Genomic DNA, 71,632 nt, shown 5'->3' with positions numbered 1-71,632 from the left:
AAACTCCAGTGCCTTGGTATCCACAAATGTTTTTCTTTTAGTTATGCTAAACTGGTGCTGCCTAATAGGGCAGCCACTCACACATACTTCAATTTAAATTAATTAAAATGATGTAAAATTTAAAATTCATGTTTTCAGCTCTACAAGCCATATTTCGATAGCCACATGTAGCTAGTGGCTACCATATTGAACAGCAAAGATATACAGAACTTGCCCAGTAGTATAGAAAGCTCAATTGGACAGTGCTACAACAGTTGCGGGTAAGCAAGGAAGGTAAGGATAGTCCCAATCAGATAGATGGCATCTATTTTGTGTGAAGCCTTGTGTGGTGGCTCACACCTGTAGTCCCAGCTGCTTGGGAAGCTGAGCTGGGAGGATCACTTGAGGTCAGGAGTTTGAGACCAGCCTGGGCAACATAATGAAATGAAAATAAAAAAAATTTTTCTGTATAAAATAGGAGGCAGAGTAGTCCCAGCTACTTGGGAGGCTAAGGAGGGAGGATCACCTGAGCCCAGGAGGTCAAGGCTGCAGTGAGCCATGATTGCACCACTGCACCCCAGTCTGGGCAACAGAGCAAGACCCTGAAAAAAAAAAAGAAAGAAAGAAAGAAAGAGAGAAAGGAAAGAAAGAGAGAAAAAGAAATAGGAAGCAGAGTTGCCCGAGAGTGAGAGGGAAGGCAGGTGGGTGGGATGGTGGGATGAGTATAGAGAAGATTCAAAGGAAGGAAGGAAGGAGGGGGGGGGGAGGAAAGAAAGAGAGAGAGAGAGAGAGAGAAGAAAAAAGAGAGAGAGAGAAAGAAAAAAAGAAAGAAAGAAAAAGAAAGAGAAAGAAAAGAAAAGAAAAGAAAAAGGGAGGGAGGGAGGAAGGGAGGAAGGAAGGAAAGAAGGAAGGAAGGAAGGAGAGGCAGAGGTGCCTGAGAGTGAGAGGGAAGGCAGGCAGGTGGGAGGTGGGATGAGCGTAGAGAAGATTCAAAATAGTTGCTATGGTGAATGGGGAGGAGAGAGCCAACAGGGAAAACAGGAATTCCGGGGTAGTGGTAAGAATTAGAGACCATGAATTTGTTATTGCCAACAGTCTAGGTGACTGAGATTATGGTAGGGGCCTGGGGCCTTCCCACCAACAGGAACCGCCTCCCACCTCCACACTCAGCAACTACCAGGACTTGCCAACTGGTTTACATAGTTTTGAGATGTGTCATCATTGGTATCTACTATGTTTGTTATGGTGTCGACATGTGTTACTGGGACAGTAACTAGTCAGACCCAAGATACAGGAGCAAAAGGCTGATTCTATTGTTCTGCCCATAGGTCACCCTTCCCTGGGGCTTGCACCCCTGCCAGGCCACAGCACAGGGCAGGAAGCTTCTCTTTGTCCCCTAACTCAACTCAGCCACTGGGAATGATTTGGTTCATTCAACTTAATCTGGGTATAACTACCCTACCTTCTTATGAATGCTGGATTTCTTTTAACCTCAAGATCTCCCCTCTGTTCCCCTCTACCCAAGCCAAATACCCATGCTATCCTCGGGAACTTTAAAAAATATCTATTTCCTAGTCAAGACAGCTGGCCGCTTCACATAACAACGCAGGTCTTCTGCAACCCTAAACAAAGGCTGGAGATGGATGGGGAAACGCTCTCCTAATGGTGGATGGGTAGAGAGACGTCTGAGGTTTCTGGAGGACTGAGGACCTATTGTTTTCTCCACCAGTCCAAGCAGAACAGGTATAAAAACAGAATGGAAGGAAATTTACATTGATCCAGGACTGGGCTTTTGCTGCAAGTTGCAAATTATGTTATTTAGGGTGCTTTTGTCTGAAAGTAGCAGAATGCCTGACTCAAGCTGGCTTAAATATGAACTAAATTATTATTTCATGTATTAGGATATCCTGGGGGAAGATACTTCAGATGGGGTTGATTTAGTGATTTGACAACATCATCAAAGATCTGGGTTCTTCCTGTCTCTCTGCACTGCCACCCTTGTTGTTGGGTTCATCCTCAGAAGGAAAGATCATCAATTCTTTTGTCTCTTGCATGGGAAAATCTTTCCCAGAGTCGTCTTTACCCCACCTCACTCTACCCTCTAGAACTGGAGGTGAGTCACATGACTGTTCCTCTCCTGATAAGAGACAGGGAATGACCATGACCAACTTGGACCAACCATCTGGGTTGGAATGGATGTTGGGGAGTCGTTCACAACATCCATGACTGGGTATAGCAAAGATCATGGAATCTAGGCAGGATGGGAAAGGAATTGGAGGAAGGAGGGTCCTGAGAGGGAGAAAGTGGAAGGGCCAAGGGATTCTGGAGTTCAAAGAACTGCTAAGCTGGAATGATCAAAAGAACAGAAGGTACAAGTCTGTGATCACAGAAATGTGAGACTGTAGAGGAAGATTCATTCCAGGAGAAACTGAGGGCCAGTATATGGTCCAGGGAGATGGTGGCTAAAGTCGAGTGGAGGTGAAGGTCATTGGAATAAGAAGGGACAGGAGCTGAGGGGCCAGGAGTTCGGCCAGGTCCTGGGTCATTAAAGTCACCAATATGGCGGTAGGAACTGGGGCGAGAAGGATAAGCCAGTTGCCAAAGCCCTCTGAGAATAACAGTTGATTGATTCGTTGATGAATATGCATGAATAAAGGTTGACTGATTGATTGATGAGTAGGCATCATCAATGAGAAGGCACAGAAGCTGGTACAGCCAGATGTCAGGAGCCTCAGTGCTTACTCAAGATGGAGGACTATGGATCTGGAAATAGAGGTGTGGAGCATAGAGGACACCATGGGGGTGGGAGATGGACCACCATCCCCTGGGAAGGGCTTCAAGGACTGTCAGGGAAGAGCCAGGTCTTACTCAGGGCAGGAAGTAGAGGGAACTTTGTATGCAGAGGTCAGGACCTTAAAAATAAAGAGCACTCTCCACTCTTCCCTTTCTTCATCTCACAGGCTGGAGTGAGAATCTGTAGGTGAGCCACCGTTTACCCAGAGTTTGGGTCATATCCCTACCGGGTAATTGGTAATAGAAGCGTGCTTGAAACAATCCTTCCCACGTGTCCGTTAATCCTTCGTCCGTATCAGGGGTGTAGCAGACGCTCCTAGTTGCCCATTCAAAATCCATTTTAGGTAGGGCACAGTGGCTAATGCCTGTAATCCCAGCACTTTGGGAGGCTGAGGCAGGAGGATCCCTTGGGCCCAGGAGTTCAAGACCAGCCTGGGCAACATAGCGAGACCCCTTTTCTCTACAAAAAAATAGAAAAAATAACCACGTGTGATGGGCATGCGCCTATAGTCCCAGCTACTCTGGAAGCTGAGTGGCGGTTGTGGGGGACCATTTGAGCCCAGGAGGTCAAGGTGAGCCATGATCACACCACTGCACTCCAGCCTTCAGTGCTGAGTGAGACCCTGTCTCAATAAATAAATAAATAAATAAATAAATAAATAAATAATCCATTCTATTTTCCTTATTAACAGAATCCCCAATTTTGTTCAGGTTTGAAACCCTTGAGAAAGACAACTTCATCCCCAATTCAGGAGTATCACGTTAGTCTCATTCTGCTTGTGGGTGACCTGTGTAGGAATGGATATGAAAATGAGTATATGGCTACGAGACGTGAGAGGAAACTTGTTGGGGGGCTTCTAAAGAAAGATGTAGGGGCTGGGCACAGTGGCTCACACCTGTAATCTCAGCACTTTGGGAGGCTGAGACGGGAGGATTGCTTCAGATCAGGAGTTCAAGACCAGCCTGGGCAACATAGTGAAGCCCGTCTACAAAAATGTTAAAAATTAGCCAGGCGTGGGTGGCGCACACTTACAGTCCCAGCTACTTGGGAGGCTGAGGTGGGAGGGTCACTTGAGCACAGGAGTCAAGTTTGCACATCGCTGCACTCCAGCCTGGGTGACAGAGTGAGATCCCATCAAGGAAGGAAAGAGGGAGGGCAGGAGGGAGGGACAGAGGAAACGAAGGAAAGTAGGAAAGAAGCCAGGCAGGATGGAGGGAAGGAAAGGAGGGAGGAGTCATTCCTAAGAAAGAGACACAAGAAGAGATGGCCTGTCTGAAATGACACGCTCTGGGTGGTAGAGCAGAATGATGGAAAAAACTTGGTTTGAACCGCTGAGTTAACTAACCCAGGAGCCACCCTACCTTGGGACTTCTCTCTCTCTCTCTGAAATATTGTTTAAGTCATTTTAACTGGGCTTTCATTTACTCATAGCCAAAGAATTCTGTGATGATCAGAAGACCGGCCACAGCATTCCTGCAGCACAGAGCCAGGCAAACATCCAGGCAAACATCTGCCTGCTGGAGGCAGCCTGCCTGGGTGCTGGGATCAGTCTCAAATCTAGCACACAATGGGCCACCCACGCTGGCATCTTTCCTGTGGTGTCCTTGCCCTGGCGTCTTCTGGTCATTGATAGGTCCTGGAATAAGGTACTGGAATGTGGCTCGGGTGTCTACTACCTTATAGAACCAAAGCCTCAATTCCCTTCCATTTTCTCATTCCCCTTGAGAGTTCTGGCAGCTTCTCCTTTAGTCCAACTAACACAGAAGAGGTACTCTCATTCAAATAATGGATGGGTTGACTGCCTCTAACTAGTCCGCCCTTCTTTCCTTCCTTCCTTCCTTCCTATCTCTCACTCTCTTTCTTTTTTGAGACAAGATCTTGCTTTGTCACCCAGGTTAGAGTGCAGTGGCACCATCATAGCTCACTGCAGCCTCGACCTCCAGGGCTCAAGTGATCCTCCCACCTCAGCCTCCCAGTAGCTGGAACTACAGGCGTGCACCACCACACTGGGCTAATTTTTGTATTTTTTTGGAGAGATGGGGTTTTGTCATGTTGCTGGGCTCAAGAAATCTGCTGCCTCGACCTCCCAAAGTGCTGGGATTATAGGCGTGAGCCACTGCGCCTGGCCCAGAATTTCATTTCTTTTAAAGGCTGAATAATAAGTCTGTTGTACAGATATTCCACATTTTGTTTATCTATTAATCCGTTGATGAACATTTAGTTTCTTTCCACTTTTCTGGCTACTGTGGATAATGCTGGTATAAACATGATTCTGTAAATTCCTGTTCATGTTCCTGCTTTCAGTTCTTTGGGGGGATATAGCCAGTAGGAGAATTGCTGGGTCATGTGGTAATTCTGTATTTAAGTTTTTGAGGAAACAAGTTTTGTTTTTTCTTTTTTCTTCTTTTAACACAAAGAGCATTTCTTCTGTGTTTTTATGTAATCTACCAGGATAGCCACGTGTGCCTGATAGCATCTCCTTTTAAACCCAAAAGCTGAATACATCACCCTTGGAAAGGGGAATACCTTCCTTGTATCAGTGAGTCACCACCTCTCTCGCTAAAGCAGAAATAAAAATTATTAATTTAATTCCAGCTGGGCACAGTGGCTCATGCCTGTAATCCCAGCATTTTGGGAGGCCAAGGCAGGTGGATCATCTGAGGTCAGGGGTTCGAGACCAGCTTGGCCAACATGGTGAAATCCCGTCTCTACTAAAAATACAAAAATCAGCTGGGCATGGTGGTAGGCACCTGTAGTCCCAGCTACTCGGAGGCTGAGGCAGGGGGATCACTTGAACCTGGGAGGTGGAGGTTGCAGTGAGCCGAGATCACACCACTACACTCCAGCCTAGGCAATAAGTGAGACTCCGTCTTAAAAAAATAAAAATAAAAATAAAAATGTAATTCCAACAGTGCATTTTGCTACAGAGGATAGAGACGGGAAGCAGAATAAATTTATGCTGAATAGTTGGACATTTAGGACATGAGACAAAAACAGAAGCAGAGAGACTGAGAGAAGGAAGAGAGGAACTGAGTTATGGTGCTGTGGTATGAAGACCACCAGCCCCAAGACTCCCTCGAGTGATCCTCAGTAGAGAGTTCCTCCCTAGTCCTGGACTCCAGGAGGCCTGACTCATTTATAACATGTCTTCCTGTTTTTTATGAGATCTCATCTTCCATATTTCTCTCTGAGCATCCGCATAAGAAGCCCTAAGTGTGTAACTGTTCAAACGAACGCAACTAAAACACAGTCTCATTCCCTTGGTCCCCACCAAACTGACAGCACCTTCATGTCAATGACGTTGACTCACTTGGGCCCATTTTGTTGAGCCAGTGACGTGGCACTCATCAGAGTAGTCATCTCAATCCAGCTAAACAGCTCCAAGCCAAATGGAGAAGCCAGTGGAATGGGTAGGAACTGGGATTGTCACCATGCTGGGGAATGGAGATGGTGACATGGGATAAAGCAGGTACAGCAAGCAGGACGTGAGGGCCAGAGCTGAGGGGTCTGCAGGTCAGGAGGATGAGCTCAGGATTGCTGGCGGCCCCAGGAAGGTACAGGGAGGGCACCTTGGCTCTGCCCACTTGCAGGAAGAGAAGAGGGGATGGCGATAGAGTCCATGATTGAAGATCTCTGTACTTCTCCCTGCCCTTGGCATAGCTCTTACCAAAACTCCCTCTTTTCACTGGACTTTTTATCCAGTCAAACCAAATTTCCCTTGTCTCTCTCTCTCTCTTTCTCTTGCTTTTTTTCGTACCCACCCCCATTTCTCTTATGCCTAGAACAGTCTCCCACTTAGCATCTGCCTGCCCAGTTCTTTCCTTCCTTTACAACTCCACCTACCACTTAATTTCTCTAAGTGGCTAATTAACTGAAAGTTGAATAATTATACCTCTTTCCCCAAAACACATCTCTGAAATCCCACATGCCCCTGGGGTTGTGATCCATGAAGAAAGGTCTCTGACTACCTAATTTTCATTAAGGGAATTCAATGAGATGACTAATTACAAGCACCATGCCTAGTATCTAATACTGTTCAGTGAACTACAGCTATTAATTAATAATGATATGTTACTACTAATAATAAAATAATACTATGATATAAGCTCTTAGAAGACAAGGACAGTGGCTACTCTATGCCGAGGTTCAATAATCCAATATTCAATTTGTTTTTTTGAGACAGAATCTCGCTCTGTTGCTCAGGCTGGAGTGCAATGGCACGATTTTGTCTCACTGAAACCTCCACCTCCTGGGTTCAAGCAATTCTCTGCCTCAGCCTCCTGAGTAGCTGGGATTACAGGTGCCTGCCACCATGCCCAACTAGTTTTTGTATTTTTAGTAGAGACAGGGTTTCACCTTCTTGTTCAGGCTGGTCTTGAACTCCTGACCTCATGATCCACCCACCTCAGCCTCCCAAAGTGCTAGGTTTATAGGTGTGAACCACCATGTCTGGCCTCAAATATTTAATTGTAGCAGAGATTGATAGATTTTTCTGCCATGCCCAGCTTCCCCCTCTAGCTCAATTTGAAATCACAGACCTTCATATCCATAGCTGTGGCTTATTGGACCAGGGTGAACATCTGCCCAGGAGAGCCAGACTATTGGCTGGTCGGTGGCCAATTGGGACTGCTCTATTGAGAATATGAGCCATGTGTAGTGGCTCATGCCTGTAATCCCAGCAATTTGGGAGGCCAAGGCAGGAGGATCACTTGAGGCCAGGAGTTCAAGACCAGCCTGGGCAACATAGCGAGACCCTGTCTCTACAAAAAAAAATTTTTTTTTTAATTAGGCATGGTGGTGTGTGCTTGTAGCCTAGCTACTTGGGAGCCTGAGGTGGGAGGATCGCTTTAGCCAAGAGTTTATTTGTAGAGATGAGGTTTCACTATGCTGCCCAGGCTGGTCTCAAACTCCTGGGCTCAAGCAGTCCTCCCACCTCGGCCTCCCAGAGTGGTAAGATTACAAGTGTGAGCCACCAGACCCAGAAAGAGAGGGCATGTTCCTCCCTTGAAGGATGTGATCTGTCACTGCCACTTGCAGGTCTTTGGCCAGAGCGTAGTTACATGGTCACACCTACCTGCAGTAGAAGGTAGGAAATGCCGTCCTCATTCTGCTGACCATGTTCCCCACCGAAAATCAGGGATCCAGACGTTGAAGACAACCAAGAATTCCTGCCACCAGTACCCATGAAACAGTCCTCTGAGCTGGGGCTGAATGAGTCCTACACATGGAAGGAAATCTTTGGGTTTCCAGGGGATCTGGGCAGCTCTGAGGCATATAACATAGCCCAGCCAGGAAAAAGCTCCCAAAAGAGAATTTATTTGTCCAGGAATGTACAGGCAAAAAATGACCATTCTGTGTTTTTCCATGGGGTAGAGGCCTGACCAACCTCATGTGGTTTGTTTCGTCCAGCTTGGCACTGACAGAGGCTGGTGGGGGCTGGGGGAGGATCCGAAAGTCCAGGGTCTCAGGTATGAACTATTGCTCTGATCAACTGCTAGGCTGTGTCCTGTGGGAATGTGCTGGGTTCCTACATGACCCAGAGGTCACTGATTTCACAAGATGTGCAAACAATCCAATATTCAAATATTTAACTATAGCAGGGATTGATAGATTTTTCTGCCATGCCCAATATTCCCCTCTAGCTCAATCTGAAATCAACAGACCTTCATATCCATAGCTGTGGCTTATTGGACCATTCCCTGATCCACCAGCTGAACAAGAGTCATGCTCTCCTCTGAGGCTCCACCATACCTGGAATAGACACCTCTTGGTAGGACCATGCTTCCTGTGTTGTCAGTTGATGATGGCTCAGGTTGAACTGTCCCCTTCCACAAGTCCCAGGGGCGGGTCCAGCATCCAGTCCTAGACAATCAAAGCACAATTTTTCCCTGGCTCCTGTGCTTTGTTCAAGAGCATGCACATGATTCAGGTTGGTCTGAGACAAGTCTTGGAATTTTGGCTAAAATAATTGAAAAAGTGGTGCTCTTTGAGTTGGAGTTGCTAAGCTGGCAGGATATAAGCCTAAAGCTCTTGGTGGCCATCATGCCAGCAGGGAATTAAGTTGACTCAGAGAAAACCAGAGGGTAATGATGGAGGGATTTCTGATGACATCATTTGAACAACCTGATCAAGCCATACCTGAAACCTCACTAGATTTAGGAGCCAATAACCTCCCTTTATTGCTTAAGCCAATTGGAGCAGGCACACGTATCACTTTTGACCATGAGTCCTGGCTAATCTAGCATCTCTGTGTCCCTTCATAACGTGGCTTCTCACTTTGTATCTGATGTTGCAATTATTCCTGAGCACAATTAATGCGTCCTCCTTGGCTATGAGAATTTTTTTTTTCTTTTTAGATGGAGTCTTTCTCTGTTGTCCAGGCTGGAATGCAGCGGTGTGATCTCAGCTCACTGCAACCTCCACCTGCTGGATGCAAGTGATTCTCCTGCCTCAGCCTCCCGAGTAGCTGGGACTACAGGTGCGTGCCACCACACCCGGCTAATTTTTATATTTTTAGTAGAGACAGGGTTTCACCATGTTGGCCAGGCAGGTCTCGAACTCCTGACCTCAAGTGATTTGCCCTCCTCAGCCTCCCAAGGTACTGGGATTACAGGCATGAGCCACTGCACCCAGCCAGCTATGAGATCTTGAAACCAGAATTCCTCCTAGGTGCCAGGCACAACTCAGGTGTTTGGGGAATGCTTGGTGAATGAGTGGCTGGATCGATGGATGGATGGACTGATGGATGGAAATAATTAAGATAATACACGTCCCTCCAGAACATCAGGCCTCCAATTGCAGCCTATGCTTCTCCAGGCCTTTCTCAGAATCCTTGCCCCATTCTTGTGTTCATTCACTGCGGTAATAAATGCTTATTGGTCACTACAATGTGTGAGGCTCTGTGCCAGGGAGTGTGGCGCAGTGGATTCCTCAGCCTAGGCACTGTGGACACTTTTGTTTTTTGTTTTGGTTGTTATTGTTTTTGAGACAGGGTTTCCCTCTATGGCCCAGGCTGGAGAGCAGCGGCACAATCACAGCTCACTGCAGCCTCGACCTCCTGGGCTGAAGCAATCCTCCCGCCTCAGCCTCTCAGGTAGCTGCGACTACAGGTGCATGCCACCATGCCTGGCTAATTTTTTTGTATTTTTTTGTAGAGATAGGGTCTTCCTATATTGCTTAATCTGGTCTCTTAATCTTAATCTTAATCTGGTGACACCCGGGCTCTGGAGTCTTATGGACCTGGATTTGAACCCCAGCTCTGCCCCTTCATCTTGGTGTGACCCTGGACAACTTGCTTAGCATCTCTGGACCTTGATTTTCTCATCTGTAAAATGAACATTGGTGGCATTTTGCCCATATAGTTGTTGCGAGAATAACCAAGATAAAATGACCCCTTACTATGTGCTGTTTACAAATGTTAGCAGTAATTATGCTTTTGCTTTCCAATTTAACTAGCCAGGTAGGTAGGTAAGTAGGGGGAGAGAGAGAGGGAGAGAAGGAGGAAACAGCAAAAATAAAAGCATTTTTTTCTCTGATAATTTGAGGAAAATACACTTGTCTAGACCAGTGGTTCTCAACTAGGGATGACTGTGTGCCCCAGGGACGTTTGGCAATGTCTGGAGACATCTTAGTTGTCATGACTGAGGGAGTGCTACTGGCTTCTGCAGCCAGGGATGCTGCTAATATATAGGACAACCCCCGTGACAAAGAAATATCTGGTTCCAATGTGCACAGTAGCCAGGCATGGTGGCTTACACCTGTGATCCCAGCACTTTAGGAGGCTGAGACAGGAGGATAGCTTGAGCTCAGGAGTTCAAGATAAGCTTAAGCAATACAGGGAGATCCTATCTCTACAAAAAATACAAAAAAATTAGCCAGGCATGGTGACATGTGCCTGTAGTCACAGCTACCTGAGAGGCTGAGGCGGGAGGATTGCTTCAGCCCAGGAGGTCGAGGCTGCAGTGAGCTGTGATTGTGCCGCTGCACTCCAGCCTGTGCCATAGAGTGAAACCCTGTCTCAAAAACAGCAACAACAAAAACAAAAAACGAAAGTGTCCACAGTGCCTAGGCTAAGGAATCCTGGTCTATAATACATTGACATCTCTGATATTAAGGGCCACAGTGCAAGGTACAGTGTCTGGCACATAGTAGGTGCTCAATGAATGTTTGACAACCACGTGAATGAATGAATGAATGAATCATCGAATGAATGAATGATTTTATAGTTCATTTGTCATTTGGCTGAGTGCCTGGGACAGGCCTGCATCCGAGCAACTGTTCATTAAATAGGTATGGACAGGTTCCTGTAAATGTCCCCCTCTGAAGCAGCTGGGGAGTGAGGTCCTGGCGAGGGAACACCCGGCCTCACAGCTGTGGTTCCAGGTCATGATAAATTGCTGTGGGAAGCCACAGAGCAGACAGCTCATCACACATTGTGATGGATTCATTGTCTTCTCTCGTGGCCCCCTTTATCTCAAACTCTCAGCAGAGAAGGGTTGAAAGGGGCTGAGCTGAGCGAGGGACTGTGGATGCTGCTCTTCAGGAAAAGGAGGGAAAATGAGCCCAGACAGGATCATCGTTAACTGGCTCCAAGGTCAAGAGCCCGTTAGAACGTTAGAATTAGAGATGGGGGCAGGGATGGCAGCGGGACTCTCTTCATCACCACACCCTATCTAATTCATTTATTCAACAAATATTTATTGAGTACCAGAGACTCTTTGGGCATATGTGAGTTAACAAAACAGATGAAATCCTTACCCTGTTGGAATCTATATTTTAAAGAAGCAGGATGAACAATGGACACATAGGTCGGACATACCATATGTGAGGGGCCCTGTGCATTAGGAGAAAAATCAGGTAGGGAGGGAAGATAAGGCATGTTTGGGGTTGAGTTTTTCCATTGAGGTGAAATTCACATAACATGAAATTAATCATTTAAAAGTGAACAATTGGCCGGCGCGGTGGCGCAGGCCTGTGATCCCAGCACTTTGGGAGGCTGAGGCGGGAGGATTGCTTGATCCCAGGAGTTAGAGACCAACCTAGGCAACACGACAAGACTCCGTCTCTGTTTTTTTTTTTAAGTGAACAATTGAGCGGCATTTAGTTCATTCACAGTGTTATGTAACCACTATTTCTGTCTAGTTCCAGAACATTCTCATCACCCCAAAAGGAAACCCCATACCTATTCGGCCATTCCCCCTCCTCCAGCCCCTGGTAACCATTGCTTTTCTTTCTCTGTATGGGTTTGTCTGTTTTTGGATATTTCACATAAATGGCATCATACACTGTGTGGCCTTTTGTGACTAGCTCCTTTCACAAGAATTTCACCTTGTTTTCAAGGTTCTTTCATGTGGTAGCATGTGCTTTTCATTCTTTTTATGGCTGAGTAAAATTGAATTTCATGGATAGACCACATTTTGTTAATCCATTCATCTGTTTAGGGACATCTGGGTTGTCTCCATCTTTGGCTATTGTGAATAGTGCTGCTGTGAACATTTAGGTTACAAGTATCTGTTTGAGGCCAGGCATGGTGGCTCACTCCAGCAGTCCTAGCACTTTGGGAGGCCGAGGCGGGTGGATCACTCGAGATCAGGAGTTCGAGACCAGCCTGGCCAACATGGTGAAACCCCATCTCTACTAAAAATAAAAAATAAAAATAAAAGTGGTATCTGCATGAGTCCCCATTTGCAATTCTTTGGGGTAAAAACCTAAAAGTGGAACTGCTGGGTATATGGTAATTCTATGTTTAACTTTTTTAGGAATGGCCAGTTTTCCACAGCAGCAGCACCATTTTACACTCCTATCAGTAATATACAAAGGTTCCAATTTCTTCATCTCCTCACCAATACTTGTTATTTTCCATTTTTAAAATAACAGTCATCCTAGTGATAGGAAGTCGTGTGTCCTGTGGTTTTGATCTGTGTTTCCCTAATGCATATCATTACGTGGTGAGCATCTTTTCATGTGCCCATTGGCCATGTATATATATCTTCTTAGATAGTCCTTTGCTCACTTTTGACGTCGGTCATTTGTCTTTTTGTTACTGAGTTAAAAGCATGGAGCTAACTTATTTTTGTTTATTTTTATTTATTTATTTATTTTTTGAGACAGAGTCTCACTCTGTCGCCCAGGCTGGAGTGCAGTGGCGCAATCTCGGCTCACTGCAACCTCTGCCTCCCAGGTTCAAGTGATTCTCCTGCCTCAGCCTCCCAAAGTGCTAGGATTACAGGTGTGAGCCATGACGCCCAGCCTGAACTTTTAAATAGGGTGATCAGAAAAGACCTCCCTAAGATGATGACTTTTTTTTTTTTTTTTTTTTTTTAAGATGGAGTCTCACACTGTTGCCCAGGCTAGAGTGCAGTGGCGCGATCTCGGCTCACTGCAACCTCCGCCTTCTGGGTTCATGGCATTCTCCTGCCTCAGCCTCCTGAGTAGCACAGACTACAGGAGCCTGCCACCACGCCCAGCTAATTTTTTGTATTTTTAGTAGAAACGGGGTTTCACCATGTTAGCCAGGATGGTCTACTATCTCCCGACCTCGTGATCCACCCACCTTGGCCTACCCAAAGTGCTGAGATTACAGGGTGAGCCACCGCGCCCGGCCAGATGATGACTTTTAAGTGAAGACCTTAAGAAGGTGATGGGGGATGCCAAGGTGATATCTGAGAAGAGCATTCCAGGCAGAGAGGATGGCACATGCAAAGGCCCTGAGGTAAGTCACTTTCATTTGTCTGTAACTCGGTTTTCCTGTCTGCAAATGGGGAGGAATAAAACCATGAAGCATCACATCAAATGCTGGCAAATTATCAACACCTGGGTTCGCCCACAACTCTTGCTCTTAAGCAAGATACTTAATGTCTCAGAGCTTCCATTTGCTCACCTGTAAAATGGTGATAATAATTGTACCGACCTCACAGTGTTATCAAATTAAAAGAAATATGATTTGCCAGGGCTTGGCACACAGTAGTGTTCAGAAATGCAGGGTTTGAACCCAGACCAGGAGGACTTCCAGTCCTGAGGGGCGTTCACAGCTCACTGCAGCCTTGACCTCCCAGGCTCAGGTGATCCTCCCACCTCAGCCTCTCAAGTAGCTGGGACTACAGGCACGTGCCACCATGCCCAGCTAATTTTTGTATGTTTTGTAGAGATGGGTTTCACCATGTTGCCTAGGCTGGTCTCAAACTCTTAGGCTCAAGTGATGTGCCTGCCTTGGCCTCCCAAAGTACTAGGATTACAGGTGTGAGCCACTGTGCCTGGCTCCCCTCCCTCCCTCCCTCCCTCCCTTCCTTCCTTCCCTTTTTTTTGAGTTAGAGTCTCACTCTGTCCCCCAGGCTGGAGTGCAGTGGCACAATTATGGCTTACTACAGCCTTGAACTCCTGGGTTCAAGCCATCCTCCTACATCAGTCTCCCAAGTTGGGATTACGGGCATGAGCCAGTGCACCTGGCTCAGTTCCCCTCCTTTCTATGGGAGAGTCTGAAGGGTTTCATAGTGTGGGGGGCCTGTGGTCCATCCTGACTGCTACCCTGTACACACACGTGTGTCTGCCCAACAAATACCATTCAGGGAAATAACAAAACGCAAGATCTATCTTTTTCAACACAAGTTACCATGGTGTTTTGCTTTGTCTTGTTTTTTGGTGGCAAATAGATTGTGGGCCTTGGGGTCTCAAGTAAGTGCTCAGATCCCAGCTTCCGTGCTTTACTGGCTGTTGGACCTCCGGCGAGTGTTGTAACCTCTCTGAGTTTTAGTTTCCTGGCCTAACTTACAAAGCAGTTGTAAAGATCCAAGATAATTTTTGTAAAACACCCAGCACCCAAGAGGACTTTGGGCCTTATGGAGCCACACAGATGGTTATCCTGGTATGAAGAAAAGGACAAGAAACCCGAGCACTTTGGGTGGCAAGGGAAGAACAGGAGAGATAAATTCCAATCAGCCTATTTAAAACGCCGTGCAGAGCCTAGTGAGTGAAACCACAATCCACTAGTTTCCAGCCCTTATTTTTCTCCCTCTAGAAAGAACTAGGAATCAGGAATCTCAAATTCAAGCCATCACTTTGTCCAAAGCTAACTCTGTGCCCTTGAGCAAATCCCTTCCACTCTCTGCCTCAGTTTCCCAGGAATCCCTTTGTAAAGACCTTTTCCTCTCTGTAACCATGGTGGTGCTGCTACTGACCAGCAGAGGGCAGTGTTGCACCAATATTCTCTATGGATCTGCGTTGCTTTTGCCTGACCTTGGATGGGAACATTGAAATCATTAATTAGTGGTCAGTGTCATCCTCTTTTTCAAAAAGCCTTATTTTATCCTCAGTGCATAGTCAGAACAAGGTCTTGCCACAGTGTACAGATGAGGAAGCAGAGCCTCAGAAGCATAAGAAACTTAATTACTGGTAATTTTGGTCACACCACATCCTAAATTTAGACTCTCAGAATGGTATGAACCCATTGCTGTATGTCTGAGCAGCAAAGCATTGATAATCCATTACCTACTTTATGCATCATGAAACACTTTCTGATCCTCAATATCAGACAATTCTCATCTTATTCTCCTCCAGTTTATAAATGAGCAAACTGTGGCTTCTAGAGGCTATATCATTTGACTTACAGCATTTTTTTTTTTAAAGAGGCCCAGGCTGGCCTCGAACTCCTGGCTTCAGGTGATCCTCCCACCTCAGCCTCCCAAGTAGCTGGGATTACGGGTGTGAGCCATTGCACCCGGCACCAGCATATTCACAATCAGTTCCGTCTTAGAGGCTGTTTGGTGGACTCCCAGAAATATTAGCTTAAAAATGGCAGAGCCCGGCGTTTTGCAGTTTTTATGTGATGAAATGTACTGAGTTCTGATACAAATATTGTACCTTGTTTTGCAAAAGGAATTAATTAGACCCCTTTCCCTGTCTCAGCAGCTGCACCAGTTATTAGCAATCCCCTAGGGAAGTGGAATAGCTTTAGATCAACAGTGGTTCTCAAAAGGGACTATCAAATGACACACCTGTCCCCAGCTCCAGATTCCGATATCCACACCCCAAACATCCAATCACTGTTTTTCATAGTCTTTTGATGTTTTTTGTTTTTGTTGTTTTTGGTTTTTGGTATTTTTTTTAGACAAAGTCTCGCTCTGTCGCCTGGGCTGGAGTACAGTGGTGCCATCTCAGCTCACTGCAACCTCCACCTCCCAGATTCAAGCTATCCTCCTGCCTCAACCTCCCACTATGCCTAGATAACTTTTGTAATTTTAATAGAGATGGGGTTTCACCATGTAGGCCAGTCTGGTCTCAAACTCTTTTTTTTTTGATGGAGTCTCGCTTTGTTTACCGAGCCAGAGTGCAGTGGTGTGATCTCCGCTCACTGCAACCTCCACCTCCCAGGTTCAAGCGATTATCTGGCCTCAGCCTCCTGAGTAGCTGGGATAACAGGTGCACACCACCTTGCCTGGCTAATTTTTGTATTTTTAATATAGATGGGGTTTTACCATGTTGTTTAGGCTGGTCTCGAACTCTTGACCTCAAGTGATCCACCCACCTCGGCCTCCCAAAGTGCTGGGATTACAGGCGTGAGCCACCAGGCCCAGCCTAATTTTTTTGTATTTTTAGTAGAGACAGTGTTTTGCCATGTTGGCCAGGCTGGTCTCGGACTCTTATCCTCAAGTGATCCAGTTGCCTTGGCCTCCCAAAGTGTGGGGATTACAGGCGTGAGCCACCGCACCCGGCCTTCTGCTTGATCAATTCTGCTATTAAGATTCTGATGCATTCTTCAGTATGTCAATTTCATTTTCAACTCTAGAATTTCCCGTTGATTCTTTTTAATTATTTCTATCTCCTTGTTACATTCATCTGATAGGAAATCTGAATTCCTTCTCTGTGTCATCTTGAATTGCTTTGAGTTTCCTCAATACAGCTCTTTCAAATTGTCTGCCTGAAAGGTTGCCTGTTTCTGTTTCTCCGGGATTGGTCCCTGGTGCCTTATTCAGTTTGGTGAGGTCATGTTTTCCTGCGTGGTGTTGATGCTTATAGATATTCATCAGTGTCTCAGCAGTGAAGAGTTAGGCATTTATTGTAGTCTTCACAGTCTGGGCTTATTTGTGCCTGTGATTCTTGGGAAGGCTTTCCAGGTATTCGAAGGGACTTGAACCCCGAACCCAATAACACTGTAGTTCCTGTGGACTCGTAAAGGTACTGCCTTAGTGATCTTGGATAAGATCCAGAAGAATTCTCTGCATTACCAGGCAGAGATTCTTGTTCTTTTCCCTTACTTTCTTCCAAACAAATGGAGTCTCTCTCTCTCTGTCCAAGCTAGGCCTCTTAGAACTGGGGGTGGAAGGACACAAGAACCCCTGTGGCCATCACCACCGGGACTGCACTTGTTCAGACCTGAAGCAGCCCAGCACTGGGTCTCACCTAAGGTCTGCTAGAACTGCTACCTGGCCATCACCTGAATTCATTCAAGGGCCTGGGGCTCTACAATCAGCAGATGGCAAAACCAGCCAGGGTGTTGTCCTTCCCTTCAGGGCAGTGAATTCCCCTAGGCTCTGGGTGGGTCCAGAGATGCTGTCTGGGAGCCAAGGATTGAAGTCATAAACCTTAGAATTCTATTCTAAGATAGAATAGAATTCTATAGATGTACCATTCCACTGCAGGTAAGCTGGCACTCAAACCACAAGACAAAGTCCTTCCCACTCTTCACTCCCCTTTCCTCAGTCAGAGGAACCTCTCCTTGTGGCCACCACTTCCGCCAGCCTACAAGGAGTTCTGCCAGGCCACTGCTGATGTTCATGAAAAGCCTGAGGGTTCTTCAGGCAGCCTGTGATGAATGCTATCAGGCCTGTGACTCATCCTTCAGGCAGTGGGCTCCCCTTGGCCCAGGGCAGGTCCGCAAATGCTGACCAACAGCTTAGGCCTGTACTCAGGGACCTCAAGAGCCTGCTTGGTGCTCCACCCCACTGTGGCTGAGCTGGTACCTAAGGGGCAAGACAAGGTCCCCTTTACTCTTCCTCCTGCTTTCCTGAAACAGAAGGCATCTTTCACTGTCTTCTGTGCTGGAAGCCACCACAGCTGGGAATGTGCTGGATCACACCTGAGGCCAGCATGTCTCAGAGCCCAGTGCCCACAGGTGGACAGGAAGTAGGATTTAGTGGTGAGTATTAAGAAGGGGCAGCACAGCGGAAACCCTCACGAGTGCAGGGCCCACTACTTGTCCAGAGGGCCACGATGAGGATGTACTTGACCCCACACCCATCTCAGATGACCCACTTCTCAGCCACCATGTCTTCAAATTCATCTTCATTGAACTTGGTGAAGCCCCACTTCTGTGAGATGTGGCTCTTCTGGCAGCCGGGAAACTTGAACTTGGCCCTGAGCAGGGCCTTGGTCACATGCTCCTTGTTCTCCGGGTTCAAGGCGGATGGACATGATAATTGGCCAATGTGAACCCCGGCCATGGTGACCCGGGGCTTTCCAAAAGCACCTCACATACCTGTTTGGAGCCTACATTGGGGTAGTGCAAGGTCAGAGACATGAACATCCATCTGAAGGGCCTGTCTCCAAGGTCCCTTAGAGCAGCCCATACAAGAAACAGGCTGCATACACCACCAAGGAAGCTGCTGTTTGCAGCCATTGCACACGGCCCCCATGAGGCGAGGAACTCAGCCAGCTGAGTTGGCTGTAGATGCCCGCAGCCTATTACCTGGCTACGGCTGTTGGTTATACAGGGCCCAGGGGCTCCTTAGTCAGCAGATGATGAATGCTGCCAGGTGTCTGCTGTGATGGGAGAGCACTTAGTTCAATGTAAAGTCCCCAAGTTGTTAGCTCTCCCTCTCCCAAGTGCACAGATCTGTCTGTGCCACATGGCCACTGCCAGGGGTGGGAGTGGGGGGTGGCCCAAGAACTCCCTTAGCTGCCCCAGCTAATGTCTCAGGAGGCTGTGTGCCCGTGACTTCACAGTCCACTGGTTGTGAGCCCAGCTCGGCACTCGGGTTTGCCTGTGAATTGTAGTCCTGATGGCCTAAACTGCCCCTCAAGTCTGCTAAGGGCCCCAGAGCACTCCAGCTCACAGTGGCAAGGCTTGCCAGAACTCAAGCTCCAACTGCTAAGATGGGCAATTCCAGTGAGTGCCAGTCCAAGCGCTCCCTGTGTGAGCCAGTGTCAGCGAAGTACACCTCAGTTCTGCTTTCTGCTGTGACAGTGCAGCACCGAGTTCAATGCAAAGTCTCCCAATCGCTGTGCTTTCCCTCTCCAAAGCACACCGATTCTCCGTGCCACGGGGCTACTGCTGGGGGGTGGGGGATGGGTGGCGTCAGCAACTTAAGACTGTCTTTCCTGCCCTCTTCAGCATCTCTTTCAGCGATATAAGGTTAAAACCGGCTACTGTGATTGTTCACCTGATTTTTGGTTCTTGCGATGGTGCTTTTTGTGTGTAGTTAGCTGTTAAAATTTGGTGTTCCTGTGAGGGGTCAAATGATGTAGGTTTCTTTCTTTCTTTCATTCTTTTTTGAGACAGAGTCTTGCTCTGTCGCCCAGGCTGGAGTGCAGTGGTGCGATCTCGGCTCACTGCAAGCTCCTCCTCCTGGGTTCACACCATTCTCCTGCCTCAGCCTCCCAAGTAGCTGGGACTACAGGCGCCCGCCACCATACCCAGCTAATTTTTGTATTTTTAGTAGAGGCAGGGTTTCACTATGTTAGCCAGGATGGTCTTGATCTGACCTCGTGATCCGCCTGCCTCAGCCTCCCAAAGTACTGGGATTACAGGCATGAGCCACCGTGCCCGGCCAAATGGTGTTGGTTTCTATTCAGCCATCCTGCTCTACCCTCTGTGATTTTTTTTTTTTAATTGAAAAGCACAGGCAAAGTTTGGTGGTGGTGGTGGTAGAGAGAATAGTGATTATTAGCAGAAAAAGAAAAGAGCTCCAGGATGTTGTCCATATTTAATGTACGGGCCTCCTGGCTGGATCATATTGATGGTTCAAGTAGAGGGACAGGGTTGCCACTATCCCCCCACTACTCCATGTCGTCAGACCTCTGGCTCCTCACAGGGCCCAGGTACATGGGACTCTGTTTTTTCTTTTCTTTCTTTCTTTTTCTTTTATTTTTTTTTGAGACAGAGTCTCACTCTGTCACCCAGGCTGGAGTGCAATGGTGCCATCTTGGTTCACTGCAATCTGCGCCTCTGGGTTCAAGTGATTCTCCCGCCTCAGCCTCCCAGGTAGCTGGGATTATAGGCACCTGCCATCATGCCCGGCTAATTTTTGTATTTTTGTAGAGGTGGGGTTTCACCATGTTGGCCAGGCTGTTCTTGAACTCCTGACCTCAGGTGATCCACCTGCCTCAGTCTATCAAAATGCTGGGATTATAGACGTGAGCAACCGTGCTCAGCCAGGACTCTGTCTTTTCGTTGTGCAGTCCTACAGACCTTCTCTTTCATCTGTACCTGTTTCACTAGACTCCTGAGGACTGCCTAGCTAAATGCCCGGATTAATTTGCTCCTGTAAGACATTTATAGACACTCTCTGTGGACAGATCATACACTCAGCAAAGAGCAGCAAACAGGTCTTAGCACCCTGTGAACCTGATCCTGGGAGGGGCCCCACACCCTCTCATATGACCCTCATTTAGTCTTATTTATATAAGTAGCAAATTTAGGACTCAAGATCTGCCCTGTGTCAATGTCTTTCTAGGCATTTTGTTGTCTGAAGTTTGTTATTTCTCTGGAAGACATCATGGGAATAATAGCACCTGAGGTCTTCTGTCACAGCATGGCACATCAGGGTCTTTTCTACCTGAATGTTAGTTTTGCTGGATATAACATTCATGGCTTACAGTTTCTTTTCTTAAATATGTACTCCATTTTCCCTCAGGTACAAAGTATTGCTCTCAAAAAGGTAGATTCTAATTTCTTTCCCTTATTATGTCACTTGTGCTTTTTTGTCTAGAAGCCCAGAAATTTTTATTTTTTAAAGCCCAGTATTGTACTAGAATATGACTAATAACTTGCGCTAGTCATTCTGAATCAAAATTCCATGCACTGTCTCTTTTTTTTTAAATTTATTTTTGAGACAGAGTCTCGTTCTGTCACCCAGGCTGGAGCGCAGTGGCATGATCTTGGCTCATTGCAGCCTCCGCCTCCTGGGTTCAAGTGATTTTCCTGCCTCAGCCTCCTGAGTAGCTGGGATTAAAGGTGCCCGCCACCACACACGGGTAATTTTTGTATTTTTAGTATAGATGGGGTTTCACCATGTTGGCCAGGCTGGTCTCGAACTCCTGACCTCAATTGATCCACCCACCTTGGCCTCCCAAAGTGATGGGATTACAGGCGTGAGCCACCATGCCCAGCCCATGCACTCTTTCAATAAGCGGAATCTTCCAGTAAGGGTATACTGAATTCACAGATAATATACTCTGATGTACCCAATAATCACTGGGCCAAGAATTGGCTTTTATTTTAGTTGCCTCTGTTCCATGTGACTGTCGGCAGATTCTTCTCTTTGCTGGATCTAAACAGACCTCATTGGTAAAACTCTCCATTGAAAACAGTTTATAGATGAATGAAAGTGAAGCCAGGGCTCTGTCAAGCCTTTGCTTTTTATATTGTAGGAAGAGGGACTTGATTTCCAAGAGAAAGCCAAATCAGGGTCAGAATGACAAATTCTTGGCTTTTTCTGTGTGTGGAGAAAGAAAATATAAGCAAATAGATCTGAACAAGGTATTATATAAATGAGCCCAAAATGGGTCTGTATTGAATATCCAGTGCAACGAAACTAGAGATGAATAGCAGAAGGAAAACGGGAAAATTAAAAAATGTGGAAATTAGCAACACTCTTTTTATTGAGGTAAAATATACACGTATAATTTATCATCTTTACCTTTATTTATTTATTTTTTATTTTTTTATTTTTGAGACGGAGTCTTTGTCTGTCACACAGGTTGGAGTGCAGTAGCGCAATCTTGGCTCATGCAACCTCCGCCTCCCGGGTTCAAGTGATTCTCCTGCCTCAGCCTCCTGAGTAGCTGGGATTACAGGTGCCTGACGTCACACCTGGCTAACTTTTGTATTTTTAGTAGAGACGGGATTTCTTGATGTTGGCCAGGCTGGTCTCAAGCTCCTGACCTCAGGTGATCTGCCCGCCTTGGCCTCCCAAAGTGCTAGGATTACAGGCGTGAGCTACTGTGCCTGGCTTTACTTTTTTTTTTTTTTTTTGAGACGGGATCTCGCTCTGTCACCCAGGCTGGGATGCAGTGGCTTGATCATAGGCCACTGTAACCTTGCACTCCTGGGCCCAAGCAATCCTCCCACCTTGGCCTCCCAGAATGCTGAGATTATAGGTGTAAGCCACTGCGCCCGGCCATCTTTACCATTTTGAAGTGAAAATTGGTGTTAATAAATACAGTTGTATATATTCTTTTTCCCCCTTGTATCTCCTTTTCCCTCTTCCCTTTGCTGGCTTCTGGTAACCATCAATCCACTCTCCATCTTCATGAGATCTGCTTATTTAGCTCCCACAGATGAGTAAGGACGTGCGATATTTGTCTTTCTGTGCTTGGCTTGTTTCTCTTAACATAATGGTCTCCAGGTCCATCCATGTTGCTGCAAATGACAAGATATCATTCTTTTGTATGCCTGAATGTTTGTGTGCCACATCTTCTTTATCCTGGGATAAAGCAAGCCTCCTGCTTCAACCTCCTGACTAGCTGGGACTACAGGCACATGCCACCATGCCCAGATAATTTTTTATTTTTTGTAGAAACAGAATTACATTGTGTTGCCCAAGCTTGTCCTGAACTACTGGCCTCAAGTGATTCTCCTACCTTGGCCTCCCAATGTGCTGGGATTACAGGCATGAGCCACCGACACCCAGCCATGTTGGCCATTTTAATGTCTGCTTTTGAGAAATATCTGTTCAGATCATTTGCCCATTTTTAAATTGGATTATTTGTTTTTTTGCTATTGAGTTGTTTGAGCTCCTTATATATTCTGGTTATTAATCCCTTGTGAGATGGTTTGCAAATATTTTCTCCTATCCGATGGGTTGTCTTGAAGTAGGAGGTGGGACTTGATGCCAGTGGCAGGGCTCAGACATCAGACCAGATTGAGGACTAGCTAAAACAGGGAAGAGGCAAAAGCATCTCTCCATAAGACATGGCCACCATTGTGCCATGTCAGTTTACCGTTGCCCTGGCAACACCTGGAAGTTACTGCCCCCTTCCACGGCAACAACTCAACGACCTGGAAGTTACTACCCTTTTTCTAGAAATTTCTGCATAATTCACCTCTTAATTTGCATATAATTAAAAGTAGGTATAAATAGGACTGCAGAACTGCCCCTGAGCTGCTGCTCTGGGCACACTGCCTATGGGGTGGCCCTGCTCAACAAGGGGCAGTACCTCTGTTGCTGCGGTACACGGCTGCTTCAGTAAAAGTTGCTGCCTAACACCACCAGCTCACCCTTGAATTCTTTCCTGGGCAAAGCCAAGAACCCTCCCAGGCTAATTTTGGGGTTCACCTGCCCTGCATCAATCTCTTCACTTCATTGTTTCCCTTATTTTTTAGCTTGATGTATGTAATTCCAACTGTCTGTTTTTGCTTTGGTTGACTGTGCTTTCGAGGTCCTACACAAAAAGTCTTTGCCTAGAGCAATGTCCTGGAACATTTTCCCAATGTTTTCTTCTAGTAGTTTCATAGTTTCAGATCTTAGATTTAAGTCTTGCTGGGCATGGTGGCGCAGGTCTGTAATCCCAGAACTTTGGGAGGCCGAGGTGGAGGATTGCTTGAGTTCAGGAGTTCGAGACCAGCCTAGGCAACATGGCAAAACCCTATCTCTACAAAAAATACAAAAATTAGCTGGGCATGGTGGTGTGTGTCTATATAGTCCCAGCTACTTGGGAGGCTGAGGCAGGAAGGTTACTGGAGCCCGGGAAGGTTGAGGCTTCAATGAGCCAGGATAATGCCCCTGCATTCCAGCCTGGGTGACAGAGTGAGATCCTGCCTCCAAAAAGTTTTAAGCCTTTATTCCATTTTGATTTGATTGTTGTGTGTGGTGAGAGACAAAAATAGTTTAGTTTCATTCTTCTGTGTATACTTATCCAGTTTCCCCAGCACCATTTATTGAAAAGACTGACCTTTTCCCCATGTATGTTCTTGGCACCTTAGTCAAAGATGAGTTAGTTGTAAGGCTGGGCGCAGTGGCTCATGCCTGTAATCCCAGCACTTTGGGAGGCTGAGGTGGGTGGATCACCTGACGTCAGGAGTTTGAGACCAGCCTGGCCAACATGGCAAAACCCTATCTCTACTAAAAATATAAAAATTAACCGGGCACTATGGCACATGCCTGTAGTCCCAGTTACTTGGGAGGCTGAGGCAGGAGAATTGCCTGAACTTGGGAGGTGGAGGTTTCAGTGAGCTGAGATCATGCCACTACACTCCAGCCTGGGTGACAGAGCAAGGAGACTCCGTCTCAAAAAAAAAAAAAAAATTAGTGTAAATTCATATTCATGGATTCATATCAGGATACCGTATTCCGTACTGTTTGTCTATGTGGTCTATTTTTATGCCAGTACCATGCTGTTTTGGTCACTATAGCTGTGTAGTATATTTTGAAGTCTGATAGTGTGATGCCTCCAGCTTTGTTCTTTTTGCTCAGGATTGCTTTGGCTATTTGAGGTCTTCTGTGGTTCCACATAAATTTTATACATTTTCTTTTTCTGTGAAGAATGTCATTGGTTTTGATAGGGATTGCATTGAATCTGTAAATTGCTTTGGGTAGTATTATAATTTTAACAATAAAATCCTTGCAATCCATGAACATGTGATATCTTTCCATTTTTTTGTGTCCTCATTAATTTCTTTCATTAGCGTTTTATAGTTTTCCTTGTAGAGCTGTTTCACTTCTTGGTAAATTTATTCCCGTGTGTTTTATTTTTATTTTGGTGCTATTATAAATGAGCTTCCTTTCCTGGTTTCTTTTTCAGAATGTTCTTTGTTGGTGTATAGAACTGGTACTAGCCTGGGAAACATGGTGAGACCCCATCTTATCTCTACAAAATTTTTTTAAAATCTAGCCAGATGTGATGGTGTGCACCTGTGGTCCCAGCTACTTGGGAGGCTGAAGTGAGAGGATCGCTTAGGTCCAAGAGAGCAAGGCTGCAGTGAGCCATGTTCGTGCCACTGCACTCCAGCCTGGGCAACACAGTGAGACTTTGTCTAAAAAAAATATAATAGAAATGCTACTGATTTTTGTACGTTGATTTTGTATTCTGCAACTTTACTAAATTTGTTTATCAGTTCTAACAGTTTTTTCGTAGAGTTTTTAGATTTTTCCAGGTATAAGATATGTCATCTGTGAACAAGGCTTATTTGACTTCTTCCTTTCAAATTTGGATGCCCTTTATTTCTTGTTCTTGCCTAATTGCTCTGGCCAGGACTTCTAGTATTATGTTGAATAATAGTGGTGAAAGTGAGCATCCTTGTCTTATTCCAGTCCTTAGAGGAAAGGCCTTCCATTTTTCCTCATTCAGTACAATGTTAGCTATGGGTTTGTCATACATGGCCTTCATTTTTTTTGAGCTGTGTTATTTCTATATCCATTTTGATGAGGGGTTTTAATATGCTAAACTTTATCAAATTATTTTCCAGCATTTATTGGAATAATCATATGGTTTTTGTTTTTGCTGCAGTTTATGTGATGTATCATGTTTATTGATCTGCATGTGTTGAACCATCCTTGCATTCCTGGGATGAATCCCACTTGATCATGAAGCAGGATAGGTAATCAAAGAAGTAACCATATTCTCAGGATGCAGTAACTGTGGTGACTATACAGTCAACACAGTAAGCCTCAGTATTTGCATTGTAAATGAGCTCATTCAAGCAAAGCTATCTTCAGTAGGGACTTTACCCTCTAGAGAGCATGCACAGTTTGATTTTACCTGTCCTCAAACTGACCCTTTGCTCATTATAATAGTAAAAAAACCACCCCTGGGTGGAGATTTAAGATGCGAATGAGACATGCAACGTATGAACAAGCATGTACAGCTACTGGTGGGCCAGAGGACCACCCAGAAGATGCTTACTACCAACACCTCTTCCAACCCTTTATGAATAATCATGTAAGACTCCCATAAAGGGAGTCTTCCTGTGCCAGTTTTTGCTGTCTCGCCTTTATAAGCAACAAAATTCTCTCTTCCGGAGTGTACTATCTATTTTGCACCAAACTTTCAAAATATTATTATTATTATTATTTGAGATGTAGTTTCGTTCTTGTTGCCCAGGCTGGAGTGCAATGGCACAATCTTGGCTCACCGCAGCCTCCGCCTCCTGGGTTCAAGTGATTCTCCTGCCTCAGCCTCCTGAGTAGCTGGGATTACAGGCATGTGCCACCATGCCCAGCTAGTTTTGTATGTTTAGTAGAGACGGGGTTTCTCCATGTTGGTCAGGCTGGTCTCAAACTCCCGACATCAGGTGATCTGCCCACCTTGGCCTCCCAAAGTGCTGGGATTACAGGCGTGAGACACCGCATCCAGCCTAAAATAGTCTTTTTCTTTTGCAATAAATTACTCTATGTTGCATCTCCTTTGCTGTGTGTCTCTTTTTTAAATTATTTTAAACTAAGAAGACAAGAACCGAGGTCTTGCATCAGCCGTCAACAATCATGGTGAATGGTCTTTTTGATGTGCTGTTAGATTCAATTTGCTAGTATTTTGTTGAGGATTTTGGCTCTATGTTCATCGGGAATATTGGCCTGTAGTTTTCTTTTTTGTTGTTGTTGTGTCCTTGTCTGGTTCAGGTATCAGGGTAATGGTGGCCCTGTAGAGTGAGTTTGGAAGTGTTCCCTCCTCTTTAGTTTTTTGGAAGAGTTTGAGTAGGATTGATATTGGTTCTTCTTTAAATGTGTAGTAGAGTTCAGTAGTAAGCAAAACAGCATGTGCCTTTGGCTCCTGGAGCAGAGGATTCCTGTCTCTCAGTGCACACACCATGCCTGGCATGGAACTGGCCTCGGACTCCACTTGCACCATTAATAACTCCATTCTTTGGACTTTGCTCTCTTATGTTTGCCTTTCATAGAAGGCTGAGAAGTAAAAAAGACAAATAACACTGGACTCACCTTCATGAACTAGTTTCAAAAACTTTCTGCTCACAAAGTAAAAACACTTCATATTTAGATCAAGGAAATTAATTAAACCTAATCAGTTTAAAATCACCCTCAGGAGACCATACTTTTTTCTTTTTTTTTTTTCTTTTGAGATGGAGTCTCGCTCTCTGCAACCTCCACCTCCCAGGCTCAAGCGATTCTCCTGCCTCAGCCTCCCGAGTAGTTGGGACTGTAGGCATGCACCATCACAATCTATTTTTGTATTTTTTTTTTTTTTGAGACGGAGTCTCGCTCTGTTGCCCTGGCTGGAGTGCAGTAGTGCGATCTCCACTCACTGCAAGCTCCGCCTCCCGGGTTCACACCATTCTCCTGCCTCAGCCTCCCAATTAGCTAGGACTACAGGCCCCCGCCACGACGCCCGGCTAATTTTTTGTATTTTTAGTAGAGACGGGGTTTCACTGTGTTAGCCAGGATGGTCTCGATCTCCTGACCTTGTGATCCACCCACCTCGGCCTCCCAAAGTGCTGGGATTACAGGCGTGAGCTACCGCACCTGGCCCTATTTTTGTATTTTTAATAGAGATGGAGTTTCACCATGTTGGCCATGCTGGTCTCCAACTCCTGACCTCAGGTGATCCACCTGCCTCAGCCTCCCAAAGTGTTGGGATTACAGGCCTGAGCCACTGCACCCGGCCCACAGCAACTGCTTTGAAAGGGCTTTTTCTCTATGATTAGGAAGATCCATGTTTAGAAGCTTGGTAAATAAATCCAAAACCTCTTCCCAGACAATGATTTGACCATTCAGTGTCCTATTTTTTTTTTTTTTTTTTTACCTTTGCTAGTCACCGTATCAAAAGTAAAAAATATTTTCATAATCTTACTATTTTTCTTATATCACAACTTACATAAAATGAGATGCACTTCTTTTTAAAAAGTTTTCAAAAGCATTTCATGGTGGTTTTAGATGATTTATAGGTGATCAGTTTGAAGAGTGAGAATTGAAAAACCAGCACATGTGGGGGAAGGCTGGGGAAGAGATTTGATTATATATTTAAGTGATTGAATTCAGTTCTCTCTCATTTCCTGGACAATAGTTTTCTGTTTTTTTCAGATTATTCTGATCATTTCAAATTAAAGCAAAAACACATGATCAGTTCTCAAGCCCTGTGTTCTCATTAGGAAAAACAAAAACATGCAACTCTAGCTGAACATGGTGAAAAATATTTTGTTAGAGGTCCTTTCATAGGGCCTTTGTCCGGATGTTTGGACCGAGGCCCCCGAGGGCATGGAGAGCCAGCGTGAAGGACAGCGTAGGGTGTGCCTGCAGGGAAGGTCCTAGCTCACCAGTGACAGAAGAGGCAGACTCCCCTTCTTCCAGGCCTTGGTCTTCTACATCCTAGCTCAGTGGTCATTTATTTGTCAGGCCCTTCATTTTACTGATTTAATAATGTGTTCAAGGCAGGGTGCAGTGGCTCACGCCTGTAATCCCAGCACTTTGGGAGGCCGAGATGGGTGGATCACCTGAGGTCGGGAGTTCGAGACCAGCCTGATCAACATGGAGAAACACATCTCTACTAAAAAAAAAAAAAAAAAATAGCCTGACGTGGTGGCGCATGCCTGTAATCCCAGCTACTTTGGAGGCTGAGGCAAGAGAATAACTTGAACCCACAAGGCAGAGGTTGCAGTGAGCTGAGATCATGCCATTGCACTCCAGCCTGGGCAACAAGAGCGAAATTCCAACTCAATAATAATAATAATAATGTGTTTAAATAATTTATCTCATATCTCTGCACCTTCACTCCATTTCTTTTCAAAGAAACAGAGAAAAACAAAAACAAAATGTCATAGTTCTGGGCCGGGCATGGTGGCTCACACCTGTAATCCCAGCACTTTGGAAGGCTGAGGTGGGTGGGTCATTTGAGGTCAGTTGTTTGAGACCAGCCTGGCCAACACAGTGAAACTCCACCTCTACTAAAAATGCAAAAATTAGCCATGCGTGGTGGCAGGCACCTATAGTTCCAGCTGCTTGGGAGGCTGAGGCAGGAGAATCGCTGAGGGAGCCCGGGAGGTGGAGGTTGCAGTGAGCTGAGATTGTGCCACTGCACTCCAGCCTGGGCAACAGAGCAAGACTCTGTCTAAAAAAAAAAAAAAAAAAAAAAAAAAAGTCACAATTCTACTTGACCCAGCAGCAGGCTTTAAAACCAGAGGCTTTAATTCTCCCAATTTCCTCATTTGTCAAAATGCAGAAGCCAAGCTAAGTAAATCACCTAGAACGGCAACAAGCTACATAAGTTCGGGGCTGAAATGTGATATTTCTTCTGAATCTTTCTTTTCTTACAACATCAGAGAAATGAGTAATAAATAGCACCAAACCCAGGGGCTCCACATCTATTCCTCTTTCCGGAGGAAATAAATTCTGGCCACCATATTTCTTAATAGGAACCGACATGTAAGGAGAATGAATTTATTACATTAATGACTCATGTATTCAATCCTGATAAACATACTTTATTCTGGTCTTCAATAGCAAATATGACCGGAGAGCCAGAGGGTCAGTGGTCCTGCTCTAAGCTGTGCAGGTGGGGCTGTCTGTGGGTGGTGGGAGGGTCGGGTGGGTGTTTCTGACCTAGGCATCTTTGCCCAGAGGAGCAGAAGTGAACACACGCCCTCCCACAGGACTCTTCTGCTGACGTGGGTCGGCAGGACGGTTGTGGCTCCGTTTAGGGTCCGCAGCTGGGCAATGAGGTGACTGGAGGGGCCTTTCTCAGGTGGTGGCGTCTGTTAATCAGCAGATGGCGTCCAAGGTCCCTGGGCCCGCCCTGCGGACGGGTCTTTCTGGTTGACTTCCCAGGCTCTTGCGTGAGGACTCACCCCTGAGCACTGAAGGCAGTTCCTCAGTCCGAGACCTCCTCAATCTCGCAGGACGCACAGTTGCACACACAAGCCCCTCACCTGTCACGACCCACACGCTCTTACATACCCTCCCACCCACACCCCCTCTCTCAGATGTGTGCTCCAGGCTTTTCTCTCCACCCACAGCCGCGGACGCCCCCACGGTTCGTGCGAATGTGCACACTCAGTGCAGCAGATCCCCGCCTCCTGCACACGTGCACGCATTTCCAGCCTTGCACTTTATCTCACACGTTTTCTCACCCAGAGACCCCATTTCAGACATACAGACGGTCTCAGCCTTCTCTCTTGCCTCCCGACCCCTTAAAACGGAAATCCTTTATTTCCTCCGGAATTTGCTCTTTTCCTGGAATGCCCGTCTGTCTTCTGGCTGATCCTATAGGGCAGCCCTTTCCTGCCCCTTGGTTCCAACAGCCCCTTTCATGCCAGTTTTTGTCACGTGCCTCTTACCATGCTAAAGTGAAATTGACCCAGCCATTACAGAATGCCCGAACTCATGGGTCTGCAAACTATGGCACCAGAAAGGCTGTTTGTTTTCCCTCAGCTTTATCTGAGTATGCTTGAAAAGTAAACATTGTATATATTTAAAGTGGGCAACCGGATATTTAATACACATTGTGAAATGATCATCGCAAACTAACACACCCACCATCCTACATTGTTACCACTTTCTTTCTATTTTGGAGGTGGGGTGGTTAAGGATCTTAAGATCTACTCTCTTAAGAAATTTCAGGTATACAATGGAGTGTTGTTACACGCTGTACATTACATCTCCAGAACTTACTCATCTTGTATAACTGAAACTTTATACCCATCAAACAACACCCCATTTTCTCCCACCCTCAGTCCCTGGCAACCACTATTCTACTCTACTCTCTGCTTCTATGAGTTTGATTATTTTAGATTCCACATATAAGTGAGATCTTTTTATTGAGATAGAGTCTTGCTCTGTCGCCCAGGCTGGAGTGCAGTGGTGCCATCTTGGCTCACTGCAACCTCTGCCTCCTGGGTTCAAGCGAGTAGCTCAGCCTCAGCTTCTCGAGTAGATGGGACTACAGGCGTGCACCACCACAATCTATTTTTGTATTTTTAATAGAGATGGAGTTTCACTGTTTTGGCCATGCTGGTCTCAAACTCCTGACCTCAGGTGATCCACCTGCCTCAGCCTCCCGAAGTGTTGGGATTACAGACGTAAGCCACCGCACCAGGCCGAGATCATGCAGTATTTCTGTGCTTGCTTATCTCACTTAGCATAGCAGGTTCATCCAGGCTGTGGGAAATGGCAGGATTTCCTTCTTTTTTGGAGCTGAATAATATTCCATTGTGTAGACACGTTTCCCTCATCCATTCATCTGTGGATGGATGTTATTTTCCATAATGGCTGTACAAATTTACATTTTTACTAACAGTGTACTGTGTTCCTTTTCCCCCACATCCTCAATAACACTTGTTCTTTCCTCTTTTGGATAATAGCCATTCTAACAGGTGTGAGGTGATGTCTCATTGAGGTTTTGATTTGCATTTCCCTGATTATTAGTGCTGTTGAGCACTTTTTCATATATCCGTTGGGCATTTACATGTCTTCTTTTGATAAATATCTGTTCAGGTCCTTTACCCATTTTGAATCAGGTGATTTGTTTTTTGCTACTGTGTTGCATGAGTTCCATATATATTCTGGATATTGCCTCCTTATGAGATGTATGGTTTGCAAATATCTTCTCCCAGTCTGTAGGCTTCTTCTTCATTGTGTCATTTCCTCTGTTGTGCAGAAGCTTTTTAGTTGGACGCAATCCCACTTGTCTATTTGTGTTTTCACTGCCTGTGCTTTTGATGTCGTATCCAAAAACGTTTCCCAGACCAATGTCAGGAAGCTTTTCCCCTGTGTTTTCTTCTCGTAGTTGTATGATTTCAGGTCTTACATTGAAGTCTCTAATCCATTTTGAGTTGATTTAGAATATGCAAAGGAAGCACTTGAAAAAGCCAGCACTAGGTTCAGCAGATCCCTCCTGTGGGCAACTGACTTGGGATAAGAGCAGGACTGCCTGGCCCCTAGCAAGCGTCTCCGCAGTGACCAGGGCTCTGTCAGCAGGGGGAGGAGCATGGCACTGAGGACTCCACATGGGAAAAGGGAGGAAGAAGACTCGGCCAATCAGGGTCAGGTATTACCAGGAGCGGGAAAAGGAAAGAGGAAGACTTGGCCAATCAGGGTCAGGTATTACCAGGAGGGCACTTGAGACAAAACAGTACATCCTACCGAGGGGGATTCTCATTGTTAATGTAGATGAACGCACATCCAAGAAAATGTCACCTACACTGAGCAATGATGGTGACAACTTGTCTTTTCAGTTCTGGATAGGACGTAGGCATTTCTCCAGCTCTCTGTTCAAATACACACACACACACGCACACACACGTTTTTACTAGAAATAAAATCTATTGCACTCCTATTATTTAGAAAATCACATAATCCATTAGGTGATATTCAAATGTTTATTTAACTCGTAACTTCCATAATACATTAATTTGAACTGACAGAAATAAAAAGGAAAGCATTTGGAAATGGATCCCAGAATATAGGACATTTCTATATGAAACAAGACATAAAACATAAGATTCAATGAGTTGGATGGTGACAATAATTAATACTCAGAGCTCAATTTATAATCTAATTAATCAAATTACATTAATTATAATCATGAAATGTCCCATATTTTTCTCCTATGACTTTGTATAATGCTTTTACCAAGCAGAAAGTTCCTAGGTCTACCCACAAAGTAATTTTCTGACCCTGTTTCTTTGCGGCGAGGGTTTATTTGGCCTCCTCAGGATGAACTGAAGCATCACAGTGGCCGGGTTCATCACAGGACAGATTCTCAGGACACCCTGATCACCGTTAGGTGTAATTGAAGGAGCCAAAAAAGGGCTCAGGGGCTCCTCAGCAGAGACTCTCCTGAATGTATAGACGTGGGATCCACTCTCAGCATCAAAAAAGGAAACGTTCTGCATGCCCATATCCAGTCTACAAAAAGGAAAGTCAGGGGCACCGTGCTGACAGAGAGGCGGCCTCCAGCCCCCAAATGCACAGTCCAGAATCCACGCTCTGTGGTCAGTTGGATCTTCCCTTTTCAGCAGACGGATTCTCTGCAGACTCTCAGGTCGAATTCTGTGCTTGTTCCCACGCCCACCTCCCAGTAGCGGTGGCCAAAGGTGAAGCGAGGGGAGCCCAGGACACACACAGATGAACGGAATCTCTCAGCAAGGTCTTGCCGATTTGGTCTGATGTACCCACATCGGATGCTCTTGAGTCATCAGAAATAAGGGGAAGTTGTTGGCTGTGTGGGCATCCAAGGTCACATCCACTGGGAAAAGAAAAACAGGTCACTCAGCAAATGGACAGAAGCCAAGCCCATGTCTCCCATCTACTTCAAAGTCCCAAATATCTCTTGACTTTAGTTTCTTTAATTCTGCTTCTTATCCTGAACTTAAAACTTTTTATGAGGCAACTTCCCTGATTAGTTCAAATTCTCATAGGTATGCTTTGTGGAAATACCTGATTTTTTTGTTTTATTTTGTTTCTGTTTTTAGACAGAATTTCCCTCTGTTGCCCAGGCTGGAGTGCAATGGCATTATCTCGGCTCACTGCAACCTCTGCCTCCTGGGTTCAAGCAATTCTCCCGCCTCAGCCTCCTGGGTAGCTGGGATTACAGGCGTGTGCCACAGAGCTGGCTAATTTTTGTATTTTTAGTAGAGAACAGGTTTCACCATGTCGGCCAGGCTGGTCTCGAAATCCCAACCTCAGGTGATCCACTGGCCTCAGCCTCCCAAGGTGCTGGGATTACAGGTGTGAGCCACTGTGCCTGGCCGGTGATAGCTGACTCTTATTCACGGTAGAAATTTTTATTTAACTCTATGTCATGTGTTTGCTTCATTGGACTTTTCTTCATTTAGAGTGGAGGGTCTGTGAAGGCAGACATCATGACCCTCTTTCCGCCACCTTGATGCGTGAACAAATGAATGATAATTAAGACAATGCAAGTGATCAATATTAAATGAAATATTTCTGTTTCCACATTTTATTGCTCCAATTTAAATAGTCCCTAGAGCATAATTCCAGGCTTTTGTTTTCCACATTTGTAAACAAATTAATTGTGCACAGTTCTGACAGCAGATGGGCTATCTCTGCAGCTGACGGTGTGATGACAGAGGTACCAGTCCTGGACATTAAGAGGATCCAAGGCCAAGGGGAGGAAGGGGGCCTAGATGGAAGAATGGTTTCCATCCTACATGGGAGGTGAGGCCTTAAGCAAAACAGTGGTAAATTTAAGAGCCAAGAGAAAGGTATTTGAAAGTTGTTAGCCATCAATGACTGATTGTAGGGAAAAGGGGCAGCAAATACAAAGGTGTATAATTTAAGGCACTGGCTGTGTGGTTGACAAATGAAGCCACAAATCTTCATGGTGGAGGAAGAAAGGAAGGGAAGCAGTATAATCTGGCCTAGAGAAAATTAATTGTCAGGCCAGGCGTGGTGGCTCACGCCTGTAATCCCAGCACTTTGGGAGGCCAAGGCAGATGGGTCACTTGAGGTCAGGAGTTCAAGACCAGCCTGGCCAACATGGTGAAACTCTATCTCTACTAAAAATACAAAAATTAGCTGAGTGTTGTGGTTGGCACCTGTAGTCCCAGCTACTTGGGAGGCTGAGGCAGGAGAATCACTTGAACCCAGGAGGCAGAGGCTGCAGTGAGCCGAGATCGTGCTGCTGCCCTCCAGCTTAGGCGAGAGAGCAAGACTCCATCTCAAAAAACAAACAAACAAAAAAACCCCGCTAGGTGCAGTGGTTCACGCCTGTAATCCCAGCACTTTTTGAGGCTGAGGCGGGTGGATCACCTGAGGTCAGTAGTTCGAGACCAGCCTGGCCAACCTAGTGTAACCCTGTCTCTACTAAAAATACAAAAATTAGCTGGGCACGGCAGTGGACGCCTGTAATCTCAGCTACTCGGGAGGCTGAGGCAGGATAATCACTTGGACCCAGGAGGCAGAGGTTGCAGTGAGCCAAGATTGTGCCACTGCACTCCAGCCTGGGCAACAGAGCAAAACTCTGTCTCAAAAAAAAAAGAAAAGAAAAGAAAATTAATTGTCCAGAACATTAAAAAAAAATCTACAGAACATATTTCCTTCAAGTGAAAAAAATGAATATGATCACCAATGTGGATTTTTTAGATTATGATAAGACATCAGGTGATTGTTGTTTGACGGTAAATTCGTGAATGAAATGAGTTGAGTGGAAATGGACAAGGAAGGAGGAAGGGGGCTCCAAACTAGATGTGGACAGAGTGAATCTGTCCTGCATATTTCAGCAGAGAGACAGTCAGGTGTTGGTAGGTGGATGAGTGGAGATCATGAGTGTCAGGGAAGATACCGTGCAGAAGCCAGCAATGTTGGGACATCATAGGAGCCCACTACCATTTATAGGTGTATTTCTTTGCCTAGGCTGACCACAATCTCTTCATTTAAATGTCCCTTCCCTCCAGAGTTATGCAGTCTGATAGTATTTTGTGGAGCCAGGGCCACTGTTGAAGCCCATGTGGCACAGATGAGGAGACCAGAGTCTGCAACTCACCCCACACTCACAGGAACAAACGCCACAGGTGCTCGATTCCAAACTCTTCCCAACCCTGGGGTGAGGTCTCTTAGTGCAATGGGTGCCAACATTCACCGCACATTAGAATTATTGGGGCAATCTTAATGTCAGAGTCCTGGGAACCTCAGCTAGAAAGAAATTCAAATTCAGTTGCTCCATGTTTTTGCTACTCAGCAAAGTTCCCAACAAAGGGATACCAATCCTGAGATCTCCCAGTTCTGAATTTGCATTCTAACAAGATCCCAGGTAATTGGAGCACAGTAAGTTTTGAGAAATCCCTTGTCTGGGCCATGACCTGGACATCGGTAATTTTTCTTGAGGATTACCAGGTGATTCTATACATTATCAGGGCTGAGAATCACTGATGCTGGAGGAACATGTCAATTTTAGGTGCCAGACAGCAGCTAATCACCATATGGAATGGGAAGCCAATTGCACAAGTGGACTGGTCTGGTCGAAGGAAGAGGACAGGGTACACAGACTCCTTACTGTGGAACTTCCGCATCCTTGTGTTTATCTGTAGAATCTTCTTCAGTTTGATCTCCAGTTCCTTCATGTGAGAAAACAACCTCCCCAGTTGCTGACTGGGCCTGATTTTGTTCTTCTGAGACACCATGGAACAGCAATAGCAAAATAGATCCTGCCCATGGGGGTCCATCTGCAGTGAATTGATGCACTTGAGGCAGACGGTGCATGCACACTCCAGGGACACTGGCTTTTCTAGGTAAGCTGCACAGATGGGACAGCTGCTTGCTTCTGTAAGAGTCCAGCCATGGCCACTGCCAGAGGGAAAGTGAACAAGGGAATGCATTTCCATGAGTTGAAAGCCTGTTCGTTGCAACAAGTGACAACCTTTCCATGCCTAGGGGTATTGTGTTCCAGCTATCATCCCTCAAACAAAACCATGAGTACAAATGCTCAAGCACATGCCCCTGTCTTCAGAAATTTGAAGTTCTATTGGGAAAGAGAGTCACAAGTCATCACTATGCTCCAAGCTGAGGTGGAGGAAGGGTCTATTCTCCTGCTGACCCAGCAGCTGTGCCAGCAGATGCACCTGAGCCCATGACACAGGAGCAGCCGTGTGAGATGCAGTGAGCTGGGGTCATTTCACCACCTCCTAGGGGAGCCCAAGCAAGAGATTAACATATGAATTAGGAGCTGGGCAGGGTAGCTCACATGTGTAATCCCAGCACTTTGGGAGACTGAGGCAGGAGGATCCCTTGAACCCAGGAGTTCGAGATTAGCCTGGACAACATGGGAAGACCCCATCTCTATAAAAACTGCAAAAATTAGCAGTGAGCAGAGATCACACCATGTCACTTCAACCTGGGCAATAGAGTAAGACCCTGTCTCACACACACACACACAAAAATTACATCCTTCCTGCAGCCTTGGAACTGAATAACAAAGTGGCTGCCACCACTCCTAGAGTGAGGGGATCCAGGGGGACTTTTTCAACATGGAGGCAGCCCTCAGACAGCCTTTGTTAAATTCATTAATTACTAATTTATTTCATTCATTCCCCTAGGTCATAACCCCCATTTCTAAACATCTGAGAAGGAAAAACAAAACAGAAGCGTGGACTTAACTCTTCTGCTGGAAGCTCCTCTGTCCTCCAGCTGCTTCCACCAAGAACTGTTAGAGTCCAGGCACTGTGCTTTTGGGCACTGAGATCTGCTGCCTTACTCTATATAACGTTCCCAAGTACCTAGAGCTCCTCAGTGGGATTTCTACCCAGCCAGTGAGGCTCCAGGCGCTGTGTCTTGTTCACTGGGATATGCTGCCTCTCTCTATTGTCTCATGTAAAGGCAGGTATTTGTCCACACATCAGTCTGCTGGGTTTTCAGTGCAACCCAAACTGCAAGCTCTTCCTAGAGCCCAACTCAGATGCAGGTGACTTGTTCTGCAAATGGTGAAAAAGAGGATCAGAAGTTTGAACTGTGAATAAATTAGTAAGATTTTCTCTATGGAATTCTGCCAGCAACATGTCACCAGTTGTTTTTCTTGAAACACATTTGGGAGGAGGTTGCCTCCAGGATCTCAGAGTAGCAACTGAGGAATCAGCACAGTCTATTGCTGGCCCCACACAGTGGGTCAGAAAAATCCACAACTGGCCACACAACCAAGTTCATCCAGATAAGCAATCAATGGAAGGTACTGTGGAAAGTCAGTGGAGTTCATTCAGTCATCATGATTCTAGTTGGATGAGTGTCCCATTTTTAAGACTAAACTGTCCTATTTACTGTCTCTGTAGTTTTCTTTCTCAGAATATTATGCACTCAGAGTCATGGAGAAGGCAGCTTTTTCAGACTGACTTATCTCACTGAGCAACATACCTTGACTGCCAGCACCTGACTTTGAGGTCACCACCCCCGCTTCCCAGCCTTTCCTTGCAAGGCCTCATGTTGGCTCCAGTGTGAGCTTCTTCCCTTCTGCCCAGGCCCTTCAGATGTACCCAGTGGCAGCAAGGCCTCCACCAGGGACACCACGAGCCTCCTGAAATGAAGTCTTGCAGCTCCAGCCCAACTTGAAAATTTCCCAGTAACCTTTCAGCCACTACCCAGCCAGTACTGGGAGTCCTTGATGGACAGCAGCATGCAGCCCCCACCTCTGACTGCTCTTTCCAGTTTGGAGATCTGGTAGCCCAGCTCCAGCTCCAGCCTCAACCTCCACTCTAGGGCCTAACTGCCAGGGCAGCCCAACACAGTCAGCTTTGGAGGTTCCTCATCTGCAAATTCTGTCTTGAACACCCCCTCCAGCACCCAGATGTTCTTTGTTGTCCCTCCTTCATCCCCTTGGTTCACCTACTGCCTCTGGCTCTACAGCTGCCACCTATACCCCCAGCACTGGGAACAGTGTTTGGCCCCACGTTGAGCTGCTCTGCTCCACATTGGGCAGCACAAGCCCAGCTCCTTGAGGTTGGCCGTTTCAGCGGCACCCATGGGCTCTGGGAGCAGAGAGGGGACCCCAGATCTGAGTTCCAACTTTGTGTCACTCAGCAGTGCAGCAGGAAGGAGATAGGCCTGAGCATCACACACCCTACGGGGGAAGCCTCAGCCTGAACAGGTGAGGCTCCTGTAGCCGGAGGACTCCATGGTGACCCAGGGACCAGGAACAATTGTCTCTTTGGAGGCACTGTTGTCCCTCTTTTGAGTCACATCCCTGGAGAGTCACCCAAGCAGAAACCTGTAATTCTAACTCAGGGGCCCAGGGCCACTGAAAGCAAGGCAAACCCTGGGCACAAGTCCAGGCCAGGCTCTGACCCTAGCAACCCTGCTTCTCTCTGGGCACAGAGAGAGGAAACCTCAACTCTACGGCCTCCCAGTACCCTGTCGAGGATTCTGCTGGTCACAGAACTCCAGGGTTGTCCACCAGCTTATCCTCCTCCAGATTGGGATCCACTCCCTTTGGGCCCAAAAGGGGAATGCAGGACTCAGAGGAAATATTCCTGGAGCCAGGGTCCATCGTCCTCCGAGGATAAAACTTGCGTGAGTGCCATTTATTTATTTCTTCCTTTTTATTTGTATGAATTTATGGGATACATGTGTAATTTTGTTACAATCATAGACTGTACAGTGGTCAAGTCAGGCATTTAGGGTATCCATCACCAGAGTAATGAACATTGAATTTATTAAGCAATTTCCCTGTTCTTCTAAGCAGTTCATGACTGAACACATTAGAGCACTTAGGAAGCACCAGTCTCCTCAAGGCTTCACCTGAATTCAATCATGTTTAGCCTTATAAGACAGCAGATGCCATATTAATGTTTGAACATCTCAGAACAGGGAACTGAGGCACAGACAGGTCTATACAACATTTCCAGTAGACGGCTCCTCAGCAGGATTGGAACCCAGCCAGTGAGGCTCCACGCACTCTGCTCTTGCTCACTGGTACTGAGAGGTGACAGCATGCTGGCAGTCCTCGCAGGCTCTCGGCGTCTCCTCTGCCTGGGCTCCCACTTTGGTGGCACTTGAGGAGCTCTTCAGCCCGCCGCTGCACTGTGGGAGCCCCTTCCGGGGCCAGCCAAGGCCGGAGCCGGCTCCCTCAGCTTGCGGAGAGGTGTGGAGGGAGAGGCGCAGGCGGGAACCGGGGCTGCGCGGCGCCTGCGGGCCAGCAGAAGTTCCCGGTAGGCGTGGGCTCCCCGCCGGCCCGGGGCAGTGAGGGGCTTAGCACCTGGGCCAGCAGCTGCTGTGCTCGACTTCTTGCCAGGCCTTAGCTGCCTCCCTGCGGGGCAGGGCTTGAGACCTGCAGCCCGCCATGCCTGATCCTCCCCCCGGCCCTGGGCTCCTGCGCAGCCCGAGCCTCCCCGACAAGCGCCGCCCCCTGCTCCACAGCGCCCAGTCCCATCGACCACCCAACGGCTGAGGAGTGCGGGCAAACGGCGCGGGACTGGCAGGCAGCTCCACCTGGGGCCCTGGTGCGGAATCCACTGGGTGAAGCCAGCTGGGCTCCTGAGTCTGGTGGGGACTTGCAGAACCTTTATGTCTAGCTAAGGGATTGTAAATACACCAATCAGCACTCTGTATCTACCTCAAGGTTTGTAAACACACCAATCAGCACCCTGTGTCTAGCTCAGGGTTTGTGAATGCACCAATCCACACTCTGTATCTAGCTACTCTGGTGGGGACTTGGAGAACTTTTGTGTCTAGCTCAGGGATTGTAAACACACCAATCAGCACCCTGTCAAAACGGACCAATCAGCTCTCTGTAAAATGGACCAATCAGCAGGATGTGGGTGGGGCCAGATAAGAATAAAAGCAGCTGCCCAAGCCAGTAGTGGCAACCTGCTCTGGTCCGTTTCCACCCTGTGGCAGGTTTGTTCTTTTGCTGTTTGCAATAAATCTTGCTACTGCTTGCTCTTTGGGTCCACAGTGCCTTTAAGAGCTGTAACACTCAACGCGAAGGTCTGCAGCTTGACTCCTGAAACCAGCGAGACCACGAACCCACAGGGAGGAACAAACAACTCCAGACGCGCGGCCTTAAGAGCTGTAACACTCACCAGGAAGGTCTGTAGCTTCACTCCTGAGCCAGCGGGACCACAAACCCTCCGGAAGGAAGAAACTCCCAACACATCCGAACATCAGAAGGAACAAACTGCAGACATGCTGCCTTTAAGAACTGTAACACTCATCGCGAGAGTCCGAGGCTTCATTCTTGAAGTCAGTGAAACCAAGAATCCACCAATTCCGAGCACAGTACCTGCTGCCTCTCTATATCATCTCTTTGGAAGGCAGGTAATTTGCCTACGCAGTCTGCTGAGTACTGAGTGCACCACACACTGGAAGGGGTTCCCAGAGCCCCACTCGGATTTAGGTGGATTCTTGTGCAGATGGTGAAAAAGGAGGTCAAAAGTTTGAACTGTGAATCAATTACTGTGAGTTTATCTATGATACTATCCCAGCAAGATGTCTTTCTTGTAATAATTTGGGAGGACGTTGGCTCCAGGATAGAGTGTTCCTGAGGAGGCGGCACACTTTATTGCTGTCCTAGGCCGTGGGTCAGAAAAAATTCACAACTGGTCACACTATTCTGTGTAGCGGGAAAAACCATCAGTTGAAGGTACTGTGGAAAATCAGTTAAGCTCATTCAATCATCCTGGTTCCTGGTGGGTTCAGTGTCCCATATTTAAGACAAAACTCTAACACTGTTATGCTATGGTCTTCGAGTTCATCTGTGAAAAATCTAAATCGTTAAGTCAATCGCTAGTCTTACAACTAGAAAAGAAACATACTATGTAAAGTTGCGACGCTTTTCACAGAAAGCAATGTCTCAATCTGATGTTATTACACATTCAGGTGAGTGTTAAACATCATCTGAGATGAGCTCTTCTCTGGGCTCGGCCACATCTCTCAAGATCCCAAGAGAATCAAAAAGTTGAAGTGTGAATCAATTCGTATGAGTTTTTCATAAATCCTGCCAACAAGATGTCAAGAGCTGTCTTTGTCCTCATATATTTGGGAGGATGTTGCCTCCAGGATCTGACAGTGGTTACAGAGGAGTCGGCACCATCTATTGCTGGCCCCACGCAGTTCGTCAGAAAAACCAACTGGCCAGATAAAATTGAGTTCATCCCAGAAAACCATCCATTGAAGGTGCTGTGGAAAGTCAGTGAAGTTCATTCAATCATTCTAGGGGGTTCAGTGTCCCGTATTGAACTCAGAACTCTCACACTGTTATGCCTTAGTCGTCTTGCTGTTCATCTACACACATTTAAAATGAAGTCATTGCTATTCCTGCAACTGTGGAAGTAAAGATGTATTTACAATTTAAAGGTTGATACCCTTTTACTGGAAAGCAACGTCTCAATCGTATGTTGACACATTCAGCTGAGTGTCTGAATGTGTTTGAGCTGAACATCCACTCAAAACAGTGTGGCCAACCTTGACTAAAATAGTCATTGTGTAGAACAGTTTGAAATTAACATGAAAATGGAACAGACAGCACAGAAAGGTCTCAGATCCTTTGTCCACACTTTTCTTTTCTTAACCCCATTTCCAGTGGTGTGGTGCATGTGTAACAATGACTAAACCTATATGGATACATTCTTACGAACTGAAGTCAGAAGTTTGCATGGAGGTTCACCGTGTGGTGCCCTCTATGGGTTGTGACAAACTCGGAATGCCATTCACCACCCATACAAAGTAGCTGCATGCCCTAAACACTCCCTGTATTTCCCCTGCACATCCCTCTCCCCTTTGCCAGAAGCCCTGGCAACAACTGTCCTGTTCACTGTCTCTAGAGTTTTCTCTCCCAGAATTGTATAGGTCTGGAATCATGGAGTAGGCAGCTTTTTCAGACGGCCTTATCCTCCTCGGCAATGTTCATTCACTGCCAGCATCTGTCTTTGAGGTCACCCCATGATCGCCACTCCCCCTTCCCAGCCTTTCCTTGCAAGGTCTCTTGTTGGCTCCAGTGGGAGCTTCTTCCCATCTGCCCAGTGCCTTCCAACACCCCCCAGTGTCAGCAAGGCCTGGACCAGGGACACCAGCAGCCCCCTGCACTGGGGTCCTGTGGCTCCACCCCAAGTTTGAAATTTCCCAGTAACCCTGCAGCCACTGCCCAGCCAGTTCTGGTAGAAATCAGAGAAAAAAGGATCCTCCATGCACTCAGCGAAATTTCACTCCAATCTTCTCAACTGAAGTCTACAATTTCACTGCAGGTAATGTTGCCAAGAATGTGGAAAATGTGCCTCCCATCACCACCTCTGCCAGCCACGGCTTCTGTGTGGTGGGGCCACACGCACTATGGAAAATGGCAAAGGGGCTTCATCAACGGCTGAGCATCAGGGCAGGCACATGGCTCTGTTCCTAGGAGGAAGACATGTTAGGTTGTGCATTGCAAGGTGGGGAAAGATCAAGTCAGTGTAATGACAAAGAAATCCCCACCCGATTCCCTGCCGAACCTCCTGGGTGAAATAGGTGTCTGCTGGCTTCTGAGGGCCTTTGCAAGAAAACAGGATTCTTGCTTAAGCAAATGTAGATGCAAAATGAGGCATACTATGGCTTGAGGAACCATTTGGATCATGAACACCATGTGAAATGCTTTGTATCATCATAGAAATCCATTAGCCTGCAATTGAGCTCTTAATATTTATCCCCACAAAACAAAAAGATGAGACTGCTCCATTTGAAAAGGGTCACTTTTGCCTACAGTAACATGCTTCTCATAACAAGACTGTCCTAGACATTTCTTACTCTCTAGAACACAGTTTCCCAGTGGTGCTTGAGAAAAAACCCAAGGTGAGGACCTCAATGCTGAAAGGAGTGACGACAAGACCAAGGGCTCCAGGAATCCAGAGACGGCCACTCAGTGGACTCTGCGGGAGAAGGCAGGGCTCGGGCCCCAGGCTGGGCCTGCAGAGGGAGAAGCTATAGAGGGATAGAAGGAAGTCACAAGGGTCCCCGGTCCCAGTGAGTTGGGGTTGGGGAGGATGGATTCCAGGGTTTTAATGTCAGGAGACTCATGACATCATCATCCCCTGAGTTCAGTGATTTTCCTCCTCCTCCTAAGTGGGAAAGAGCAGGGGGGACGGTCCTGGCTGGAGTGACCCTGCATGGACATCGCTGACATTTCTCAAAAGAGGGGAGTTCCTTCCTGTTGAAGCTGTGACAGGAGCTGGGGACTGGTGTCTTCATCATGCTGTGTGACAAAGCAGGCCTTTCCATCCTGGAAGCTGGTGAGAGGCAGAGTAGGAATCAGCTTTCCAGTCCTCTGAGCCACACTGGGGACACAGTTCAGCAGGGATGGTCTCAAGGTCAGGCCAGACACACAGAGGTTCCCAAGCTGGTCTTTCTGGGGCTGGACAGAAACCAGTTTCCATCTTCCACCTGCTTCTGGAAGTTGCCTGTCAAGCGCCCTCTGTAGATGGCACTAGCCAAAGATTGCCTGGCTCAGAAGTTCATTGAAACTGAAGGCGGTGTGGCCCCACCTGGCCAGGGCAGCTGCTCACACTGTAGCTCCCTGGCAGGAGCGAGGGCACCTGCTCCCATTCAGGGCAAGCTCAGCAAAGTGATGGAGGCTCATCCCAGAGCCCAGGTCATCCTTGATCCTCCGTTTCACGGCCTAGAGGACATGGGTTTGAGATGTTCTCTGAAATGGTCTTGGAGTTCTCAGGCCCAAACTCTGAGTCCTCGCACTCATGGGGATCCACATTGTGGCCACAGCTGTTCAGTGCAAGGGCAGGAATGTGCCCTCTGCATTTCCTCTCATCACAGTGTTCAGCCGTGGGCAGCCTGTCTTAGGCCACATGAAGGTCTCGTGAAAACACCCCTGGGCTGGGCTCTAGCTCGAGTGGGCAAAGGTTCCCTCCTCACACTGTTCAGCCTGTTGGACCTTCCCACTGAACGAGGCGTCTTCCCAGGATCTGACCCAAGTCAGAGGGTGGTGAGGGTGGACTGGGGTGTCCATTTTCCTGGGGTCCCTCTGCTCTGATCCTGTCTAGACAAGGTTAGTTTCACTTCTCTGTGTACAAGTGTACCCCCCTCCCCCACGGCTTCCCTCTTGGCCAAGACACTGTCCTCACAGTTGCATCCCCATATCTCACACAGTGCCTGGCCCTTGTGCAGTTGCTAAAAAAGTTCCTGTTTCCTTGCAGAGGCCCTCAGAAGCCACACATGAATGATGGGATCAGAGCACCCAATCCCACTGCAAGGAAACACCCAGGGAGGGAGTCATGTCTTCCTCATGTTTGTATCTCTAGAGCTGCACCATCCAGCATGGGAATCCCAGCCTGGAGCTGCTGTGTATAACTCATTCATTCATTAGTGCAGTTAATCAAAATAAAATGAGAAATTCCAATCCTCAGTCAGACTGGCCACATTTCCAGTGCCCCACAGAGTTTGTGCCAGCAGCCACCTTATGCAACAGCACAGAGAACATTTCCATCCACACAGAACACACTCTTGGGAACCTGCTCTGAGCCTGGCATGGGGTCTGTTCATGGAACTCAGCTAACTAAGAAACCTGTGCGTCAAAGTTGGAATTTCAGGTGAATGGGACTGGAGGAACGAGCTCTAATGATCCAGTGGAAACGTGGAATTGGGAAGATGAAGGGGGTGGTCGCTCCTGAGGGTTTGCACGTGTGAGCTGTGTCTTGTTGGAGACTCTGGACTCCACAGAGTTAAAGGAGGGTTGAACAGACTAAGAGAGACAGCAGGGTGGTCTTGTGCAATCCAGCTTGACCTCAGCTGGAGGAGGAGTGATGGATGAACCTTCCTCTGGAATAATTGTCTTCCCACTTTTGTCTCTAGAGACTCCATTGTCAACAGAAGACATGATTCAAGCAGTGATGAAGAAGACACTCCAGGTTTAAAACAACCCAGGAGGGACCCGATGGAGGAGGGTGCCTGTAGCAGTTGGGGTTGGCCTGCTGCTTTAGAGACTGAGGAAGTGGGGGATGAATTTAGAAAGTGAAAGGAAACATGTATGGAAGGCTGCTTTGTCCTTGTCATCGTTACTGACTCAATAGGGAGAGGTTTGGTGCCTCTGGGCTTTGAGTGTGCAGTGTTTGTCATCATCTTTTCTTCCTGTGGTTTTTAAAAAATGATCTTTCCCGGAAAACCATGTCTTTCCTGCCTTTGCGTCAGTAAAACTCCAAAGTCTTTGGTGATGTTTGGCAGCACCTCCTGAGTCTTGGTGAGGAAGAACGTGAGCAAGGAGGTGCCCATGATGTGCTGGAGCATTCACTGCCTCTTCCCAGCCAGGCCTGAGTCGGGGATGCTCAGACAGCTGCTCAGATCTTTAGTCCATGAAGGGAAAGGGAAGCAGGGAGGTGGTGGGCTTCACTGACTGAGATAGCAGAGCACCAGTCCAGCAGCCCTCCTCCCCAGTTAACTCGCCTTCCCTGCTCGTAAGAGTTTGTCAGTTACGGTGAAGCTAATTCTTTGGGAGGCTCTGTCCTACGGGTGTGGCTGGCTCGGGAGTCCTGAGCTCTGAGCCAGTGGGGAGTCAAGCAGGACACTAGTCATTCAGGGTGGTCGCTGGAACATCTGGAAACCTCACCTTGAGGTGGCTCATGGTGTGAAGGTGCTGGGGCAGGAGTGGCGCAGATTGGACACCCTGATCCTTCAAGGGGCCTTTGGGGTCACCTACATCATATTTTGGGTCAGGATTATAATAGCATGAGCGATCTGTGCCTTAAGGATGTGTTCCTGCTGTGGATAACTAGCCAGAGCCCATCCCTTTGTTTCCCTTAAGGAATACTTTTAGTTAATCTATAATCTATACAAATAATGCTTATCACTGGCTTGCTGTCAGTAAATATGTGGGTAAATCTCTGTTCGGGGCTCTCAGCTCTGAAGGCTGGGACTCCGCTGATTTCCCACTCCACACTCTATATTTCTATGTGTGTGTGTTTAATTCCTCTAGTGCCGCTGGGTTAAGGTCTCCATGACAGAGCTGGTCTCAGCATGCTCTTTTCTCCTTTTTATTGCTGAGTAGTACTCCATCACATAGATGTGCCACATTTTGTTTATCCATTCACCGGTTAATGGACACTTGAGATGTTTCTGTTTGTTGACTGTTTGAAATAATTCTGCTGAGAACTTTTTTTTTTTTTTGTCTTTTGTGAACATATGTTGTCATTTCTTCTGGGAGAATTTCCAGGGGTGGAATTGCTAGGAGAAATGGAAAGTTGATGTTGAACTTCTTAAGCAGCTAAAGGTCTCTTTCCAAATTGATGGTATCAGTGTACATTCCCACCAGGATGCACACTGCCAATGTTATTTACAACAGTGAACTGCAGGTTGCAGCCAGTGGTGGAAAATTACATATAAAGATTAGAAAGTAACGGATATGATGATGGTTATTTTTCTTGTTAGTTTCAAAGTCACAAGCACAAAAGTGTAGGCAGGTGTAGCTGCCTCCTACATCCCCAGCACTGGGAACGGTGTTCGGCCCCACATTGAGCAGCCCTGCTCCATATAGGGCAGCATAAGCCCACCTCCTTGAGGTTGGCAGTTTCAGCGGCATCCATGGGCTCTGGGAGCAGAGAGGTGACCCCAGATCTGAATTCCAACTTTGTGTCACTCAGCAGCACAGCCAGAAGGAGAGGGACCCGAGCACCATACACACTATGGGGGAAGCTTCGGCCTGAACAGGTGGGACTCCCCTAAACAGAGGACTCCATGGTGACCCAGGGACCCAGTGCTGGAAACAATTGTCTTTTTGGAGGCACTGTTGCCCCTCCCTTGAGTCACATCCATGGAGAATCACCCAATCAGAAACCTCTAATTCTAACTCGGGGGCCCAGGGCTGCCCCTTGCTTCAAGTCTGGACCAGGATCTGATTCTAGAAACCCTGCTTCTCTCTGAGCATGGAGAGGAGAAACGTCAGCTCTACCGCCTGCCAGTACCCAGTTTGAGGGTTCTGCTGGTCACAGAACTCCAGGGCCATTCACTATCTCATGCTCCTCCAGTTGGGATCCCCTCCCTTTGGGTCCAAGAGGGGAATGCATGACTCAGAGGAAAGCTTCCTGGAGCCAGTGTCCATCATCCTCCCAGGACGGACCTTGTGTGAGTGGCATGTATTTATTTTTTCCTTTTTATTTGTATAAATTCATGGGGAAAATGTACAATTTTGTTACAGGCATAGATTGTGCAGGGGTCCAGTTGAGGTTTCTAGGGTATCCATCACCAGAGTAATGAACACTGAATTTATTAACCAATTCCCCATCATCCTTTGCCTCCCACCCCCTCGCCCTTCTGAGTCTTCATTATCTATCATCCCACTCCCTCCATCCATGTGAAATTGCTCCATGAGCTCACAGAGATTGAGAGATAATTAAGTACATAGACTTAGTGGCATGCAGGGAAAAGGAAATGTGCATAGTTGATGAAAGAACGATTTCTAGAGTTTGACAATGTTATCCACTGAGGGACACTGAATTTTTTTTTTTAATTCGAAGTGTAGAATGTGATTTTTATGGCAATCTCAAACAATTGTTACAGCAGCAGCTAGAAGCGTCTGGTGACTCTGAACTAGCAGAAATGCATCGGTGTGCCATTTCACATCAAGAATGGGAGTTTAGATCCTTCTGTAGTTCATAAGCATGATGATTGGATTTTCACGAGCACGTGTGATATGTGCCTTCCCAAAACCTTGTTACAATAGCAGCACATTACCCATCTAACAATCAAGAATGGAAGGAACTTTTTCTTGTCAAATGTTTACTGTGTGTGTGTCCACACTATCAACTCTATATGATGGGGCAGGTCCCTTTTCTCCTGTAACTCGTCTTTACAAACACAATATAATAATGTGGAGAGAGCAACTCTGTTTCTGAAGCAAGACAGGTGCTCAGAAATCACACCCATGTGCATGAAAAATACACATCTGGATGGGAGCAATGGGAACCCAGAGTGAGGCTGTTGTTCACTTAAAAATTTCGTGATGGCCTGTCCCCACAGCCATGCGCCGATTAGCATCGTCCCTTCCATTTCAGCTGTCATCCTGTGAGTGGAAGACGTTGCATTAGCAGTTGGGAATTTGAGAGACTTCTACATAGAGTCCTCAAGGATGCGAAATCTGAAATGCTGTGGACAGACAGGTTTCTCTGAGAGGGACTCTCTCCAACCCCTGCAGGGCCTAGGGAGGGATGCGGAGTTTGTGGAAACTGAGTCTTGGCGAGGGAGGATATGAGCAGGAAGGTGCCCACTCTGTGCAGGTGCAACCAGTGCCCCTTCTTAGGCAGGCCTGAGTTCACCCTGATCTCATTGCTATCAGAATTATGGTCAGTGAGACAGTGGGGGTCACTGTCTTCACTGATTCTCCCACTGAAGCACCTGCCCAAATGCCACATCCACAGTTAATTCCCATTCCTGCTCATCCAGGCCCGGTCAGTGGAAGGGAAGTTCATTCCGGCACAGTCATCATGCGGCAGTTGGTTTGAATATCCTGAGTCCTGAGGCAGCTTGGGAGCCAAGCTGACCCCTGGGCACTTGGAGTAGTCTACTGGCCAGGATGGCTCACCACGAGGCCCCCGACAGTGCGAAGATGCTGGGGGAGGAGGGCACACCATTGAACTTGTCCTTTACAGAGGCTTGGTTTGGAGGAAACTGTCATATTTTGTGTCAGGTATGGAAACCTGAAGGAAGGAGGCTGTGTTAGGATTTGAGGTCCTCTGGATCAACCACATCTTCCAAAATGTTATAGGTATGAACTGTGTGCACCTGGCCCAGATATGTTCCATGAGAGGGAAAGGATCACCCCATGTAAAGAATGAAGTGAGTCTTTATCTTTCACTTCCCCAAAGCCATGCAAGCTCCTTGTCTGCATTCAACCACTACGAAGAGTCCAGCTTGTTCTTTGGAACATTTAATGAGTGAATACTTTAGCACACTTAGAGGGAACTAGTCTATTTAAGACTTCACCTGAATTCAATCATTTATAGCCTTCAAGCATAACAGAGACCATATTAACTTTTGAACCTCTCAGAACCAGGTACTGAGGCATAGAGAGGTCTATACAACATAGCCAGGTACCTAGAGCTCCTCAGTTGGATTTGAACCCAGCCAGTGAGGCTCCAGGCGCTGTGCTCTTGCTCACTGGGATATGCTGCCTCTCTCTGTTGCCTCATATAAAAGCAGATATTTGCCCACACAATCAGTCTGTTGGGTTTTCAGTGCAACCCAAACTGCAAGCTCTTCCTAGAGCCCAGCTGAGATTCAGGTGGCTTCTTATGGAGTTGCTTGAACAGGGGTTTCAAAGTTTGAACTCTGACTAAATTACTAAGAATTTCTCTATGGAATTCTGGCAGCAAGATATCAACAGCTGTCTTTCTTGTAATACATTTCGGAGCATGTTCTGTGCAGGATCAAAAAGTAGTACCTGAAACGTCGGCACAGTCTATTCTATTGCTGGACCAACGCAGTGGGTCAGAAAAATCCACAACCGGCCACACAACCAAGTTCACCCAGATAAGCAATCAATGGAAGGTACTGTGGAAAGTCAGTGGAGTTCATTCAATCATCATTATTCTAGTTGGATCAGTGTTCCCTTTTTAAGACTAAACTGTCCTATTTACTGTCTGTATAGTTTTCTTTCTCAGAATATTATGCACTCAGAGTCATGGAGAAGGCAGCTTTTTCAGACTGACTTATCTCACTGAGCAACATACCTCGACTGCCAGCACCTGACTTTGAGGTCACCCCCATGGACACCACTCCCCCTTCCCAGCCTTTCCTTGCAAGGCCTCATGTTGGCTCCAGTGTGAGCTTCTTCCCATCTGCCCAGGCCCTTCAGACATACCCTTGGGGCGGCAAGGCCTCCACCAGGGACACCACGAGCCTCCTGCACTGAGGTCTTGCAGCTCCACCCCAACTATAAAACTTCCCAGTAACCTTTCAGCCACCACTCAGCCCATAGTGGGAGTCCTTGATGGACAGCAGCATGCAGCCCCCACCTCTGACCGCTGTTTCCAGTTTGGAGATCTGGTAGCCCAGCTCCAGCTCCAGCCCCAACCTCTGCTCCAGGGCCCACCTGCCAGGGCAGCCCAAAACACACTCAGCTTTGGAGGTTCTTCATCTACAGATTCCATCTTGGTCACCCCCACTAGCACCCAGATGTTCTTTGTTGTCCCTCCTTCATCCCCCTGGTTCACCCACTGCCTCTGGCTCTGCAGCTGCCTCCTACACCCCCAGCACTGGGAACAGTGTTCGGCCCCACATTGAGCAGCTCTGCTCCACATTGGGCAGCACAGGCCCAGCTCCTTGAGGTTGGCAGTTTCAGCGGCACCCATGGGCTCTGGGAGCAGAGAGGCGACCCCAGATCTGAGTTCCAACTTTGTGTCACTCAGCAGCGCAGCAGGAAGGAGATAGGCCTGAGCATCACACACCCTATGGGGGAAGCTTCAGCCTGAACAGGTGAGGCTCCTGTAGCCGGAGGACTCCATGGTGACCCAGGGACCAGGAACAATTGTCTCTTTGGAGGCACTGTTGTCCCTCTTTTGAGTCACATCCCTGGAGAGTCACCCAAGCAGAAACCTGTAATTCTAACTCAGGGGCCCAGGGCCACTGAAAGCAAGGCAAACCCTGGGCACAAGTCCAGGCCAGGCTCTGACCCTAGCAACCCTGCTTCTCTCTGGGCACAGAGAGAGGAAACCTCAACTCTACGGCCTCCCAGTACCCTGTCGAGGATTCTGCTGGTCACAGAACTCCAGGGTTGTCCACCAGCTCTTCCTCCTCCAGACTGGGATGCACTCCCTTTGGGTCCAAGAGGGGAATGCAGGACTCAGAGGAAATCTTCCAGGAGCCAGGGTCCATCATCCTCCCAAGATGGACCTTGAGTGAGTGCCATTTAGTTATTTATACAAATAAATAAATGATAATTTATAAATAATATAAATAAAATATGTTGTTTATTATAAATAAAATATTTTACTTATTACAAATGAAAAAATTTATGAATAAATAGTATTTTATTTATTATAAATAAAATGTTATTCTTTTTTGTACAAATTTATGGGATACATGTGCAATTTTGTTACAATCATAGATTGTGCAGTGGTCAAGTCGGGGCATTTAGGATATCCATCACCAGAGTAATGAACATTGAATTTATTAAGCAATTTCCCATCATCTCTTCCCTCTCGCCCCCTCACCCTTCGGAGTCTCCATTATCTATCATCCCACCCTCTGCATCCGTGTGAAATTGCTCAGTGAAGTCACACAGACTGAGACATAACTAAGTACATAGACTTCATAGCATGCAGACAAAAGGTAATATACATGGGTGATAAGAGAACCATTTCTATAGTTTCACAGTGTTTCTTAGTGAGGGACACTGAATTTGTTAAATTGAATTTCCACCATGTGTTTTTTATTCAATCTTAAGAAATTGTTAAAGTAGCACACCTACAAATGTCTGGTGAGTCAGTAACAGCAGAGATACATAAGCATGGCTTTCCTAATGAAGAATGCAATGGCAGATCCTTCTGTAGTTCATCAGCATGATGATTGAATTTTCACGGGCACATGTGAGATGTGCCTCCTCCAGGTTTTCTTACATCAGCACATTACCCAGCTCACAATAAAAAATAGAAGGAACTTTTTATTCTCAAATGTTCACTTTGTGTGTCCACACCGTCAACTATATAGGACGGGGCAGATCCCTTTTCTCCTATAACTTGGTTTTATAAATAGAAATAATAGTGTGGAGGGAGTGATCCTGTTTTGAAACAAATCAGGTGCTAGAAACCACACCCTTGTACCTGTAACAATACACATGTCTGGATCGGAACGGTCGGAACCCAGAGCCAGGCTGTGTTGTGTATTTGATCATCCCAGGGTGACCTGTCACCAAGGCCTCGAGCTGATTAGCATGTTGCCTTTTCTTCCGTCACCCTGTGAGTGGAAGAGTTTGTGTTAGCAGTTGGCAGTTTGAGGGACTTATCCATAGAGTCCTCCAAGATGGGAAATGGAAATGCTGTGGAGAGGCAGCTCCCTCTTAGAGGACCTGTCTGGATATGCATTGTTTTGGGGCTGCCCACATTCCTGTCCTCAGATAACAGCACTTCCTCTCCTCTCCTTGCAATTAGAGAACATCTGCTTCTCAATACCAACTGTGGTTCCAACTGGGGCCATCCGTTTTAGCACTCTTCCCACGATCACCTGAGACACAGGTATACTATGAGTCCCAATCCTGGCCAAACGTAGTACTTCAGCCCATGACCACAACTCTTGACCCGCAAACATAGAACCAAAGTCCAATTTATTAGAATGCTTCCCCTACAGATGGAGGGAATGGATGAGGAAGAATTCTCAAAGTAGACAGAACTGTAAAACTATGAGCTTGAAACATGCAAATAATGGCTTTTTCCTCCAGAATTTGGAGAGGGACTGTCCCCCACCCTGCTTGTCCTAGGGAGGCATGAGGATTTGTAGAAACTGCGTCCTGGTGAGGAAGGATGTGAGCAGGAAGGTGCCCACTCTGTGCAGGTGCAGCCACTACTCCTTCTTAGGCAGGCCTGAGTTCACCCTGATCACATTGCTATGGAAATTATAGATAGTCAGACAGTGGGGGTCACTGTCCCACTCACTCAGTGGAAGGGAAGTTCAATCCTGGCACAGCCATCATGTGGCCATTGGTTGGAATGTCCTGAGTCCTGTGGCACCTTGGGAGGCAAGCTGACCACTGGGCACTTGGAGTAGTCAACTGGCCAGTTAGGCTCAGCACAAGGTAGCCGACAGTGTTAAGATGCTGGGGGAGGAGGTCACGCAGCCTGCACACGGCTTGATTTGGAGGAAACTGTCATTTTTTGGGTGAGGGATGAAAACCTGGAGGAAGGAGGTTGTGTTAGGATTTGAGGTTCTCTCTGGGATCAACCACATCTTCCAAGATGTTATAGGTGTGAGCCACGGGTGCGCGATTCAGATGTGTTTTGTGAGAGGAAAAAGATCACCACATGTGAAGAACAAAGTGAGCTTCTGCATTTCACTTTCCTAAAGCCCTGCAGGCTCCCTGTCTCTATCCAACCCCTACTGAGAGTCTGGCTTGTTCTTCTAGGCAGTTCATGACTGAACACATTAGGGCACTTAGTAAGCACCAGTCTCCTCAAGGCTTCACCTGAATTCAATCATGTTTAGCCTTATAAGACAACAGACACCATATTAATATTTGAACATTTCAGAACAGGGAACTGAGGCACAGACAGGTCTATACAACATTCCCAGTAGACGGCTCCTTAGCAGGATTGGAACCCAGCCAGTGAGGCTCCACGCACTCTGCTCTTGCTCACTGGTACCTGCTGCCTCTCTATATCATCTCCTTAAAGGCAGGTATTTGCCTATACAGTCTGCTGAGTACTGAGTGCAACACACACTGCAGGGGGTTCCCAGAGCCCCACTCGGATTCAGGTGGATTCCTATGCAGATAGTGAAAAAGGAGGTCAAAAATTTGAACTGTGAATCAATTGCTGTGAGTTTCTCTATGATATTCTCCCAGCAAGATGTCTTTCTTGTAATAATTTGGGAGAACGTTGACTCCAGGACAGGAGAGTGTTCCTGAGGAGTCGGCACGCTTTATTGCTGGCCCCAGGCAGTGGGTCAGAAAAATCCACAACTGGCCACACCGTTCTGTGCAGCGGGAAAAACCATCAGTTGAAGGTACTGTGGAAAATCAGTTAAGCTCATTCAATCATCCTGGTTCTGGTGGGTTCAGTGTCCCATATTTAAGACAAAACTCTTAACACTCTTATGCTATGGTCTTCTTTGAGTTCATCTGTGAAAAATCTAAATTGTTAAATCAATCGCTAGTCTTACAACTAGAAAAGAAACATACTATGTAAAGTTGCGACACTTTTCATAGAAAGCAACATCTCAATCTAATGTTACATATTCAAGCGAGTGTTAAACATCATCTGAGATGAGCTCTTCTCTGGGCTCAGCCACATCTCTCAAGATCCCGAGGGAGTCAAAAGGTTGAAGTGTGAATCAATTCGTATGAATTTCTCATAAATCCTGTCAACAAGATGTCAACAGCTGTCTTTATCGTCATACATTTGGGAGGCTGTTGCCTCCAGGATCTGACAGTGGTTACCAAGGAGTCCGCACCATCTATTGCTGGCCCCATGCAGTGGGTCAGAAAAACCCACAACTGGGCAGACAATTGAGTTCATCCCAGAAAACCATCCATTGAAGGTGCTGTGGAAAGTCAGTGAAGTTCATTCAATCATCAAGATTCTAGGGGATTCAGTGTCCTGTATTGAAGTCAGAACTCTCACACTGTTGTGCCTTAGTCTTCTTGCAGTTCATCTACACACATTTAAAACGAAGTCATTGCTATTCCTGCAACTGGAGAAGTAAAGATGTATTTACAGTTTAAAGACTGATGCCCTTTTACTAGAAAGCAACATCTCAATCTTATGTTGACACATTTAGCTGAGTGTTAAACATCCCCTCAGATAAGCCTCTTCCTGAAACAGTGTTGCCAACCTTGACTAAAATAGTTATTGTGTAGAACAGTTTGAAATTAACATGAAAATGGAACAGACAGCACAGAAAGATCTCAGATCCTTTGTCCACAGTTTTCTTAACCCCACTTTCCAGTGGTGTGGTCCATTCGAAACTCCAGAGCTTATAGCTTGCAGTGAATGCCAAGAATGAGTTCTCAGACAATTCCAGCTGAGCGGGGCCAGAGGGCAGCTCTTTTAAGAGTGTCCCCTCAACCAGCATCCACCCCCCAAGTATTTATTGAAAGGGCTTGTTAAACCACAAACATCCACTAGATGGCTTTTTTGAGGTCAGGTCGTGAGACACCTGTGGCCTTGGAAAAGCACTGGAACTGCATGCTCAGGAGGCTGTTTTCAGCCTTCCCTATCCCACCACACACTCCTCTCCCTGTCCTGTTTGCAGGGTCAAGGAGTTTCATTCTCATGCACAAATAAGTAACACACAGTGCCTCAGTATTTTTCCATGCCCCGACCTCAAATGCCATGTACATAAGCTTGAATATGCTGCCATGCACCCCCAACAGTAACAATGACCAAACCAATATGGATACATTCTTACGAACTGAAGTCAGGAGTTTGCATGGAGGTTCACTGTGTTGCGCCCTCTATGGGTTGTGACAAACTCCGAATGCCATTCACCACCCATACGAAGTACCTGCATGCCCTAAATACTCCCTGTGTTTCCCCTGCCAATCTGTCTCCCCCTTGCCAGAAGCCCTGGCAACAACTGTCCTGTTCACTGTCTCTAGAGTTTTCTCTCCCAGAATTGTACAGGCCTGGAATCATGGAGTAGGCAGCTTTTTCAGACGGCCTTATCCTCCTTAGCAATATTCATTCACTGCCAGCATCTGTCTTTGAGGTCACCCCATGATCGCCACTCCCCCTTCCCAGCCTTTCCTTGCAAGGTCTCTTGTTGGCTCCAGTGGGAGCTTCTTCCCATCTGCCCAGGCCCTTCCAACGCCCCCCCAATGTCAGCAAGGCCTGGACCAAGGACACCAGCAGCCCCCTGCACTGGAGTCCTGTGGCTCCACCCCAAGTTTGAAATTTCCCAGTAACCCTGCAGCCACTGCCCAGCCAGTTCTGGTAGAAATCAGGGAAAAAAGGATCCTCCATGCACTCAGCGAAATTTCACTCCAATCTTCTCAACTGAAGTCTACAGTTTCACTGCAGGTAATGTTGCCAAGAATGTGGAAAATGTGCCTCCCATCACCACCTCTGCCAGCCACGGCTTCTGTGTGGTGGGGCCACACGCACTATGGAAAATGGCAAAGGGGCTTCATCAACGGCTGAGCATCAGGGCAGGGACGTGGCTCTGTTCCTAGGAGGACACAGTAGGTTGTGCATTGCAAGGCGGGGAAAGATCAAGTCAGCAGATCCCATGAAGAATCCCCACCTGATTCCCTCCCGAACCTCCTGGGTGAAATAGGTGTCTGCTGGCTTCTGAGGGCCTTTGCAAGGACACAGGATTCCTGCTTAAGCAAATGTAGATGTAATATGAAGCATATTATGGCTTGAGGAACCATTTGGATCATGAACACCATGTGAAATGCTTTGTATCATCATAGAAGTCCATTAGCCTGCAATTGAGCTCTTAATATTTATCCCCACAAAACAAAAAGATGAGACTGCTCCATTTGAAAAGGGTCACTTTTGCCTACAGAAACATGCTTCTTATAACAAGACTGTCCTAGACATTTCTTACTCTCTAGAACAGTTTCCCAGTGGTGCTTGAGAAAAAACTCAAGCTGAGGACCTCAATGCTGAAAGGAGTGACGACAAGACCAAAGGCTCCAGGAATCCAGAGACGGCCACTCAGTGGACTCCGCGGGAGAAGGCAGGGCTCGGGCCCCAGGCTGGGCCTGCAGAGGGAGAAGATATAGAGGGATAGAAGGAAGTCACAAGGGTCCCCGGGCCCGGTGAGTTGGGGTTGGGGGAGGATGGATTCCAGGGTTTTAATGTCAGGAGACTCATGACATCATCATCCCCTGAGTCCTATGATTTTCCTGCTCCTTCTAAGTGGGAAAGAGCAGGGGGGACGGTCCTGGCTGGAGTGACCCTGCATGGACATCGCTGACATTTCTCAAAAGAGGGGAGTTCCTTCCTGTTGAAGCTGTGACAGGAGCTGGGGACTGGCGTCTTCATCATGCTGTGTGACAAAGCAGGCCTTTCCATCCTGGAAGCTGGTGAGAAGCAGAGAGTAAGAATCAGCTTTCCAGTCCTCTGAGCCACACTGGGGACATAGTTCAGCAGGGATGGTCTCAAGATCAGGCCAGATACACAGAGGTTCCCAGGCTGATCTTTCTGGGGCTGGACAGAAACCAGTTTCCATCTTCCACCTGCTTCTGGAAGTTGCCTGTCAAGCACCCTCTGTAGATGGCACTAGCCAAAGATTGCCTGGCTCAGAAGTGCATTGAAACTGAAGGCAGTGTGGCCCCACCTGGCCAGGGCAGCTGCTCACATTGTAGCTGCCTGGCAGGAGCGAGGGCATCGGCTCCTGTTCAGGGCAAGCTCAGCAAAGCAATGGAGGCTGATCCCAGAACCCAGGTCATCCTTGATCTTCCGTTTCACGGCCCAGAGGACATGGGTTTGAGATGTTCTCTGAAATGGTCTTGGAGTTCTCAGGCCCAAACTCTGAGTCCTCGCACTCATGGGGATCCGCATTGTGGCCACAGCTGTTCAGTGCAAGGGCAGGAATGTGCCCTCTGCATTTCCTCTCATCACAGTGCTCAGCCCTGGGCAGCCTGTCTTAGGCCACATGAAGGTCTCGTGAAAACACCCCTGGGCTGGGCTCTAGCTCGAGTGGGCAAAGGTTCCCTCCTCACACTGTTCAGCCTGTTGGACCTTCTCACTGAACGAGGCGTCTTCCCAGGATCTGACCCAAGTCAGAGGGTGGTGAGGGTGGACTGGGGTGTCCATTTTCCTGGGGTCCCTCTGCTCTGATCCTGTCTAGACAAGGTTAGTTTCACTTCTCTGTGTACAAGTGTACCCCCCTCCCCCACGGCTTCCCTCTGGGCCAAGGCACTGTCCTCATGGTTGTATCCCCATATCTCACACAGTGCCTGGCCCTTGTGCAGTTGCTAAAAAAGTTCCTCTTTCCTTGCAGAGGCCCTCAGAAGCCACACATGAATGATGGGATCAGAGCATCCAACCCCACTGCAAGGAAACACCACAAAGGAAATCATGTCTTCCTCATGTTTGTATCACTAGAGCTGCACCATCCAGCATGGGAATCCCAGCCTGGAGGTGCTGTGTATAACTCATTCATTCATTAGTGCAGTTAATCAAAATAAAATGAGAAATTCCAATCCTCAGTCACACTGGCCACATTTCCAGTGCCCCACAGAGTTTGTGCCAGCAGCCACCTTATGCAACAGCACAGAGAACATTTCCATCCACACAGAACACACTCTTGGGAACCTGCTCTGAGCCTGGCATGGGGTCTGTTCATGGAACTCATCTAACTAAGAAACCTGTGCGTCAAAGTTGGAATTTCAGTGGAATAGGACTGGAGGAACGAGCTCTAATGATCCAGCAGAAACGCAGAAGTGGGAAGATGAAGGGGGTGGTCGCTCCTGAGGGTTTGCACGTGTGAGCTGTGTCTTGTTGGAGACTCTGGACTCCACAGAGTTAAAGGAGGGTTGAACAGACCAAGAGAGACAGCAGGGTGGTCTTGTGCGATCCAGCTTGACCTCAGCTGGCGGAGGAGGGATGGGGCCTTCCTCTAGAATAGTTGTCTTCCCATTTTTGTCTCTAGAGACTCCATTGTCAACAGAAGACATGATTCAAGCAGTGATGAAGAAGACACTCCAGGTTTAAAACAACCCAGGAGGGACCCGATGGAGGAGGGTGCCTGCAGCGCTTGGGGTTGGCCTGCTGCTTTAGAAACTGAGGAAGTGGGGGATGAAATTAGAAAGTGAAAGGAAACATGTATAGAAGGCTGCTTTGTCCTTGTCATTGTTCACTTACTCAATAGGGAGAGGTTTGGTGCCTCTGGGCTTTGAGTGTGCAGTGTTTGTCATCATCTTTTCTTGCTGTGGTATTGAAAAATGATCTTTCCCAGAAAACCACATCTTTTCTGGCTTTGCCTCCAAGAGACCTCAAAGCCTTTGGTGATGTCTGGGAGCACCTCTGGGAAATGTGCACAGAGATTTTGGGTTTGGTTTTGGGCATCGACCTGCAATGGACAGAATCTAGGGTACATGACTCCTTCTCAGGCACCACAGGAACCGGGAGCCAAACACCTACTAGCGAGTGCAGGTGAGGGGAGAGGCTGGCCCTCTCCCTCTGCAATTTCAGCTTGTGGCTGCTGCTTCCTGGTCTATTCCTGGTTGAAAGGCTGTTCCCTAGGCTGGACGAGGTAAAGAATTCTCCCCTGGCATAACGACAGATGCCCTGGCATCCTAAAGAGGCAAGAGGAAAGCACATTTCTGGCCCTAGCTGTCACCCAAATTCCAAATCCTGGGATGAGGAACAAAACCTGGATTTACTTCCATTTGAGAGGCCCCAGTCCCGCTGCCCCTCGAGACCTTCCCCATTGGAAAGGACCTGTGAAGGGGTGCTGGGCTTGCTGCACACTCTGAGTATCACAGCCTCAATGACTTGATCCCTGGAATCCTCCAGGCCCAGGACAGAGTCCTTGGCAGCAGGGAAAGGGCTCTCTGCACTCTCATACCCACTGCTGTGGCCAGACAGCACTGCCCTGCTGCCCACAATCCAGCCTCTTCCCTGTGCTCAGCCCTCCCGGGCACCAGGTTCCTTCCCCGTCCTCCCACGGCTTGGAGGAAATCCTGAATGCTCCCCTCAATGAATGTGGCCATGATCCCGCCTGTTGTAGACTCCTTGCTACCTCACTTATAAACGAAGGCAATTTCACAAGTTACATGACCCCTAAGCTTGTGTTCATCATCTCTCATCGGCTCTAGAATTGTTGTGAAGATCCAATGTCTCCCCAGGTACCCAAAGTGATCCTAGGCCCAGAAAACACTTGACACAGTGAGTTGGATGTAATTCTCTCCCATAGGACCCAACATAACTCCAGGCTGGTGGGAGGCTCTCCCACCAGTTCATTGGGTGAACTGATGAATGAACTGGAGGTGTGGCAGTATGCCCTCGGTGACTGCATCGGTGATTGCAGAACAACATGAATGGTGGCAAGTGACAAGGAGAAAGGAAATGGGTGTTACTCTGGAGAATGGAAACAGGCCCTGAAGTGGGGAGGACAGAGGGAAGTACATGTTATGCACAGAAAGTTATGGAGACGGTGAGAAACTCTCAGAGGAACAGGATGGCCCAGGCCACCCTTCCTGGTCACAGTTATGAAATGTGAGGACCGGAAAAGTGTGTTGGAGATCAGAGGCCCACTCCTCCTCGTAGATATAAAGGGACCCAGGTCCTGGGAGGAGGTGACTAGAGATGAGGAACAGGAGACTCCCGGGATTGGGCTCAATCATCCCAGGAGCAGCAGGAACCCCGGTTCCCACCTGTACTCTAACTCTCCCCGCTTCCCTTTCTCAAGGCAACCCCATTCCCCTTCCTGCAGGAGTCCACGCAGCCGGGTATGTGCAAATTTCAAAGGGTCTGAGAATGGAGGCAACAGCATGCCTGTCATTGAGTTCCTGTCTCATTTTCTTTCATCCTCTCTTTCCTTTTCATCCCCCCTTCCATTGTCAAGAGCTTCTCTTTGGAGCCCTACCCCATTCCTTCTTCCCTCTGTTAGGATTGTCATCCTGAAGGACCTGGTCCCACCCAGGCGGCTGAGGTCCTGGGTCTGCATTGTCGATAAAACCTCTCCTAGGCATCCTGCCACTGTCTTGGCGCTGCACTGGTAGCTGACCCCAGGCCGCAGCATTGAATCCTGCTGAGCAGCTTCAAGTGCTCCAGGCAGGGAGCTGGGTTGTCCTTAGGAAGAGCTGGGCTCTTCCTGCAAAAGAGGATCCCGAGTAAAGTCTGGGTCTGCCCTGTACACCCCTCACGGGGCTTTGTCTGCACTGGGGGGCTCTGACATGCACAATTCCTCTCTTCCAGAAGTCAGGACATTCTCCCATTTTCCTTGCAGCAGAAAACATAGAGGATATAAAGCTTGAACAGGCAGAAGAAATGGAAGTGTGTGAGTGTGGAGGGGCAACAAACAGGAAGAGGGGAAGCCAGGAAGCGCACATGGTCCCATTGCTTCCCTCACTTTCTTGCTGATGTGTCCACCAAATCAGTGAACTCCGTCCGGGAGAACCCTGGAGCGGCTTCTCTTAAGGGGAACCCAAAGGGGGCAGATGAGAGGATGCTGAGCACCCATGCAAGCAAGGGGAGGATGCCCTGAAATTGTCCTGCCACAGCAGAACGATTTTCTTTTTTGTTAAAAAGCACACAGGCAAGTTGGGTTGGGTGATTCGACAGAGAAAATGATTATTAGGGGAAAAGAACAAAGAGCTCCAGGAAGCTGTCCACAGGAATGTGCCGGTTCCTGACCCCATCCTGCTGAGGGTCCTGGTGGAGGGGCAGGGTCACCTCTCCCACCCCTGTGTCATCAGACCTCCTGGTCTCTCAGGGCCCAGGTGCAGGGGACTCTGCCTTTTCATCCGGGAGACCCAGAGACCTCCTCATTTTCATGCATCTTTTTCAACAATCCAGAGACCAGACTCCCGAAGGCTGCCCAGGTGAACACCTGGGTTAACTGGCTGCTGCAGGACGTTTATAGGCACTCTCTGTGGACAGACAGCACCCTCAGCAGAGAGCAGCAACCAGGCCTGAGTGCCCTGTGGATCTGACCCGGGGATGTCAGCACCAGGTCACCTTCCAGGGCCTGAGGAGCCTTCTGGGTCCTGCACACCCAGCCCAGAGAGCCTCTCCAACCCCCGCCCCCATCCTGTGCCTCCCCAGTGACCCCTGGGCCTGTGTCTGTGTGGCAGATCCTGTACCGACACACGGGCTGGCCCTGATGTGCAGATCTCACCCAGGTCTAGGGGTGCTCTGGAGCCTCACAGGTTGTGAGGAGGACTGGTTAGACGGAGGCTGCTTCACCTCATTGAGTGGCAGTTCATTTTTGAATATTAGAGATTTGGGACTGTGCTGAGAAATGTTCATTTTTAATGCTGGTGGCTTTCCCAACAACTAGTTTTATTTTTAAAATATTTTCTGTACAAGAAAAGATAAATTAACAGCAGCCTAGAGAGAGGTAGGCCTTGATGCCCTGCTCTGGGCTCTACACTTTGTGCTGCGGTCGTGTCTCCGACTGTGGAAGCCCAGTGCTCCTGAGAAGTTTCTCTCCGGTTTCTGGCCCTGCCCTCAGACTTCCTTACAGAAAGCCCCCCAGCCCCACTGTTGGCTTCTCCAGGCTCTCCTGATTTGTCCCGCGCCTTCTGAGGATGCTGCCCCCCTCACTCTGGGCAAAGTATGTGTCGTCTTGTGCTCAAAACACACATGGAGTAAGTGGTTTTTTTCTTGAAACCTGATGTTGGGTGTGATTCCCCTCCCCACCCACAGCAGGCTGCCAGGGTGCTGGTGACTTTCTGTGTGTTGAACTGGGGTTGGTAAGACACGTGGCTCTAAAGAGCAACAAGGCTGTACACTTCCTATTTGTGCACCATACCATAGGTAAAATAAGCATCAATTTCACAACAAGATAGAGCAAAATTCTTTTTTCCACAAAGCCAACTTCAGGCCCAGATTGATTTCTACCAGATGTTGAAGGTAGAACGCCAGCCTCCTCCATACTCTTCCAGAGACTAGATGCGGGGACTCATGCTCGCTGCCTTCATCAGATCAGGAGACTCTTGGCCCTACCCTAGCAGCAGACACTGCAGGGAAGGGGAATGTCAGGCCAAAGGCTCTGGAGAGTGTTTGTCAAAATCTGATGCAATCTGCAGCAGTCTCGATGTCGATATGTCTGGAAAGGAAAACAGCTGAACTCTCACGGTGGGATCTGCATGGGGTTGAGAAGGACAGGACCCCTGGCTGTCTGGGTGCAGCTGGGGAGAGTGGTGAGAAGGGAGGTGCCATCGGGCTCCTGGAGTGTGCATTTGGCGACAGAGGCTTCCTGGAATGCACCTTTGGGGACAGAGGGAAGGAGGCCCTGGGTGGTCCTCAGAGAGGAGGCTGGAGTGGGTGTCTTCAGGTTGTGGCAATGCACAGATCCCTCTAGGAGGAGACGGACTCTGCCCCTGCCCCCGCAGGGTCTAGGGAGGGAGAAGGAGCTTGTAGAGACTGAGTCTTGGTAAGGAAGGATGTGAGCAGGGAGGCACCCAGTGTGTGCTGGAGCAGCCACTGCCTCTTCCCAGCCAGGCCTGAGTCCGGGCTGCTCAGACAGCTGCTCAGATCTTCAGTCCATGAAGGGAAAGGGAAGCAGGGAGCTGGAAGTCTTCATTGATAGAGGCACCGGAGAACCAGCCCAGCAGCCCTCCTCCCTAGTTAACTTGCCTTCCCTGCTCATAAGAGTTTGTCAGTTACAGTGAAGCGAATTCTTTGGAAGGCTCTGTCCTATGGGTGTGGCTGGCATGGGAGTCCTGAGCTCTGAGCCAGTGGGGAGTCAAGCAGGACACTAGTCATTCAGGGTGGTCGCTGGAACATCCAGAAACCTCACCTTGAGGTGGCTCATGGTGTGAAGGTGCTGGGGCAGGAATGGCACAGATTGGACACCCTGATCCTTCAAAGGGTCTTCATTTGGGGTCAGCTGCATCACATTTTGGGTCAAGGATTACAACATAGATGCAGGAGACTGTGTCAGCCACCTCCTGCAGGACATCACCTCTCTCCAAAGTAATCCTGGAACAAGAGGATTTGGGAAATGGGGTGAGGGAAGCCCTGGTTCAGGCACCCAGGGCATGATCTAGAGGAATCTGGGCTTCAGGGATCTCCGTCTCCAGGAAAACAACTACGTTCCTGGCTCAGCCTCGTCCCTCCTTAGTATTGTGACTCTGGGTATGTCACTTAGGCCCTGTCAATTTTAATGTCCTCAACTGTAAAATGTGGGTCACAGCCCTGCTCTGCCCACTTCACGGGGCTCCCATGAGGGTCATGAGGAATGACAACAGATCCTCTTCAGGAGCTAGAAGTTCCTGCCCATGGAAAGGCTAGAAAGTGACTCGTGACTTGTAGCCACTCTGGAGGCAACCACTACTACGTGCCTCCTTCATTCCCTCAGACGTTATGTATTTGAGCACTTTTCTAGCACTTATGAAGTGTCAGTCATTTTTCTGTTGGCTTCGTCTGGGTCTGCTTCTAGGTAGGATCTGAGCCCAGGACATCAGGCACCTGCCACTTGCTCTAAATCACTGAGCTCAGCTGCCCTCCTGAATTGTCTCATTAGAGTAACGTCCCCACGCAATCATCCGGGTGTTATGTGAAGTGCTCACAGCACCTCAGGACGCCTCCTGCTAAGCCAGCTTTGACTTGGTTGCTCCCCGAGGCAGCTGCTGGAGACAAGTGTGACCTGGGAAAGGCGAACACCTGCCCACTGTCTCCTGCCTGCACCATATCAACAGGGGGCTCTATTTTCAATGCATTTTTCCAACGCTTATGGCTCAGAGATACAACCAGAAAAGATCATGAGAGATTCAAATCCAGAATATGCCAGAAAAGTGATCTGGGCTCAAGAAAACCTCCTGGCCATTCCCAGAAACATCCCATCGGCATCTGGCCAAAGGCAGGAGGAGGCTCAGACATCCTCCACTGAAGGCGTCCACTGAAGGCTCCTCCACTGAAGGCGTCCTGGACCTGAAGCTATCAGGAGATTGGGATCATTGCTGTGGTTTGTACAGCAGGGCCTGAGTCTGGGTGAGGAAGGACAGGAGCAGGGAGGCGCCCACTCAGAGCTGGGGCAGCCACTGCCTCTTCTCAGCCAGGCCTGAGTCCAGGCTGCTCGGGCAGCTGCTCTGATCAAGAGGAGGCACTGAGACCCTGGCAGCTTGCCAGCTTCACTCTCTACGCTGCCCAAGCCCCAACCCAGCAGGCCACTTTTTCAATGAAAGAATCTGCACTGCCCAGCAGCCCGGTTTGGTCAGTTGAAGGCGAATCTGATTCAAAGTCCAACGGTCACGTGGGCAGTTGGTGGGGGACCTCCTGCATTCCGAGTCGGTTGGGAGTCAAGGAGGCTACTGGTCATTCAGAGCAGTCACCAGACCACAGGGAACTCTCTCTACAAGGCAGCCACAGAGTCAAGTGTGGTGGGAGACAGACACAAATTTGGACCCCACGCATTCAGCAGGGCTTCATTTGGGGGAAAGTCATCACATCTTGGGTCAGGGGTTGAAATGTAAAGCCGGGAGTTGAGTCAGGGTTTGGGCCCTTCTCTTGAGCCAAGCACCTCCTCCAGGCAACAGTGTCTCCCTGCAGCAGCTGTGGGGGTGGGAGGATCTGAGAAAGGAGTGAGGAGGTTCCTTGGTTCAGCGTCCAGGGCATGCATGATCTAATGGTCTTGATGCAGGTGAACTCCGAAATTGGACCTTAGGCCACGAGGATCCTTTGATTTGCTCAGGAAACAAGAGCCAGCCAACAGCGAAAGCCGGCAAGTTTGTGTGAACAACAGTGAATGCCAAAATGGCTGTTCCACAGGCAGAGCAGGGCTGTCCCAGAGGCGTGTAGCACCAGTGGCATGATGGCTAGCTTTATTTATACCTACTCCTAATTATATGTCAATTAAGGCGTGGGCTATTCACGATTTTCTGGAAAAGAAGCAGGAGTCCCGGAACCATATGGTAACTTCCGGGTCATTGCCATGGCATTTGTAAACTGTCATGGCCCTGGTGGGAGTGACTCAAGCATATACAATAGATTTCCTAGTCCTAGCTGGTTTGGGCCGGTTTCTTTGCTACATCTTGTTTCCATCAGCAGGGCTGTGATAGTTGCTTGGAAAGTGAGTCCTGTTGATCTCCTGCCTCAGTCTCAGGTGTTCAGGGATCTCCATCCTTTGGGAGCCAACTAAATTCCCTGCCTTAGCTTCATTATTCATCAGTGTTGCTACTCTGAGCACGTCACTGAATCTCTGTCAATTTCAGTGCCCTGAACCATAAAGTAAATGTTACAGCCCCTGCTCTGCCCATCCAGGAGCTATAAAGTGTCATGCCCATGTGGAATAGTAGGGCCCTGTCCTTCCCCTGTCTGTCACCTTCCATGTTGCCTCTCTGGGGGTCACCCATGCTGCTTGTCTTTTTTATTTTTCCAGATGTGGAATCATTGAACACTTAGGTAGGCAGCGCTTATGAAGTACCCGTCATTTTTCTCTAGGCTGTGTCTGTGTTTATCTTTAGTCTTATAACATGGTAGTACTAAGCAAGCCCTAGTAACATGTTCTCACCCCAGAACAGAGAGCTGAGGACAGAGGGGCTGAGTGACAGTCCCAGGCACACGTGGCTTTGATCTCAAGCCATCAGGCACCAGCACCCATGCTCTGGTCACTGTGTTGTGCTGACTTTCTACACTGTCATCTAAAGAAAGCCACTGTTCCCACACAATCCATCTGTGGGGTATTTTATGCACACCGCACTGCAGGATCCCTCTTCCTAACTCCACTTTCATTCATATGCCCCACTGGACAGTTAGTGATAAGAAGATAATGGATTCCAATAAAGGATGTACATGGGGATGGGTTCTTGGGGAAGAAAATATACCCCCTGGATCCACAGCTGTTCAGCTGCATCAAAACTGGATCTGGCTAAAGAACAAGGTTAAGCCTCAAATATCATCCTGTACAACCCTCTCCACTGAAGTGCCTGCGGGAATTTAATCATTGAATTTATTCATCAGCAATTGTTGTAGTTTATTCAGTGCATCATATTTAGAAACAAAATAAATTGTTGTCATATTCTTTTGTATTGATATATAATGAAATATAATTTACATTCCATAAATGCACCTTTTTGAAGGATACAATTCAGTGGTTTTTAGTATATTCTGGTTTTGCCATCGTCCCCACTACCTAATTCTAGTACTTCACCACTCCAAAGAGAAACCCCTTGCCCATGTCAGCCAACCCCATTCTCTTCACACACTCTGCCCTGCCAACCTCTAATCTGCTTTCTGTCTGCGGATTTTTCTATTCTGTATATTTCATATACATAGAATCATACAATGGGCTGTCTTCTGTGTCCTGGCTTCTTCAGTAGGCAGAAAGTATTCACGTTCACCTGTGTTGTGTCCATACCTGGACCTCACCTGTTTATGGTGGAATACCATCCATTGTGCGAGCATAACTCATTTCGTTTTTCCATTTATCAGTAATGGACAGATGCGTTATTTTCATTTTTTGGCTACTATCAATAGTACTGCTATGAACACCCATCTTCAAGTTATTGTATGAACATATGATTTTTTTTTTTTTTTTTTGAGACGGAGTTTCACTCTTGTTGCCCAGGCTGGAGTGTGATGGCACGATCTTGGCTCACCACAACCTCCGCCTCCCAGGTTCAAGCAATTCTCCTGCCTCAGCCTCCTGAGTAGCTGGGATTATAATCATGCACCACCATGCCCGGCTAATTTTGTATTTTTAGTAGAGATGGGGTTTCTCCATGTTGAGGCTGGTCTCGAACTCCTGACTTCAGGTGATCTGCCCGCCTCGGCCTCCCAAAGTGCTGGGATTACAGGCGTGAGCCACCGCACCCAGCGAACATATGATTTTTATTTCTCCTGGATATATATCTAGCATTGGAACTGCTAGGCCATATCGTAGCTCTGTGAGTAACTGTTTGAGGAATCACCAGAGTCTTTTTTCCTTTTTATATTTGCACAAGCAATGTGGGAAGATCCCAATTTCTCTAATCATTGCTAACACTTGTGTTTGCTTTTTAAATTACAGCCATGCTAGTGGATGTGAAGTGCTATTTCAGGGGTTTTGACTGGCATTTCCCTATTAACCAATGATTTTAAACATGTTTTCATTTATTTATTGCCAATTTGTGTATCTTCTTTAGAGCAGTGTCTATGCAAATCCTATTTTAATTTTGAAAATTTGTTAGACATTTTATTTTTGATTTGCTAGTGTTCTTTATCTCTTCTGGATAATAGACCTTATCAGATACATGAATTGCAGATAATTTATTCAACTCCGTGTTGTTGTATCCCTTTCATGATGGTGTTCTTTGAAACACAAAAGATTTTAAGTTTGGTGAAGTCCTATTTATTTTTCCTTCGGTTGCCTTTACTCGTGGCGACACATCTAAGAATTCATTGCCAAATGTAAGAAAATGAAGATTTATGCCCTTTTTTTTCTGAGATTCATATACTTTAGCTCTTTTATGTTTTTTGTTTTGTGTTTTTTCAAAGGCTTAAGCCTTTAATCCATTTTTAATTATTATTATTATTTTTTTTTTTTGAGACAGAGTTTCGCCGTGTCTCCCAGGCTGGAGTGCAATGGCATGATCTTGGCTCACCACAACCTCCGCCTCCTGGGTTCAAGCGATTCTCCTGCCTCAGCCTCCCGAGTAGCTGGGACTACAGGCATGTGCCACCATGCCTGGCTAGTTTTTGTATTTTTAGTAGGGACGGAGTTTCACCATGTTGGTCAGGTTAATCTCGAACTCCTGAACTCAAGTGATCTACCCGCCTTCGCCTCCCCAAGTGCTGGTATTACAGGCATAAATTAACTTTTGTGTATGGTGTGAGTTAGCGGTCCAACTTCATTCTTTCCATGTGGATGCTCATTGTCCTGGCACCATTTGTTGAAAAGAATATTCTGTCTTTGGCCTTGCCACCCTTTTTAAAAATTGACGGTAAATGTGAGGGTTTACTTCCAGACTCTCAATTCTATTTCACTGATGTATACATCTATCCTTTCACCGGTTCTGCACAGACTGATTATACTACCTTTTTATTAAGTTTTTAAGTTGGGAAGTCTGAGTCCTTGTTCTTTTTTAAGATTATTTTCTCTACATTGGGTTCTATTCCTTTATGAGTTTTGGGATCACCTTGTCAGTTTCAAGGCAGCTGGAATCCTTATAGGAATTTGCTGAATCTGTCAATGAATTAGGGGAATATAACATCTTAAGTATAAGTACTCTGGTCTATGAACATATGTCTTTCCATTTTCTAGATCTTTTAAAATTTCTTTAAATGATGTTTTATAGTTCTCAATGTACAAGTTTTGTACTTCTTTTGATGAATTCATTTCTATGTATTTATTTGTTTGTTTATTTATTTATTTGAGATGGAGTCTTGCTCTGTTGCCCAGGCTGGAGTGCCATGGCACGATCTCAGCTCACTGCAACTTCTGCTTCCCGGGTTCAAGCGATTCTCCTGCCTCAGCCTCCCAAGTAGCTGGGACTGCAGGCATGTGCCACCACTCCTGGCTAATGTTTGTATTTTTAGTAGAGTCAGAGTTTCACCATGTTGGCCAGGCTGGTCTCAAACTCCTGACCTCAAATTCTCTGCCCACCTCAACCTCCCAAAGTACTGGGATTACAGGCATGAACCGCAGTACCTGGCCTCTAAGTATTTATTTCTGATGCTATTGCAAAAGGAATTTTTTCTTAATTTCAAGTTCAGATTGTTTATTGCAAGTTCAAGAAATACAATTGATTTGTTTGTCAAGCCTCCAAGCCTTGTCGAAGGTTTATTATTAGTATTTCTCAATATAGGATTATGTTCAAAGAACCTTGAAATCTTCTCTTATGGACAAGTGGAAGAATAAACTCATATAAACTTTCTGGAAAGCAAGTTGGCTAGTTATCAAGATCCTTAAAATGCACCATATCCTTTGACACAGTAATTCTTGCCCAAGAAATTTTTTTCATTTCATTGTAAGTTGACAATTTATAATTGTATATATTTATGAGGTGCAAAGTGATTTTGTGATTTACAAATATAATGTGGGATAATTAAATCGAGCTAATTGATATATCCACAGCCTCAATTACTTATCATTTTTGTGGTGAGAAAAATTATTACCTATTGATTTTGTATCCTGTAATATTGCTGAACTTGCTTATTAGTCCAAATAGTTTTTCATTTATTTCTTATGATTTTCTATACAGTGTCATGTCATCTGCAAATTGGGACAGTTTATTTCTTCCCTGCCCATTTGTATGCTTTTTATTTCTTTTTCTTACCTAGTAGTTGTAGCTGGAATTTCCATTACAGTGCTGGGTCAAAAGTGATGAGAGTTGGCCAGGCGCGGTGGTTCACGCCTGTAATCTCAGCACTTTGGGAGGCTGAGGCAGGCAGATCACCTGAGGTTAGGAGTTCGAGACCTGTCTGACCAACATGGAGAAATCCCGTCTCTGCTAAAAATACAAAATTAGCCAGGCGTGGTGGTGCATGCCTATAATCCCGGCTACTCAGGAGGCTGTGGCAGGAGAATCGCTTGAACTAGGGAGGCAGAGGTTGCAGCGAGCCGAGATCATGCTATTGCACTCCAGCCTGGGCAACAAGAGCAAAACTCCGTCTCAGAAAAAAAAAAAAAAAGGGGCGGGGGGCGGGGGGCGGGGGGGAGGGTGACAGTGGACATCCTTATCTTCTTTTAATATCGGGGGAAATTTTTCAGTCTTTTACCATTAAGTATAAAGTAGTGGTGGGTTTTTCATAGATGCCCTTTGTAAGGTTGAGGAAGTTAGCTTCTACTCCTAGTTTGTCAACTATTTTTATTATGATAGGGCATTGCATTTTGCCGAATCATTTTTTAGTCTATTGAGATGATTATGGTTTTTTTTGTTTGTTTTTCTGGTTGCTTGGAGTTTATTTTCCGCTTGGTGTCAGGTGCACAGTTTCAGGTATCAGGAGAGCTCACAAGTACTGGGGCGGTAGGGAGTGGGGCTTTCTTACTCCTTTTTAGTGTCTGCTGTGTTGATGTGAAAGTCATCTTGCTGCAGCTGCCTAGTCCTACAGGGTGAGGAGCTGGGAGGGAGACAGGAAGGGGCTCTGGTGGCCTAGCCCCTCCACAGGCCTGGGGCTGCTGGTGGCCGCTCAGGTCAGGACGGGGTCCAGGACAGGGCTGTGCTGGACTGGCCACCGGGCTGCTTCCTTGGGGTCTCCCGAGCCAGGCCCCAGGTGGTCATGCTGCTGGAGGCCTGGGGGGTTCCGGGTGCTCTACCGACTCCAACACCATGGCCATGAACAGGAGGGTGGACTTCCTGAAAAATAAGCTGGCCCGCCAGTGACCTGGGTCAGCCTTGGGGAAAGCCGGGGGGTGGGAAATGGCTTCCCCAAGGCACTTGGTACTGCCACAGGAGCTGCTGCTGGAAGTGGAACCCAGGCGGCCTGGGCGGCAACCCCTCTCCGGCCTTGGCACAGGATCACAGGTGGTGGGGTCAGGGGCACCGGGCCACGGAGCCCATTTGCAGAGGAGACCTGGGGAGTCTGCTCCACGATCAAGACACGGGCGCACAAGAGACGATTATGCGTTTTTAACCTTGTTTTATTAAGATGGTATATTAACATTGATTGATACGAATTTTTGGAACCAACCTTGCGTTCCTAAAATTAATCCCATTTGGTCATCATGCATCATTCTCTCTTTTTCCTTTTTTTTTTTTCCGAGACAGGGTCTCACTCTGTCGCCCAGGCTGGAGTGCAGTGGCTCTCCATAGCTCACTGCAGCCTTGACCTCCCCAGACTCAGGTGATCTTCCCACCTCAGCCTCCCAATTAGCTGGGACTACAGTAGTATACCACCACGCCCAGCTAATTTTTTTTGTATTTTTTGTAGAGATGAGGTTCCACCACTTTACCCGGGCTGGTCTTGAACTCCTGGGCTCAAGCGATTTGCCTGCCTTGGCCTCGCGAAGTGCTGGGATTACAGGCGTGAGCCACTCTGCCCGGCCCGTGTATCATCCTTTTTGTTGTTGTTGCATTAGGTTTGCAAGTATTTTGTTGAGG

The 71,632-nt window shown here is 47.3% G+C and overlaps 3 non-coding genes and 1 pseudogene across 3 annotated transcripts; 2 read left to right on the top strand and 2 right to left on the bottom strand.

Moving 5' to 3' along the window:
• Positions 1-18,301: 18,301 nt before the first annotated feature.
• On the bottom strand, positions 18,302-18,434 carry LOC129011052 (small nucleolar RNA SNORA70). Its single transcript, XR_008493184.1, has one exon. It is a non-coding gene; the product is annotated as a small nucleolar RNA SNORA70 (small nucleolar RNA).
• Positions 18,435-32,565: 14,131 nt separating this feature from the next.
• On the bottom strand, positions 32,566-36,255 carry LOC129010180 (ret finger protein-like 3; annotated as a pseudogene).
• Positions 36,256-47,921: 11,666 nt separating this feature from the next.
• On the top strand, positions 47,922-48,025 carry LOC129011089 (small nucleolar RNA U13). Its single transcript, XR_008493214.1, has one exon. It is a non-coding gene; the product is annotated as a small nucleolar RNA U13 (small nucleolar RNA).
• Positions 48,026-51,818: 3,793 nt separating this feature from the next.
• LOC129011104 (small nucleolar RNA U13) lies at positions 51,819-51,919 on the top strand. The gene has a single exon (XR_008493227.1). It is a non-coding gene; the product is annotated as a small nucleolar RNA U13 (small nucleolar RNA).
• The last annotated feature ends 19,713 nt before the right edge of the window (positions 51,920-71,632 follow it).

This window comes from Pongo pygmaeus, chromosome 10 (genome assembly GCF_028885625.2).
Source record: "Pongo pygmaeus isolate AG05252 chromosome 10, NHGRI_mPonPyg2-v2.0_pri, whole genome shotgun sequence".
In the NCBI taxonomy this organism is placed as follows: Eukaryota; Metazoa; Chordata; class Mammalia; order Primates; family Hominidae; genus Pongo; species Pongo pygmaeus.
Note: the sequence above shows the minus strand (reverse complement) of the source record. Positions and strands in the feature narration are given on the sequence as shown.